The following is a 60,948-nucleotide window of genomic DNA, read 5'->3' on the forward strand; positions in this document are numbered from 1 at the left end:
TGGCTAATTTAATTAGCCCTTCATTTCCCCGGTAACCCTTTCTAAATTCCCACTGACTTCTGGTTTGCTCATCGGTAGAAGTAAAGGTAATCAAACACCAGAAATCCCCGCCGCCCCCCCAGCTGCAGAGCTGAGCAGAAAGCCTGTAATGACTGCAGCAGATATTATGGCTTTATAAGCCTGGTTTTTTCCATTCTGCCCTGAAGGGAGTGAACGCCAGAAACTTCAGGGCTGGAATTTTAACTCTTGGTAACCACAGGTTAAACAAATAAATGGTCACCAAGACAATTGTCTTAAATCCTGGTCCTAGCCGGGTAACTTGTAACAGGGCACAGCCCAGTTAAGGCCAGAGGAGGCAATCTGGGAGGCCAGTTACCCTGTTCCAGGTGGCCCGGGGAAGGCAAATGAAGGCCAAAGGAATAACTGAAGCAGACAATGAGCAAGAGGAAGATGGTCGCGGGGAGCATCTGAGGGGGGGAGGAACAGGAAAACCCAGGTCATGGTGCAGTAAGGGACCAGGATCGAGACCGGACCAGGAAGTGGAGGGCAGGCTCCTCTCACTCCCGGTCAGGGTTTGGGGTAATTAGACCCATCTGGGGAGGGTAAAGGTGTGGTCAGGTGGCTGGGAGGGTGAATCAAAGAGGAGGCTCCAAGCCCAATCAAGGAGAGTGAGAGGGAGGACGTAGCCGGGTCAGTTCCCAGAAGGAGGCCAGTAAAAACTTTGAACTTAAGAGGAGAGAGTTTTTGGGCTGGGGAGGCCATGGACAGCCCCGAGAAGGACAACTGTGGAGGCCCCAGTGTAAGCGGGGGACAATGGGGGGCTCTTTTGGGAGCTGGGGATACTCAATAAGCTAGACCCCAGGAGAGAGGCAGTATTGTTCTAAAGTCTCTGGATGTGAGGGGAGTACTCCTGAAACTCAGAGGGGAAACTGAGGCAGGGGACGGCAGGGGGAGGCTCAAAGACTGCCTCGCTCCTAGAGTAGCATATCGTGGTCTTTCCTAGGATAGTAGTTAGTGAACACAAGGCAGCTGAATCCAGATAGCAGCCCAGCGGATGAATAAATGTCTGACCACTTGAACAACTGCTCTCCTGGTGTCAGCGGAGTGTGGGCAGCGAGGCCTAGTGGTTGGAGTAGTCAGGAACCAGGCAGGTTGCCAAGGGTCAGAGCCAGCCTCAGGAGCAAGGCTGGAGCAGGGCTGGGAGGTAAGGCAGGCCCAGGAGCAATCCCAACTGCGGCCATAAGCATGGAGCAGCTAGCCACCTGCTGTGGAGCTTACAGGCTGGCTGAAGGGAGCCAGCCGGCCAGTCAGGCAGCCTGGGCAGTTCTGGTGTAGCTCAGCTGTGTTCATTAGTCTGCCTGGAGACCGAGCCAACTAGTCCCAGGCTCAGCTGCAGGCTCTCATTCCTGACCCCTGGGCCTAACGCTGACCACGAGGGCTCACGTTCCTGCCCCACCAGCACAAAACCCGAGACAATGGGGTTGAAGGGTTGGGAGTTCTGCAGTGGTTGCGGGGGGAGGGTGGACTCCAGGCCCTAAGCTGCAGGCAGGGCACACGGTAACTTTCCAATCCCCCCGCAGCTGCTCCTGACTTCTGTGCACGCCGAACATGAGGGCCCAGCATAACTGAAGACCTAGCGGCCACGTCCTCGCCCACCCTTAACAGCCCTTCCATGCTACGTGACTTCCTCGGACAGCACCCAGCTAACGAGGAGTCATGCCCCACAGTCGCTCCGCAGCGCACAGCTGCTTTCAGATTCCACTATCAACCCCCAGCCTTGGGACAGGTTCAGAGAGAGGTTGGCCAAGGTTCACGAACCCTTATGTCAAGCCTGGGCCGCATTCCAAGCTCACCGAGGCCAATTTTTAGCTTTGGGTGGAAGCCATGGAGAACGCAGCCTTTTCACCGGCTTTCCACTCACGGGATTCCCGGCTCCATGCGAAGCTCAAGGAAGGGCTGCAAAGGTAGCAAACCCATAAGACCTGAACCAAACAGGTCCCAGGCTTCACCCGACACCCTTCCACGGAATCCCGCTTCCCCAGGAGCCAAAACCGAACCAGTTTTATACAAACCTGTTGTGAATTCATCCACCAGGAAAATGTCAGATTCCCACAGGAGTGGATGAGAGGCTGAACGCCATCATTGTGAGGAGCAGGAGGGCGCAAAAATAAGCAGAATTTGCCCCACACATCATGGTGGCTGCCGTTAGCACACCGGTATTCACCAAGCATTGCCGCACTCGGGTGTCTGAGATCCACTAGCCAAGCAGGGCAGTGTGGACCTGATGATAAGCCACAGACCTAGAGAGGTAAGAGAGCTAAGTTCTAGTCATAACCAGTTGTGTGACCTTCTCTGCCTCCCTTCCCCCTTTCGGTACGGTGGGGATATTTCTTCTTTCTAAAGTTGCTTTATAAGGTAATTTGCACCTTTTTCCAGGCCTTCGGCGAACAAGTTAGGTCTATTCACCAATGTGTAACTCACCCCACTTCCATATCACCTGTGAATTTGCCCCAAACAGCCAACTGATGGGAGCAGCGGCTGAGGCCTTAGGATACTACTAAAGAATATAACAGTGGCACAAACCAAACGACACCGTTTCTCCTTTCCAGCAGGAGAACATGCTAAACTCGTGACAGAAAGGCCCCAGAGGTCGAACAACAAGGGAAACCAAACTGATGAATCATTCAGAGGGTCAAGACTCGCACTCGGAGCCTAGAGGGTTGTGGGTCTCTTCAAACCACGTTGCAAGTGAAATTGTAGCGATGGGGACCTGCTCTGAGACTCTCACCACTATTGTGCTGGGATGGAGATATACTCTTGGGGCACGTATGGCCTGTTTACTGTCTTGCAAAGGGTAACAGAAGATACAAATATCATCCACACTTTCTGCTCCATAAACCACTCCTCTGGCAGAAGAGGCATTTTTATGACTAAATGCCTTAAAGATGGTGAGATGCTCAGATACTCTGGGAATGGGGGACACAGAAGTACAGTGCCTCAGATAGAAGATATTTACATACAGCGGAGGTGCTTCCAGGAAGCGTTGCTGCTTCGTCCCAGTGGCGCTAAAGAGCCGGACAATTCCATGCTGCAGTCTGTGAATTCCACGCTGAAGTCAGGCTCAAATCGGAGCCTCGGCGGGAAAATCGTAGGTGTCTAGCCTCAGGGCTAGAGAAAGCCACCACTAGCTCTGTGACAGCGGTAGACTATGGATAGACGCTGGGAGCTGCCACTGGAGCGAGACAATCACAAGCAATCACAGTATATTACACAACACCCCTGGGAGCGAGTGTGACTCACCGTCGGTGCCACCCAGTGGTCAGGCAGGGCATGGCAGGCCCTCGTCTTACCTAGCACCCCAGTTGACAGTCACTCTGTTCCTGCCACGGTCTTCCCCTTCCACGACTCAGCTCTCCAGCCAGGCCACGTGTTTTCTGTCTGGCCCTTTCCAGGTACATAAAGAGTCCAGCAATGGGGCAACTCTGTGGGTTAGGTGGGTATCTCCAGTCTCCCACTGGGTTGAGGTCACAGGGTCTTGCCTTTCAGTCCTCAGGGCCTTTTCTCCCCTAGACTCCCCATATTAAGTGTCTGTTCCTGCTTTCAGCACCCCCGGGAGCTGGCAGGGGAACCCAGGCCCACCCTCTCCACCGGGTTCCGAACCAGGGCCCAGAGTAAGCAGCTAAGACCTGCCCCTCCAAAATGCCATTCTCCTGCCTGCCTGGATCGCTTCCTACATCCCCTCTCCCCCCACAGGTAAAGTAAAGCCCATACCTGGAAATACCTGGAAATCAAAGACAATCCCAAGTCTCTTTCCTTTGGGTGTGGCCCTCGCTATAGCCAGGCAGGCAGGGGGAGTGCCTGCAATGCTCCTTCCCAGGAGCTCAGCACGCAAGACAGTTCACCTCCTCTGTCTGCTGGCCTGTTCTCCTTTTGAACTCCTCCTCCAAGCCAGGCTTGCTTTGCAGGTGTGGGGCTGCATGGGGCCACCTGGTTAACCCTTTCCTTACTGGTGCAGGGTTGGGTATACCCTGTCACAGGGAGGTACATCAAATCCCTGTTGGGGATGGGAAAAATAAAAAGAGAGGTTACGACTGGCCCAGTGCCTTTGAGGGAATCCAGGTGGCAGGAGGGATTAGAACTCCAGAATGATGGGTAGATAGCTATACGCCTGTAATACCAGATCTCCCTCGCCTGTGTGTATTTACAGAATACACAGATCTTCACTGGGAGCCAACAATGCAGCTTCTCCTGTGTTACTCCAGGGTAAACTGTGCTCTCTTGATGTCAGTGCTGATACTCCAGATTTACACCAGCGTCACTGAGAGGAGAATTTGTCTAACGGGTTTCGGTGGCTAAATAAAATAATAACAAAACTATTCTCCATACCTAGAAAAACTGTTCCCCGAGATTTGCGTAGGGCCCGATTTCCAGAAATTCTGAGCGTCTTCGAAATCCGCCGAAGTCAACAGGCGCTGGCTGCAGACGCTCAGCACACCTTTGCAAGTCAGGCTAACGCAGCGTTTGCCCCCGATCCTGCAAAGCTTTACACACGGGCTGAGTGTTACAAATGGGCGGTGTCGCACAGAACTCCATGGCACTATGCACAGGCAGCAAAGCTAAGCCCAATCAGGGCCTAAATTTTGTACGTTGGAAAAAGTAGCACCAATTCTTTCCAGCTTTTCCTTTCTAAAGGACATTTTCCCCAGTGTTCTGATGCATGCATGAGCTCACTGAGACAAGGGGTGCATCCATTGTGGGGCACCTAACACATTCTCACACCACGTAGAGCAATGATCAGTAATACAGCTCACAAGTAATGTAAAAAAATTCACCACCAGGCATAATCCAAGAGCTAACTTCCGATGGCATGTTAGCTTGATGGGCTCAATATCGAAATCTGCCTCTATGTCCAATTCACGTAAGAGAAGTCGAACACAGTAAACTTTAAGCCCTGGGTACACTATGCTGATTTTAGAAACAACTCAGAGGGTTTCATCTTGGTCACGCGACCCAGTTACCACGCGGCTGTCTCCTAACCTAGTTCCAACATTGTTAACGTGCCGTCTGACTGGAACCTAGCCATGCTGTAACCGGGTCACGCCAATGGGCTAAATTAGTGGAATTAAATGATACTTAGCTCCTTTATAGCCCTTTTCATCCACAGATCTCAAAGTACTTTACAAGAGATAGGTAAGTAAAAGTGTGGATAATTCCAAGAGACACAAAATAGGCTCGACTCTGGTCTGCTACCCCGTATAAATGCCATTGTGTTGCTCTGGATTTACACTAAGGTAACAGAAATCCGGATCCAGCCTTGTCTCTTACATTCATTTTAAATAATACACAGGGCCAGAAATGCTTACCCCGTTAAACTCACATCAAGATGAAAACAGGCGAGGCTCTCAATCCACAATCCTTCAAAGTTTATGCACGTGAGTAACTAAGCACATGAGTAGTTCCACTGAGGACAACGGGATTACTCACATGCTTAAAGTTGAGCATGTACCTCAGCATTTGCAGGACTGGAACCTTAGTCTTCCCTTTCTTGGCCGATCCCTCGTGTGATTTGTTCGCACCACGCACTAATTTTCCATCAGTGGAGTTAATACTCCAAGCTGATTATCAGCAGTGGTTTGGGAGTCTTTTTTACCATACGGCCTTTCTGACCCGGAGAGCTGCCGGGCTCACTGCAATCAGTGGGAGTCAGGACCTCTGGATCAGGTCCATTGTCAGAATTATCCCAGTTTCTGATAACCCTACTACTACAAGTTAACCAGTGAAAACTGAAAACCACCAGTTTGTTCGTGTTTCTTTAATCAGTAACAAAATGAGAACATTTGGAATTTTATCAGTTATTTGATGCATAAAATATTGGAGTGGCACTTCCCCCCTTTTTGCTCCTTTTTTTTTTCTCGTTTCTCTGTAAAAAATTCCACATCTGGTATACAAGATTTAAAAAATAAAATAAGTACTTTGAGCACACAAATCTGCTGGTGCATTTGAATACTGGCTTTAACATTTCAGTTTCATGAGCAAAAAAACAGTACAGCACATGATATAAATATTGACGCCATGTAAGGTACAAAACCTCTACAGAGAAAGGCCAGAAGACACAAACTTAACTATACTGTGGCTCAGATCATTTGATATATAACAAACAAAAAACCCAAGAAATCACTTCACCTCTTGCCCGAAGGCCAGTGTAACACACCACTAGTTAGTAGGTATTACAAGCATGATATGGGGAATTTCTAACGTGTGATCTTAACAGCCCATCAGAGTTTAAATGGTAAGATCCTCCAAGGTGCAAGATTTGATTCCGATAAGGAGACAACATCCAGTAGCAGTGTCTGAGGCATTCAAAGCCGAGAAAGCTTGTCCGAAAATATTGATGGTTTCTCCCATTATGATTTCCTGCCTTCACTTTATATTGGGACATGCGGTGCTTGTCATGCAAAGTGCGTCTCCAAAGCGAAGAACATTCCTCTGATGGAACATTCCCAGAGAGTTAGAAAGAACACAGAACCCATATTTCTCTGGTGAAATATTCCCCCGGCCCCGCAACATGGGGAAGCCTATGTGCTGCTTGCTGTTAGCCTACCAGAAGCAGTAATGGGTAGATGAATCATCGTTCGGTGCCACACCGCTTGGTTCCTTTCTGTAAATCCTTTGTCCTTCATTTTTGCCCTAAGTCCTCCATAGAGCATTTCAAAGGAAGGAAGGAACCATGACAATACCTGCAAAAATGACACTGGCCTGATTGGAATGCATCTGTCACCAAGGCCACCTGTACCTGACGCTCCAAGACCCATGTAGAATAGCCCAGACTGATGAAGTTATCTTCATTGAGGGACAAGAGGGGAAAAATGGTCCCTGTAGGGAGGCAGCAGCTGGTGGGGAAGAAGGGATATGCATGACTGGAATGACTATGTTTAAAAGTGCTGCATGGGGTTTTAGCCACAGGAAGTCCATGGGAATTGCATGGCACTGGAACTGTAGGGATGGGGATGGTGGTATAATATTTTATTGTAACGGTAACCACATTAACGATCCTTTACCCACAAAGGGCCGAGTTCAGTGGTTGCCCCTGCAGTGAATTTGGCCCTGAAACCAGAAGCTACTAGATTGTAAACTCCTAGATAAGAGTGGTGTGAAACTTCACGCACATCTTGCCATCACCTGCAGCTGCCTGGTTGTTGGAGTTTTGATAAAGACTTGGAGCCTGAACATGAGGTGGGTCAGCCCTCAGCGCTCACAGATGTCACAGATTGGCCTGGGGATGCTCATCTCACGGCGTCAGGCCCTTGAAATGCCTTCCTTGAAAAGCTTTCCAGGGAAACCAGGCCTGGTTTTGAGGGAGCTGGGGCTCACTTTAGGTGCTGTTACAGGAGGACTCGCAGCTTCACATGGTGTCAAAATCAGACGAAAAAATCTGCAGTTTTGAGTGAGTTTTGACTTCAGTTTTGGGGCTCTGCTCAACCCCCAGACTCACTGATTCTGAACCCCCAACACAGAGCCAGAACTAGTGGGGACAGTTTTTGTTCCCATGAAAAATCCTGTTTTCATCTCCATTTTCCTTTAAAAAATTTTTTTGGGGGGGTTGTAAAAAAACCCCCAACAAACAACCCCCCAAATAGAGTGGCAGATTCCAAGGCCAGAAGGGACCACTGTCATCAGCTAGTCTGACCTCCTGTAGAACACAGGCCAGAGAACGTCCCTGAAATAATTCCTGTTTGAACCAGGGCAGATCTTTTAGGAAGACGTCCGATCTTGATTTAGAATTGCAGAACCAACCGCAACCCTTAGTAAGCTGGTCCAATGGCTAATGACGCTCACCGTTAAACATATATGCTTTCTTTGTGGTCTGAATGTGTCCAGCGTCAACTTCCAGCCGTTGGATCTTGTTACACCTCTGCTAGATTACAGAGCCAACAAACTGAAAAATCCTCAGTTGAAAACTGAAGATATGGGGGGATTTGGCCAAAGTGTTTCAGTTTTTGGATACTGGCGTGGGGAGGGGGGGAACCATTCCCATGGAAACTTCCATTTTGAGGAAGAAGCCATTGTTCGGTGAAAAATTGTGTCAACTGTCAGTTTTGACCAGCTCTAGTCAGATTGACTCTGGCTCCCACAATCCCCCTCGTCCTCCCTACTGCAAACCACGTCAGCTGAACTTCACCCAGCCCTGTTACATGGTTGTCTTTGTAGCCAACCTTCCAAGTTTGGAAGGAAGAGCTCTCAGTGACCCATACCAGGATGTGCGTGGGTGAAATTCATCCCTGGTGTAACACGACTGACTTCACTGGAATGTCAAACAGGGTCCCAGGAGTTTTAATTACGCACAAGGTCCACAGCCGAACTAAAGGAATCCACAAGAACTGGGATTAGCCCCCCTGGCTCTGTATTCAGATAATGAGCACCTCCATTTGACCTTTGGAGATCACAGAGGAAATCAGTTCTCTTGGTGCTAGTCATCATGCGCGCCCCCACGCCGCAGCTTCCCTTTGCCTGGCTGACACGGAGCGGGCCACAATCAGTGAGGAGATGTGATCACTGGAGCATTTAGCTAGGGATTTCACCCTCCAGCCATCAGTGCCATAATTAAAGGAGAGCCAAACCAGGTGTGTAGGGGATGGGCTGGAGGGGGAATAAAGAAGCAGGTGATCAGGGCTCGAGGAGATGAGCATGAAATCTGCGGGTATGTATTTAACCCCACACACGCGCACGCACATACACACACTTGTCCCATCCCAGTTCTGGCCAATGGTTTCTAAAAATAAAGTATCCATGTAACAAAGACTGGGATAATATAAACACTGTTCCCTGGCACAATAAGGCTCTTAAGCAGTACTCGTATTTCGGTGCATTTCAAATCTCCACAGCAAGGCCTCGGAGTCAGATTGTCCAGCATTCCGCGTTTCCATCCCATTGCAAGTGGGCTCCAGGGGAGACAGACGGACTTCTCGGCAGAAATCGGCTCAGTGGCAAATTCGCTCTGTCATTTCTTTCTGCGTGGAAAAAAAAGAACAGACAAAACAATGTGTTTTATCAAGGTGGAATTTCAGCCAGCTTGGCAGTTCCGCAAGGAGGTGAAAAACTGAACCGGGTCCTTCTGGCTTGCAGATGGGACTATGTTTCAAGGAGACAACAGCTAACACACAGCTTGCAAAACAAACCCCACTCAGACAAGTTCATTCGGGCCTCTCCTGCTCCTATTTCTGATTTATTTATTCACCAAATCACCTTACTTGGTTTTGAGATAAAACAGTTCTGAGGAGGAAAAAAATCTGTCTGCACAGTTCTGGTTGTTGTTTCTACATTCTCATACTCTTCCTCCCTTTAAATAACGCCTTACGCCTCACCTTGATTGCCTGTGGAGTACAGCGCTTCTCGGCATGAGAAAGGCTGTCAGAATCTGGCCCTAAAAAGAGAACAGTGACCTCTAATTTCTTGTACTCCCTCAGACTTGCACCCACGGCAGTGTACTAAGAATTTCTGATTACCACCTTAACATAGTTAGCAAAGCACTTAAGTCCCCTAACTAAGCACGGGCTTAGCTACGGGAAGCTTAATTGCGTCACTGAATCCCGGCTTTCACGTTTAGGATCTTTCTAGCCTTGCAGTTGTTCATGATGCGCACAATATGCTGAACCAATAACCAAGCCCCTGCTCCAAACAGCGTAATCCCTGACCCAATGAGAGTCTTTTCATGGACGTCAATGGGCTTTGGATCAGGCCCTTCCAGCTCAGTTGTACCCAGTGTTGAGTCCCTCTTGCAAGAGGGCGGACGCCTTCCAGACCAGCTGGAGTGGAAATGTTTAGACAGGAACATGCAGTTCACATGGAGAGTCTCTTGGATGATACCTCAAACACTGTCTAGATCAGCGGGCACTGACGATCCCATAACACTTTTCTATAAGAGAAGGGGTTTGCCCTGCTGTCCGTATCCAAAACTTTCCTTTCCCTCCACTTCGGAGTAGCTCATGAAGGGCGTGATCCAACTCCAGCTGAAGTCAACAAGAGTGTTTCCATCAGAACTGGATGGGCCCTGTGCACTGATTGGCCACTGCACTCCACCTCAGAAGCAACTGGACGGCAGTGGTGTGGAGGTACCTTTGGGATGGAAGGCACTGTTATAAATGGCAATTACTGTTAACCTGGGCTGCTGCTTCCAAAGCACTGCTGCACTGTGATGCATTGGTTTTGTCTAAGTCCTACATGCACATTCATTTAATCTCAGTGATGGATTGGTGAACTTTTATAATCAACTGGGCATTGATCTTCTAACCCTGGGAGTGCTCCGTAGTTTCCACCAGGATGACACCTGTGAATGGAGGATTGAGGAGCAAATAGGACAGGGCTGCTTGTTCGGATTTGGTGGGAGAATTTCCTGTAGATGGGGGTAGTTCTGGTCCCAACTCTCTGGGGGGAGGAAAAGGGTTTGACAGCTGGGCACAGGACTGGACACAACTAGACACCTAGGGAGGGAATGAACAGCTTTGTCTCATGACCAAATCAAGTCGTTAGAATGATCATAAAACACATATTTATCAAGCTAATGATTTGCCTTCTTTAAGAAGAAGCCCAAGAGTGTACCACTGCTAAAACAAAACTCCTAGCTGGGCTGCTAATTAGCTCTGCAAAATAAATCACTTGGGGGGAAAAGAAAAATCAGTATGCAAATATGCCTCTTTTAGGAAATAAATGCTGAGCATGGAGAGCTAATTACTTGCTAGAGGTCTATTGTCATTAAAATAGGGTCATTACTAAGCTAGAAGAAGAAATGTTATTTATACGGTGGGCACACACAAAGACATTACATTATCATTTAAGAATGTTATTTAATAATCACAGCAGTGAACACCTTCTCAGATTTAAGGCTCTCAATTCATCCTTAAAGGGGCCGTGTCAACGTAAAAAAAAATCTGCTAAATTATAGAGAAAACCTAAAATTAGTATAACTGAAAGATTAGAGAAAAAGATACTTTATTTCATCCATTTTCCCAATAAATCAGTGTCAGTTTCCCCTGTACAGTCAGATAGCCAGTTTCTTTGTTGTAGGCCTATCATACAACAAGATGGGAGGGGAAATACGTTTAAAAGGAAAAAGAAAAGAAAGCGTGATTGTAAAAATCACAAGGACTGAGAGCGGGACTGGGGGGCAGGTGTGGAACCTGAGACTAATTTTTGAAACTAAATTCCACAGGGACAGTGTCACTCCCTGCTGCTGCTAAATATTACAGCAGGAAGATCAGTGCATGATTTACATACCATCTGTGCTGCAGTGCCTCAGTGTGGCCAGCCCCTGTGGTTCAAAAGTCATGAGCCAGCCTCCTCCACCCCCAAATGACGAGATTGTCTTACAAGTCATGAGATTTTTCAAAAGCAATCCTGGACTTTTTATTTGCCTTTTCAGCCTTTAGGAGTCATGTTTTCAAGTTTTTCTTCACAACTGTGAGGGCTAGAAACCTACTTTAAAAAAAGAGGAGAGATTCTCACATAATCACATGATTCCAGGAGCTGGGGCTTTAAGAAAAAATACAAAGTACCGTGACTAGCTAATGCATGGTGGAGGGGGGAGGCAGCGGGCTAATCTAGATATTTATAATTAAATGGCTATTTCCATGGGACGCTGAACAGGCATCCTGCGGAGAGCTTGGAAACAACCTCCTGCCCCCGGGAGTTGTTTAAAGAAATAAAAAATGTTTAAAAAAGATAACATCTGTGGGAGAAGGTGCCATCTCCTTGCAGAAAGGGACGACACACCAGATGCTTACCAGCCGCAAGGCAAAGAGGCAGCCAGTTGCACAAGGGTTAGCGTTAGGGTTTGTGCCAAATTTAAATGGCCAGCTTCGGAAAAGCACAATGAGTGGGAACTTTTCCCTAAGAGGGTAAACGCTGCAGTGTTTGTAGGGACCAGGAAGACGCTGCCTCTGCGTTGTGAATGCCCCCTTATATCACATCTCTAAATGCACATAACAGAAATTAAGGATTCTTTGCAGGGCCAACACAGAACCTCTCAAGCTAAACATAAGAGCCTTTACAGCTTAAGCTAAACAGCCAAGGCAATTAGCTCAGACGCCGTTGCAAACTCAACCTCTTTATGTGGTCTAACCACTAGGCGGGGAGAAGAGAGCCGCACATCCACACTCCTAGCACCAGCTTAGTCCCCCAGACCAGTGGCCTGACTGCCCTGTGTGCCAGCTTCTCTCACCCAGCGAGCAGTGTATGCTTTGTTCATAGCCTTCGTATATAAATACTGGCCCTTAGCCACAGCAGTTGTACTCGGGAAAAGACAAGACAGAGGCCCCTATAGAAAGCCATCTCTGTTCAGGCAAATGGAATGTTTTCCTTGCAATGCATCTGTCTTTCAACGTCAGCTATATTAGCTGGGCGAGATTCTCGGCTGGTGGAAATCAGCATCACCTGTTGACTTCACAGGAGCTAAGCCGATCGCAGGTTTATACCAGCTGAGGATCTGGTCCAATAGTTCGGCTCAATCATTTTGCTGCAGGAAAGCAAGTTTCTGGTTTTTTCCCTGGTTCACAATCAGCTGGGCGTGTATTTGAGAGGAATTTGTAGAACTGCCAGAGAAAGGTTAGTAGGAGTGTTTTATTTCATTTCTAAACTGGATCTAATTGAAGACACCCTGAAATTTTCAGAATTGAAAGGAGGATAGCGCTGAAGCAGGACATGGGCAGCAAAACAGGACAGCTTCCTTAGTGCCCCTTTAAGAGTTGCCTTGGTGATATTGCCAAGGAGGTCACAAGACGCTAGAATCCATAAAGGCTTGTGCTGTAAAATCTAATTTCAGCCTCAAAGTGCTTTAAAAAAAAATGTAGCAGAAAAAGTATCAGCGGAGAGGACGGAGTTGATGTGTAAAAACGTATCAGAAATCAGCTAGGTGATTAACATTGTCGAATGAAAGTTAAATGCAGCTGCTGCTGCTGCTAAATAGTTTTCCACACAAACGGTGCAGGGGGTGGGGGGAAATCCCAACTTCCCATTTCAACAACAAAACGCAGTCCGCCCATAAATACAGCCTTGGGTTTGATGCCTCGGTATCGGTACAGAATCACAATGCATTGTGCTCATGCTTGTCCCCAAGAGATACAGCCCCAAAGATCTCCCTTGGGAGACTGGAGACCCTGCACGCTCTGGGAAAGTTTGTCAGCTGGAGAACTGGGGCTCTGGCGGGAGAAAGGGCAACAGGGGAATTGCCGAACCTGGATTCTTGGAGTTAAGGTCAGTGGCTCCCTGACTATGCTCCATGGGCTACCAGAGATCTAAGGAGTACTCCACGGTTGTCTGCAGTGAGTTGGATGGGTATGGGTGGCAGGAAGGTGACACTACAGAAGTAGCTGGTACAGAGCGACTACGATGCTACGTGGCAAAAGTTGTGGTCATTGAGCCATGGCCTCTAGCCCTCTCGTATGGGCCATGCAGAGTGTCCAGAAGGCCCATGTAGCCGTTCAGGGATGGGGACCCCCTCCCAAGGCTGGTAGGCCAGATGGAAATTACAGCTGCAGGCGGCTGCATGGGCAAAGTTAAGGCCTGGTGTAAGCCGGTGCAACCGCAGTGAAGTCAGAAGTCTCGCTTACAGAAGGGATAGAGACAGTGAACGTGTCTTTTCACTTAGCTTTAAGAAGAAAGTATCTAGATACCGGACCCCTTTCTACTAGGACCCTCCCCCCAACTAAATAGCCCGCACCTCCTGAGCTCAAGTTACATGCATGCATCTCTGCTCTTCGAGGTTGCTTTGGGATGCAACAGGTTTGGCATTTCTTAGATGGGGACGAGACTTTCCAGAGGTCACCCAGCAACAGAGCCAGGAATGGATTCAGAGACCTAGGCTCTCCATCCACTGCTCTGTCTACGAGTCCACACTGCCGGTTACGTCTGTTGTCTCCAGTTTGCCCAGGGGATCCACATCATGGGGGATGCCGGATATTCTCAGCCTTTAAAAACAAATCCAAATTTTTTTATCATCCACGAGGGCTTTGGGGTTTTCGACTTTTGTCTCCCGGATCTCTAAATTGTTCTATCATTCCCCTCCCCCGCCAACACACATCCACACACTCTTTTAAAGCTAAGAAACAAGCTTGAGAGAAGCCACTAATTTGTTACTTCTCAGCAATAAACACCCACTCCGTTCTCTTAGCAAGACTGAGAGGAAAATACTAAAGAACCACAACGGCAACAGACAGAAGCCAAGGAAACACCACAGGTGGGTGATGCTAGTGACCAGTTTGCACTGGGTTTGGTGCTAGTGATTTCACAGCATTGGCTGTAAACAGTAAGCCCGATGGTAAGCTCAGTGTCATATCTTTGCTCTCGACACAAGAATAATGTGAGAAAAAAAGAGACAGAGTGAGGTTCCAAAGAACTGGGTTTCTTATTTACAAAGACTTTATCTATCTATCTATCTATATAGTTGCTACGCTAGGATCTGGGGGCTTCTGCAATAGGAGACAAGGAGGGAACTCCCAAACTGTTTAAAGGGATACCCTCCAATTCCTATACACGACGCTCAGAAACGAAGAAATGGCAAGGGATCATTCAGCATATTGCCAGAACTGACCTGCCCAAGTTTCAATCAATCTGACTTTTCTCATGTCTTCTTGGGCTTTTTTAAAAAAGGAGATGTTACAGATATTTTTTTCAAAAAGTTTGCTTAAACATTGACTTATTTGCAAAAAAACAAAACCTACCTCCCCATAACAACAGGCAAACCAAAAAGTTTTCACAAATTCTTCTGATCATACCCTTGACATACAAACCTTTCTTCCATTGGTCACCAGGATGAATCCAGCCCAGCTCAGCAGTAAGTTGAAGTCATTATCACTTACGAGGCTGTTTGTTGACTTACATGAAATTAGCTTTTAGACGCAGTCCAGTTCCCAAGTGCCCACAATACCACAGTCATGATCTACTACCCTAGAAATGACATGATCCTTCCTACACAATGGTGGCATCTCCTCTGGTGGCATCCATGTCTTTACCAGAAACCTGCAAGTGCAAGTCACCGCTGACAAAATTTTGCCCCACAGTTTAGGTCACTTCGGTGTCAAAACACCCAGTCAGTTGGACCAATTAAGTGCTTTGACATTAAGTAGCGTAAAATACATCTGCAATTATTTGCATGTGCAAAATTCCACTTGCAAAACTGGAGGTTCGATTAAGGCCAGCCTCGCTCTGAATAGTTTACGTGACTTTTCATCCGTACATCAATAGCCTCGCCTTTCATTCTCTTATCCTAAATTGCCCAATCTTCCTTTATTTGGTCCCTCGCTTTCCTCTGCCCTCCGGGCTGCATTTTCGCTTCGGCTTTGTGTCACTACCTGTAATTCCTGTAATCCCCATTATGACCCCCACCACCTCCCCCAAGGAACAGTGTAATGCATCTTGGTGTCAAAAGACACCCATTACACTCAGAATATCCCCACAACAGTGCCTTGCTACGTCATAACCCAGAGCTTGGCCAATGTCGTTTCCCATCCCTACGACCCGATTTCGCTTGCCCCAGGAAAACCAACGTTTCTTAAGACCCACATTTCTTGAGTTGGTCTTGGGCCAAGAGACTTAGCCAATGAATATTGCTTAGCGCTGTGTACGCGTACAGGGATGAATCCTGCTCCCTATGAAAACCACAGACTTCCATGGGGTCAGATTTTGGCGACTATGCCCCAGGAGGTAGAGAAGTTATTAGACTCATTTTCCCCAAGGCCACTCAGTGAGTCAGGATTAGAAATCACAGGCTCGAACGCCGGTGATCATTTTTCTAAAGCAGAGGCTCCCGACCTGTTGCCTGCAGGACATTTTGCTGGTGGCTCGTCCCATGACGTGGCCTCCTCCCTCTCAGTTCCAGCTGCTAACCCCCATAAGCAGGCAGCTAAATGGCACTCGGCACTTTCCAACTATCACTCAGCCATGGACAGTGGGTATCGAAGGCCGGGGGAGGCTAAGCCTCCCCTAACCCAGGTCATGGCCCTGCCCACACTCCGCCCCGAGGCCCCGCCCTCCCTCTCCCTCTCCTCTGTATGATGAGATAACAGCACTTCCTCCCGCACGGCGCTGTGGTGCCGACAGGTACGTTCAAGATTACGAAGCACTCAGACACTGCAGTGATGGGGAGCAGACAAGTACCTTAGACTGACAGGTTTTATTTGCCTTACAATAGCATCTAGAGCTCCAGGCCCCTGTATAATACTAATGCCTAGATCTCATACAGTGCGTTTCATCAGCGGATCTCAAAGCACGTCGCAGTCTGTGTCCCGTTTACCCTCACGACACCCCTGGGAGGCAGGGCAGTGCTGTTATCCCTCCGGACAGAGGCACAGAAAGGTTAGGTGACTTGCCAAAGGCCACACTGGGTGGTGGAAACCCAGATTTCCCAAAACCTAAGCTCGTCCCCTAATCACTGGACCTTCCTTTCTCTCCTGTTGTGCTAGGCACTGATAAACTAACACTGAGCAGCTAAATGTCCCTTCTGGCCTTGGGATCTGTGACTGTAACAGAGACGGGCCCTTGCCCAGGGACGTTATAGGACTGTGAGCAGGAGGGGAGGCAGAGCCCAGAGTGGGGGAGGAGGGACCCAGGAGACAGACTCTATGACGAGTTGGTTCACACTAGGGAAAAGTTGGAGAAGTCCTGTGCTAGGCCGCCCCGCCGCTCAGAATTAGCCAAGTCCTCTCTCTGGTGCTGGGCTTAGTGAGCGTGGTCTACAGATCACTGCAGCAACGCTTAGCCAAGGGACCTGCTGGCCAGTAATAAGATAATACTCGGCACTTCTCGAGTAGGAGGGTATTTGAGGCTTTCAATGCATTCTATGGAGGTAGGGGAGCGTTGAAACCAATCCCTGGTCATCTGTGAATGCCACCGTTTGTCATTATGGGGCACGCTGGGGCCATTCAAAACTTCAACAGCAGGAACAGAACTTGCCCTCTCCCACTCCGCCAAAGTACAGGAGCGGTGTGCCATATAGGGCCAATGACACACAGCTGAGTCATTCCGATTTCATCCACTGGAGAGTATTGATGTGTGTTATATGCCAATTCACTACACTATTGCAGAGAAGGATGCTCTGGTGGTGAGGGTGCTCACCTGCAACTTCAAAGCCCCAGGTTCAATTCCCTGCTCCTCCAGACTGCCTGGGTGACCTTGGGCAACTCTGGACCTCAGTTCCCCTTCTGTGCAATGGGGATAACACTGCCCTGACTCACAGGCATGTGGTGAGAACAAACACATTAAGGATCGCCAGGCACTCAGATACTGTGACAAGTGCGTGTGTGTGTGTGGGGGGGGGTGAGATAAGCAACCAGAACTAGATAGACCCTCTCCGCTTCATAGCTACAGAAAGTGAACTCTGGGGTGGTCGTGTGAGTCACACCAGCGAGTGAACGGCAGAGCCCAGAATAAAGAGCCACGTCTCCTGATTCCCAGGCCCTGTTATAGCCACTTCACCACCGTGCTTCCACCCGGTAAGAGGAGCAAAAAGGGAGTTTGGCTGAGGGAGCAGGAGCAGGGCAAGAAGGTCTCTGAGGCAGCCACTCTCTGCAGATCTTACATTCCCCAATTCGCCACTTAAAAGGACTGACTGAGTCTACGACCCGAAACAGAGTCAGCAGCTGTCAAGGCTGCACACAAATTGGCCATCCCAGCTGCTTCTACATTGATTTTCAGTGTAACATTCTCCGGCGGGTGAGAAAACGGGCATTAGTCTAACTGCCAATGGGCTCGCACTGGCCTCGCACAAACGGAAGCTGGATTTGGGAAGCAGCAGCCGGCCTGGATTGGAGGAAGGTGTTATAGGTGTATATTCCAAATGAACAACAACAACAAATATCTAGAGAGGAGCTTCATGAAAGGGTGCACGAAAGAAATCCCTATCACCACGGCTAGGGGCAAGAATCTGCCCTGTGTTATACGGGTCAGACCAGACGACTAACGGTCTCCTGTGTGGAGCAGGGGCACTGTAGACTAGTGGTTAGAGTGGGACCCTGAAAGTTCTGTTCCAGGCCCTGCTACTGACTTGCAGTTTGACCTCAAGCAAGTCACTTAGTCTACCTGTGCCTCAGTTTCCCCCTTCTGACAAACAAGATAAGTTCATTCATCTTGCTAAAGTGCACTGAGGTCCTTTGCTAAAAGGGGCGATTTAGGTACAAAATATTATTTTCTCATTCTTACAATTCACATCAGGACATGGCCAGCAAACCCCCACCCCCCGCAAACAAATAAACAAAGACCCGTGACTTATTGAAACAGTGTGAGGATGTTAGCACTGAAACTTCCACTTATTGTGTCTTAAAGGAAAGAGCATTAGGGAGGGGAAGTGGTTTATTATAGCAACAGTTTTTTTCTCTCTCATCCTCTTCAGCTTCCTGGTCTTTAATAGTGTTTGGGGCCAGAGGCAGAAAAGAGCAGCTCCCAGATGAGACCCGCTTAGCACGGCTCCCGCTGTCTCTGCCAGCGGGAGGCTGTTTGGATGCACACGGGGGCTCAGCTGCTACCTCCAGCCCATGGGATTCCGGTTGGAGTCTTGGCTGCACTAACAAGCCATATTTTTTACGTGTATAGCAGAGAAAAGCACTTTACAAAAACGACTAGCTAGATCTTACTGAGTGATTTGGCCTTCTACACACCACCCTGGCAAAATGCAGCCATCTCTGGGGCAGACTAGAGCAGCGGCCGGCCAGCACACGGTCCGGGGGAGGGCAGTTTTGGAGAAGGAACCCAGGGCAGATCCCCCTGCTCACAGGAGAAGTACCCTGAGCTATTTATGGACCACACACAAGCAGATGAGACCTTGATTTTCCATCACTTCTGAAAGTGAGTGAATTGCACAGAGGTCCGGGGTGCCTTTGGCAGTCAGCGCCCTCTCACAGCTGTGCGTGATGCCACGGCCACTGCCTCAGTTTCTCTCCCCCCACCGTCAGTCATCTGGCCCTGGGCAGGGTGGCTTCCTCTTAGGACTCCAGCTGAGTTGTCTATAGCCTCTCCCCTTGAGGGGCAGTAAAATGTCCGACAGACCAGGAGCCCAGTCCCCCCCAGCAAAGAGGCAATAATCCCAGCCCCCATAGACTCCAGACCCCTTGGCTCCAAGAGGTTTTACTATCCCCTTGGCTGGCGGATGGTAGGAGACCCCAGCCAGGCCTGCTCACTCCTCTGGGTTCCAAGGGACCCTGCATTAGGCAGCAGGGACTGGCTCCTCGCAATCTTTTGCTGCTTCCCGGTCCACCGCTCCTGTAACCCTCTTCCAGACTCTCAGTTTCTGATTCTCTTTCTCTGGAGGTCCGACTTCCGGCCGTTCTTCCGCTGAAGGAGCCTCTCCTTAGCCGAGAGAGCTGGCCTACCTGTTAACCTCTGCGTGGTCACGGCAGCCTGCGGTCTATGCACCCCAGAACTCACTTTCTCTGACTCAGAAGAAGAACTTGCCTTGCTGGGGTTTGAATCACTGAGTCAGAGTATTTGACCTAAGACTGAGCCATTGCCTTGGCCCCCAGGTGGTCACCCACAGAGCAAGCCCATCTGCTGAGCACGCGAGCTATCAAGGATGGTTGGGTCTGTTGGACGCCAATTAAGAGACACACCAAGAGCCAAGGAAGATGAAGTTACACCAAGGATGAATCCAGCCTGTTCGCCTTCAGATGAACACCGGCATCATTGTACCAAGCAGCTCAGTCTCTCGTGGCCTCTGTGGACCCCATCAGTCACCCCTTCTGGCAAATAAGCTATCTGCTTTGAAATCCTTTGTGCATCTTCAGGCCCCCATTCCAGCCACGTGACACTCATGCATTCGACTAGCCGGGAATCAATCCAGCATGAACCACAATGGGATGGAATAGTTACTGAGATGCAGCTCATCAATACTGAACAAGCTCATCATGATTAGTGCCATTAGGAAGAGGAGCTAATCAGGCTGAGGTGCTACTTGCCAGAGCTCCAGGCCATTAGATCAGAATTAGTTCATCTTAAACTATTGATAGGGACGTCACATGAACCTGAGTGCTCTTTGGCCAGCTGAGCTACCATAACCTGAGTCAGAATCACAGTGATGAGGCAGGATAGTTAATTAAGGACATGGAGAGGTTTCTTCCCCACCTCTCCCCAAACTTCCACAGACCTAGATTTTCTGTCACTCCCTTGCATCAGCCATGGGGCACTACAAGGACACTGTGCCGTGCTCAGAGGCAGGAAGAAGCCTGATCGGGTCAGGAGATAATGTCTCTCACAGCCGGGCAGTGGGGGAGGACAGTGGAGTTAAAGGCATGGATAGGCCCTGAACCTGCAATCAGATCTGCGAAGGAGGAACTCTGTGCTCATGTGGAGCCCTCTCCATTCAAATGACCCTTCATGTCATCACAATTCTCCGCATCCACAAAATCATAGACGTGTCGGGCTGGAAGGGACTTCAAGAGGTCATCAAATCTAGTGCCCTGCACTGTGGCAGGACCAAATAAAACTAGACCATTCCTGACAGGTGTTTTTTAAGTACAGGTTGGACAATCTCCAGTGTTGGGGATTCCACCACCTCCCTTGGAAACCTGTTCCAGAGCTTAACTCCCCTTAGAGTTAGCAAATTTTTCCTAATATCTCACCTAAATCTCTCTTGCTGCAGATTAAGCCCATTACTTCTTGTCCTACCTTTAGTGGATATAGAAAACAATTGACCTCCTTATATTGGCCCTTAACATATTTGAAGACTTTCATCAGATCCCCCATCAGTCTTCTTTCCACAGGAAGCAACATGCCCAGATTTTTTTTTGTTTCCTCATAGAGCTCAGGTTTTCTAACCCTTTGATCATTTTGGTTGCTCTCCTGTGGACTCTCTCCAATTTGTCCTCGAGTGTGGCACCCAGAATTGGACACAGTATTCCAGCCGAGGTCTCACCAGTGCTGAGTAGAGCAGGACAATTACCTCCAGCGTCATACATGAAACACGCCTGCTAATATACCCCAGAATGATACATATCAGCCATTTTTGCAACTGCATCACGCTGTTGATTCATATTCAATTTGTCATCCACTGTAACCCCCAGATCCTTTTCGACAGTACTACTACCTAACCAATTATTCCCCGTTTTGTAGCTGCGGATTGGATTTTTATTTCATAAGCGCTTTGCACTCATCTTTCTGTCACCATGGCTGGCGTCCAACCAGGTGGGCTGACCTAAGTTATTGTTGTGATTGTGGTAGCATGCAAGGCCCCCAGCCAGGGGTCAGGGCCCTGTTAAACGAGGCGTTGTACAATCAGAGACCCTGTCCCAGGAGGGCTCACAAGCTTGGATATGGACAACAGGTGAATAAACAGACATGCAAGCATGGGTGAGGGCAAGGCAACAGTATGGAGAGGTGTGTTTGCACAGGTTAGGAGCCAGGGCGGTCTCAGTAGCCACATGGTCACCAACCCAATTGATACCAGGAGGTATTTTTTGGGTGCTGTGGTGGAGGCAGGGTTTAAGGAATGACTTAAAAAGAGGATCAGGTGGTGGTTTGGTGAGTTCTTTCTAAGCATAAGGGAAAAAGCATGGAGGTGCTCATGGGAAAAAATGGAGAAGAGGGTGATCAAGGTAGGTACTGCTGGCAGTACATCAATGTGAAAATAATACATTGGAAACGAAGAGCAGGGTTCAATGGCAAAGGGCCATTAAGGTGAGGACAAGGATTTTGTTGGGGGAATAGGCCTCGTGCTCTCTCTCTGCAGAGAGGTGAATTTCACCCCCATGTGAAGTAAGCAACTTCTTACCAAAGGCTCCAGCTCCCGGTGGTCAATGAGGCTGAACTCTTTGATGAAGTAGTAAAAGTGCTTGTAGCAGGTGTTGACATGGGCCTCGGCGCCCATGCTGATGATACTATCGAAGTGATGGATGTAGACGTGGACGAAGACTCGGAAGAGGCGGGTGAGGATCTTGGTACACACCTGCTGGAAGTTCTTGGGGAAGGGGACCCCTGCAAGGTGGAAGCAAAAGCCATTTTCAGCATTTAAGCATTTGACAGTTTCCAAACAAGTAACATTTAAAAGGCTTGATACATCATCATCACAGTAACAATATGGAGCAGTCCACCTCACTATTTATTGCAATGACGAGCGTCATTTTACCATTTCCTGGCACTTCTCCCATCCGCTTGCAGTGTCCAACTGTTGTCTCTAATCCAACCCTTAAGCATATTTGCGAGTCTTTACAAGAACAAGGTCTAGTTTTATGCCCTGTGAGAAGCTCCACGGAAGTCACTGGGAAGACCCACCGTGGCTTTTGGATCAGGACCACAGTTAAGAGCTGTTCAAGAAACAGAATATTTCTTTTGTGGGAAGTTTTGAAATGACTTTTCATTCTGAATCGGAATTAAATGTCAAAAGGAGCCAAAAATGTTGTTATGTGAAAAAAGACCCAAAGAGGGTTTGTAATTGGAAAGATCAACATGGCAAATTACCACATTTTAGACGCAAACAAAAATTTTACAAAATGTCGACGCGAAATGTTTTGGCTTCGTTTTCAAGTGGCCATTCAAAATGCAGGTCTTTGTTTTGATTCTCCCAACTGGGAAATTTCATCCAATCAACATTTTTCCAGCAGAAAATTCCAATCTTGGCAAAGCCACGTTTTCCAATGGGAACGTTTTTCAGTAAAAAAAAAAAAATGCCGCCAACTCCACCCACAGGGCATAAAGTTAAGCATGTGCGTAAGTGCTTGCCGGCTCGGGGTCTTAGACTGTAATTTCTTTAGCCCAGTGGCTGTCTTTTCATGGAAGGTGTGCACAATGCCTAGCACAATGGAGCCTTGAGCCCTGATTGGACCCCATAGGTGCTACTGTAATACAAATAATTATCAGTAACAATAACAACCATCAAAGCTCTTAACAGACATTAGCTAATGAATCCTCCCAAATTCCTATGAGAGGCGCGCGTTATTAAAGCTGGCTGCATGCTTTAAAATGACAATAGTTTGTTGTCCAGCCACCTTTTCATCAGGCTGTTGGAGTCTTCCACTGACTGGATCAAGCCCTTGATTTGATCAAGTAAAAGCCCTAAATATTTGAGATGAGCAGCTCACCTGGAGGCAGAGCTGCTGTTCCCGCGTACAGAGGGAAGACAGAACATCATGGCCCCGGCGGACTAAGATCAGGCTGGAAAACAACGAAGCAGCAGCCAGCAACGCTCCCCTTAATAAAGAGGCTCCATCACGGTCAGTGATGTTTAACGAGTGTGTGTTTTCGGCATTACCACTGGGAAATACCCTCTGCTCTCCAGGGGGTCTTCAGAGATGCATGGTGTTCATAACACTACCAAGGACTCAGCAAGGGGCTGTTGTGAAGGAAGCAGCGAATGCTGCAGCTCTGTGTTTGTGACCTAGTGTTGGTTACGCATCCTGCTTCCCTGATCCCTTTTCCGACCAAAACAAGAAGCAAGGAAGAAACTTGATCCAACTGGCCAGTTTTAGTTTATGCTGCAAACCACCAGTGGGGCGCTGCTTATAAAATCGGAGCACATTGTAAAAGCAGGTTGCGGGGCTGGGGTGGGAAATAAACTCTGTTTCCCAGAGCTAGTATTGTCAGAGGACTAGAGTCTTTGCTCTGGCTGAGTTTACACTTGGGGCAGGACCAAGGGGAGTGGGAAAGGTAGCTTTACACCACTCTGGGTTCCAGGGCTGGCCAGGAACCAGTTCAGACTTATGAGTGCCTTAGAGCAGCCTCGGGGCTGCTCTAACTTACATCTGGCTGCCAACAGCTCTGAGGGCACATTCCAGCAGCTGGGTACCACTGGGGTGTAGAGACAATCTGGCCGCACCCCTTTCTCCATGAGAATACCTAATGCACCGGGGCAAGGGAGATGCCACCCAGCTATGTCACCAAAGAATTCTCTCTGGGCAAGGGGCAATTTAGAGAGGGCAGATTCTCAAGTGCTTTGTGACACCAAGCCAGCGATCGGTAGGGAATGGAAGTTCCCTGTTCAGACCAGGAGATGGAGGAGTTCACTACTGAGAACGCAGAGACGCTGTCTTCCCAGCCAGAGTCACCTCCTGTGGGCTCACTCCCAACCTTCTCTTTAAAAGATCACATGGCCAAGAATTGATATTGCTCTGCCATCGCTTTCTACAAGACTGTTCTTCCACTGATCACTATGCCTGTGCTAGTTCCGTGGAGCTCAATGCCCAGCCCTCTGGAGGGATGAATGCCCAACGAGACAAAAACGGGGGGAAAAAATGTTTGCATGAACTCCCATGCGCCAAATTCATCAGCTCCAGTTACCACAGCCCAAGACTGATAGGCTATTCCACATTTCTGCCACATGGTGTCACAGTGTTATGATTCCCCAGGAACACACACACAAGCCCACACATGCCCATGTGGCACTGGAGTGGGTATTGCCTTTGATTTGGAGTGTGCGGGGGACGTTGACAGGCAGCTGGGGTGAATAAGGCAGAAAGGTTTCCAAGTGATCAGACACGGTGACATCAGGCAGTTCGGACAAACCGGATTTGGCAGAGACCCCTGAGCACGGGCTTGACGTTCAGCTAACTGAACGTGAATCTCCACGTCACGCTCTCCTCTGACATGTCAGTATGTTGTCCGTTCTCATCCACCGCTACATCCCATCACACGGCTGCATAAGCTGCCACATCAGCCTTTATAAGATCTGAAGAACGATACCCCATCCTAGGGAGAGGGCTCATCATCATAATACAAAATTTGCTATCCCAGCCCATCGAGTCCAGATTCCTGCTGCCACCCTGCTTTGGATGAAAGGGAAAGTAAGCACAACACACCAGTGAATGGGAGGTAGTAATTCCTTCCTGACCCCCAAGATGGCCAGGAAATGACCTGAAGCATGGATATGTCATTCTAGAATCTTAGCTTCGCCCGGCAATTGCACCAGATATAGGAGAAAGTATATCCCCATCATGCTCAGAAGCAAGTCTTAACACAGACCGTGCCAAAGTATTTAAAAAGAAAGAGGCACTCTGTCTGTTTGTGGTACGCAGGGCCTACTCAGCATGGTGGCCTGCAAGATGATTAAAAAGCCTTCCTCTGGGCAGGAAGTGGGGTGGAAATCTGATAAGCTTCCACCCCTCTCTCTTTATGTGCTGCTGTGAATTTTCAAAGCCCTGAAGGCTTCTTAGCACCCTGCTGCTCCTACCCGCAGCTCAGCATCGGAAAGCGGCAAGTTCCAAAGCAACAGGGGCCAACCTCGCCTCTTTTCTCCCACCAGCAAGGAGCTGGGGGAAACTGAATTTCCCCTTGCCCTGAATCTAAATTGGATGGATGTTCTTTCGGATACCGAGCCAGTGCCCTGGCAGCCACTGCACCCCGGTGAGACCAAAACACCAACACCAGGCATGTTCCACGTTGAGCCACATCTCCTCTAACCCTTATGGAGCTGCATAAATAACTCGCCTGTCTGCTCCTCGAGCCATCCTCTTAACCGAGCTGCTCCCTAGAATGATGGAGCGTCGTTTGCCACGGGGGCAGGGACATCTGGAGCTAAATGAGCCTCCCTCTCTCTCCATCCTCATTAGAAGAAAGAGGAGCCTTCCCGGTAGAAGACAAGGGGACGATTTCTCGAGCCAGAGGCACACAGGGCCATTCAGCTATAACAAATCCGGTGTCAGGCAGGCTTGCGTGATGCTTAACAGGCTTTCCCTTCAGCTGATCTTCGCTGCACGGATAAAATTGCCTCACTGACGGCTCATTAGCCATCGCTGAGACATTAAACTCCTTCCCCAGCTCCAATCAGACCCTTCTGAAAAAGAGCTAAACTGGCTTCCAGAGATTCCCAGAGCACCGACCCTGCCCTTCCAGACACTCAGCTTTAAATCACGACTGAGGACACTGGAGCGGGGGAATGAGGTTGGCTGTCAATGAGGAACGGGGTTGCTTATTGGAGAGGCATCACGTTATGGAGCAGAGCAGTAATGGGCCCCCTCTTATCTCGCCCAGTGAGGCCCCGATCTTGGTTGTGACCTCTAGGTGCAAATGTAAATAACAGCAATCCATTATTATAATTCCAGCCACAAAGACGGTGACTAATTCTAAAATCCAGGCCTGCTGCTTTTGTCACTGTGTTAACCAGAGTCCTGATACAGAACAAAACCTTCTGAATGGTTGCCCTATCACAGTTAAAATGACACACGATGGTGCTGCCATAATCCTACGTGATAGGATTTGTTTTGACTAGAGTGAGCAACTCAGGGCTACTCTACCCAAGAAAATGAATCCAAATGAACTTTTAAAAGGGATTTATTAAACCACAATAAATCCCTGTGTGGACACTGATACAGAATTAAGGTTGCCTTAATTTAATTCGCTTTGGAGGACAAGCCCTCAGATATAGTGACTTTGATTCCAAAACACTTTCCAAACTTCACAACGTAACTGGACAATCTACACTAGAAGAATCATGTTCCCCTCTACAGAAACGCAGCCATATCTGAGGTGGAGCTTAGCAACGGCTTAGCAGCACTCAGGAACACTACAACAATAAGTGAGGCCACGGAGTGAAGAGAACTGTATCCATCGGAAACCCTGGGAAGGATACAAGTACTCAGAATTTAATTACCTTAATTGATATTTGGCCAGGACCCTGGTGTTAGGAGCGACTTGCAGCCATACAATGGTTTAGCACCTTAATTTTAACTTTACTGGGACGTTTTACTTGAAACCTCCCTAGGGTTGTGCTTTAAACGCTCAAGGAGATGTGTTTGCCACACACTGCACTGATTGCTTCAAAACACAGAAACCATGTGGGACAATGTGGGGAAAGACATTAAAATGAGAGAAATCCAAACGCATACACAATTATGGAAACAGAATTCTAAGCACTCTTTGTATCTTCCTTGCCAGGAGTCTGCCTATGTACCACTAGTGCCAGCTAACTGCATTCTTTCATTACTAATCAGTCCCATGAAATTGTAGAAAGGACTAATTCACGTCAACAGTATTAATACAATGAATTATTATTAATTAATTATTATGATTATTAAATCCCGTTTTGGCAGCTTATTGTTAACAGAACGGCCCCTTCCTCTTTAAGTCTTTTATTTTTAAAAACCACTTCAAATTAATGGCAGGACAGCAGCTGCAAACTATACATGGTGTTAATTTTGGAAGGAGATGGGAAAAGACAAAAAAAAAAACCCTCCTTGTTTTCTCAGCTGGCTGGTTTTACAATCGCATCACGCTGCGTCCAAATGGGTTTTTTCCCCCTTTATTATTGGGAAAGTATCCAATAGTTTTGTTTTGCTACTTGTGTTCTTTGGGAAAGGGCACGGAAGGCCCAGATTGTGTTTAGAAAGAAAGACCTTCACATAGATGCTTAACTATGAACAAAGCTTGTTAGTTTCACCGACAGAATTTAAAAGGGTGCTCAGCGCTCTTTTACAAGCTTTAGGCCTGATCGACGCAGGTTTTGTGCTGGCGTCACTATGTCGGTGAAGGGTCTGATTTTCTATGGATACAGTTGGATCAGTACAACCCCTAGTCTGGCCGCAGTTAGACCAATGTAAAGGTCCTGCTACCAGTATAGCTTATTCCTCTTCCCATAAAGGAACGAGTCATTCCAGCATGAGGCTCTTTATACTGGTATAACCGCCTCCACATTAGGGTAGTTGTACAGCTTTAACAATATTGGCATAGTACATCAGTACAAGGTGTGTGTGTGTGTGTGTGTGTAGCCAAGTCTTGAGCCTTTAAACTGATCCCACCACCACTGGCCTTAGTAATCCAAGCTTCTACATAACATAATTCTGTGAGGCCTACAAACACCTCCACAAGGGTTAGGCAGCTGAGAGTGACCAGATGTCCTGATTTTATAGGGACAGTCCCGATTTTTGGGTCTTTTTCTTTATAGGCTCCTATTACCCCCCACCCCTGTCCCGATTTGTCACATTTGCTGCCTGGTCACCCTAAGGCAGCTGGCATGCGGATACCCCGGCCCCTACTGTCTCATTGTTCCTGTCTGTCTGCATCCATCTGTTGCCTCTTGTCTTACTCTTGGATTATAAACTCTTTGGGGGGGAGGGGAGTGTGTCTTTTTGTTCAGTTTGTACAGGCCCTAGCACAATTGGATCCTGTTCCATGAACTGTGCTCATAGGTGCTACCACAATGCAAACGATACTAATTCCTGTGTGTGAATGTCTCACAGCACTGTGTGACAGCAACCATCTCTGGGACAGGAAGCCACCCGTGAGCGGGCACAGCAGATCAGCCAGGCCTCAGTCTAGCAACGCCTCAGCCTTGCTCAGCATTCCCCTCAGACCCACAGAAAAGCTCCTCCGCTGGGATAAGATACGAGCTGAGCAGTGGGCGGTAAAGTCCTTCCCGGCTACCAGAGGCGCAAGGTCTCCTCGCGGAAGATAACAGAAGGGTCACATGCACTGATCACCACCCCTCCGCAGCCTCGCTCCTTTGACACTGCTGCTGAGGGGCAAACCCTGCCTGTGCTTCCGCAGCCCCTGAGGGCACCCCGGCAGCAGGAGGGGTGTGGGGCCCCTGGCCGAGTGGATCTGAGCTCCGGCGGGTGCTCCCCACCCACCAACAACCAGGGGACCCACTGCTATGTGGATTTTCCTCTCTGCCCCTCACCAAGCGGCCGGTGGAGGTAGCGTCTGGGGAGCTGCTCCCCTGACTTAGTGGGGGGGAGGCTATTTCCCGGATTCATCCTACACATTAGCCTCTGGGGCTATACTGATCGGATGGGGCAATGTCCCCGTTTCCCCTCAGGGACTCCAATCAGTGTGGTTCCTGCATCCCCCATTGCAGAGCCACCCCCCCACCCCTCCCAGCATGGTGGCACCAACCATTCTGCATTCTCTTTAGGTGGAAGTGCTGGCCCAGGGCATACCTGCAGGTCAACCCATGGCAAGGTGCCCCCTCGTCAAGATCTTGCTCGTGGTTGGGAAGCTTGGCCTGACGGGAGTTGGCCCTTGGTGCTCAGAGGGCTGGGCTGTAACGGTACCATCCCGTCCCGCGCACGGGGCGGTGCTGCAGAGAAGTGAAGGAGCTGGGAGCCCAAGTCACAATTCCTCACCTGCTCCCCCTTGCACTGGAGAGGGAGTAAGTTAATTCCTCCCTTTTAATGGAGTAGCGCATCCCCCTGCCATGCACCCCATCAGTTAAACTGGTCAGGGACTAAGGACGAGTGGTGGAGCTCAGGCCTTTCACAATCCATGTCCCCCCACACCCACACCCAGCAGCCACTCAGATACATAACTCCTGCTCTCCCCTCTCCAGGCTGGAGTCTCACTCTCAGCAAGGCCGAGGAAGGGGAAGAGACCTTAGTTCCCTACCTGGGCACGGCAGGGCTGCGACAGTCTAACCCACCATAACTGCACCCGCAAATCCAGGGCCAGATTCGGCTACGCTCACTGACGCTGAACAGACCCTTTCCTCCATGGGAGCCAGTGGGACTGCTCAGAGAGCGAGGGCCTAAGGGTAGCAAAATCTGGCCCTTTGAAAGTCTAGGGCTGCCATACAGACTCAGAGTCTGAGCTCCCCAGCGACCTGTCCTAGCTGCTACAGCGCTAACATGAACAGCCAGATCCTGCACTAGTGTATATCCGCGCAGCTCCACTCAAGCCAAAGCAGCTCTGCAGATGGACATCAGCTGAGTACCCGGCCCTAAAAACCAAATGAGTCAATGAAACCTTGAGCCAACCCTCCGGGCTAATTTCCATCTGCTTTCCCCCAGCCAGGAGGAACAATTTTCCACCCCCAGCTGCACAGAGTGCGTTGCTTTGTGGAGCAGCAAATCTCTTTCCTGCCTGTCAATACAGCCGCCTGACTAGCCTGCTGAACTGCGCCCTGCCTCGGCGTTTGTGATTTTTGGAGGACTCGGACGGCAGAGGAGAACCGCAAACAACGTTTCTGAGAAAAGCTCCGTTTGTCAGCGGTCGGTCAGCCCTTGCCAGAGAGCAGGAGAGATTACGCGCCCGTGGGGAGTTCCACTGCACATGGCAATATCACGCGGGGAAGGGAAGCATGCGGGACCAACATGAGAGAGAATGAGACACCAGCACCCACCTCCTCTAGTCAGTATCCGCCTCAGCTCAGAGCGTTGCCTGAGCGAGTAGAATCCATAAGGATGGAGCCCCATGACAATAACGCTGCCACGGGAATCATACGACATGTCAAATCTTCGTGGGACTCCACCGTTCAGCTGCCCAGGCGCTGAGTCCAAAGAGGAATTTCTGGAGTGGGGCTTAATTCTCTGTAGCCAGTGATTCATGGGATGAGTTTTGCCCTTCTGTCTGCATGTGATTTACCCTCAAACAGAGGCGGCTCTACTCCTTCGTTGTCCTGAATCGCAGGAACGTTTTACAGTCCGGGGGCCGTTTGCAAACTAGTCACTCTGTGTGTTAAGAAGCAAGAAGAAGAATTGGGGAGGGCGGGGGGAAGTGCACCCAGCTCTGGGAAGGTGAGTGGAGAATGGGGGACCCTGCTGTTGGGGAACGGTGGGAACCCCTGGTGTGCAGGGAGGGAGGAAGGTAGGCCCACACAGCCCCTCTCAATGGAGGGAAGAGGGTAATAAGGGTTCACGCAGCGCCCCTGCTGGGAAAGGGAATGGACAGCATGGGGTGTGCACACAGCCGCTGGTATGGGGGTGGGGGAGAATGGGGGACATTGCAAGGAGGGGGGTACACAGAACCCCTGGCAGAGGGGAGATGGGGGGCACTGCAAGGAGAGGGGGTGGCCACAGGGAGCCTGTGGAGGGGGCAGAAATGGAGGGATGCAAAGAGCCCCGGGCTGTGCGACGAGCTCAGCCTACACAAACGACAAGGGATACAACCCCTAGTTACTTTAACCAGGAGACGGCGAAGAGGTGACGATCACAGTCTCCAGGCACCTCCCCAGGGAACAGGCCGCCGATAACAGACAGCTCATTAACGCAGCAGGGGAAAACCCGGTAACCAGACCCACTGGTGGAGAGCGGCCGCCAGACGAATTCAGACTAGGAATCGGGTGCAAATATTTAAGCGTGAGGGGAATTAACCATTGTAACAGCTCACGTCGGGCTGTGATGGGTTCTCCCTCACTTGACGTCTTTAAGCCAAAACTGGTTTCTTTCTGGATGCTCCGCTATAGCTGTCAGGCCCCAGGGGTCTCAACTCCCAACAGGGACCCGGATTTCATCACACTCCAATCCTCCACTGGCGGCTCAGTCAGCAGCTGGGACGGGGCCCGTGAAGCCCAACCAGGGCACAAGCCCCACCCCTCTGCTCTGATTGGACAAGCTCCTGATTGGGCTGCAGCCCCTATTTAAGCCAGAGAAGGAACGAGGAGGTTGTCTGTCTAGTTCAGTCTGCCATGAACCACTGGTCTGCTGTTTGCCTGGTCCTGCCTTCTGATCCTGACCTCCCGGTGTCTGGAGTCTTGGTAACTGACTCATGATCCCGGCCCTCTGGTTCGTCTATGGTGTTCCAAGCAGGCCTGATTTCTGGTAGTTGGCTCCTGGACCCTCGGGCCGCTCCTAATGCTAACCCTAAAGCCAATCCACTGGCCCCGATATGCTCCAACAGAAGCGATGGGCTTGATGCAGGCATTTTTGCAGATTTTATGGCCTGTGTGATAGAGGAGGTCAGGCTAGATGATCGTGATTGTCCCTCCTGGCTTTAACATCTCTGAAGTCTGCAGATTCCCCCCGCCCCAATTTTTGACAAGCTGTAGTCTCAGCCTTCCCTCCACACCCCCTTGATCCATTCCCAGTGTATCCCTCAGCCCTACAAGGTCTGGTTCTTTGCAGAACACATTGAGCATCTTCTTTTGTTTATGTGCTTTCATTCCCTCGACTGGCTCCACGGCCCCGGCCTTGTCACTCTCACCCAAACTCGTTCTACTGTTGAGTTCATAAAAAGGAAGAGCCCTCATAAGAAACAAATAAATGTGGCATTTCCCTTTCGCACAGGCAGCTCCATCTTCTGAAATGCCAAAGCTACAAAGTGATTAACCTCAGCTCGTCAGAGTAATTAACTGGGGAAGTATTGACAATGGCGTGTGACTGTGAAAGGCTCCATCCTTTCAGCGTATGTCTCCTCTGCAATTAGACACCTGCGGCTGGCCCGTGCCAGCTGACTCAGGCTTGAGCTAAGGGGCTGTTTAAGTCCAGTGGTTTTTTTTTTACTCCATCGTCTGTTGCTGGTCTTCCTGGGGCTGCTGAATACAGCCGTTTGGCCTTTTGGGCAGCACTTCCCAACTGCACATTGGGGACTAGCTCTCTCTCCGAACATGCTCCCCTGCACTCAGGACAGGAGATGTCTTCACACTTGTCCCAGCACTGATTGATACAGTCTCGGCAGAAGTTATGGCCACAGTTTGTAATCACCGGGTCTGTAAAGTAATCCCGACAGACCGAGCAAATAAATTCATCCAGGAGCCGTTTCACAGTTTCGGGCTCAACAGCAGCCATGGCTGCTCCAGCAGAGACAAATGTTTTGCAGGCATCACAGTAAGTCCAGTGTTGTCCCACCTCACAGGGCTCAATGGATACGGACCCATATTTTCTTACTCTCAGCCAGAAAGAACGTCCACAAACCACCACAGCCAGTTCCTCGGCTCTGTTTGTGAGGCTCCGGAGAGGGGTTCTGAATGTGAGAACATTGTGTCTCTTCCTGGAGGTCTGTCAATAACTCTCCCTGAACCCCAGCGGATTTCTGCAGAATGGCATATGCTTCTGCGGCACTGACTAGGACACGGTGGTGCAGGTGGAAAATAGCTGGCAACTGGACCACTGAAAAAAACCCAGGAACGGTCCAGTACAGAGTGGTTCTGGGATGACTGTCACAGGAAAAGCTTTTGGGAAGCAAAAAAAATAAGTGGTCAGAGAAGCTGGTTGAGAAAACCCTAATGAAATGTATCATCGGAATTGGCCAATTCACGTAGATAGAACTGTTTTGCAGAGATAATTTGATGAAGCTATGGTGGAACATAGACAGGGCTGCTACAGAGCCCCGTCTGCCAGGCAGGATCCTGTCGGATGACCCACCTGGCTCCTCGGTAGCCCGCCTGGCAGACTGACGGAGCTAAGACCCCAGGAGCCTGGCTGCTCGGGTTCATTGCTCCCCCTATGTTTCCAGCATCTGTGGCTGCAGCGGGGGCAGCCAGGTGGGCTGCCCCAGGGTTGGGGACCCCAGGACTTTGTCTTTCCACTGAGAATTTTGATGTTTTTGACTTTCATTTTGAATCAGAACAAAAACCGAATTTTTAAAACTACCAAGATCAGCCACAAAACTCGATGACCAGCTTTAACCTGCCTTGCAACAGACCCGCTCTGGCCCAACACCCTCCTGCACTCCCAAAATAAAATACAAGAACCTGAAACTGTAAGTCACCCAGCAACCCTACCACCAAGCAGAGTTTTAGCCCCAAGAAGAGAGATGTGCCAGAGACGCCCTGTAGTCCATTAGAGACTTCGCTGCTGCTACCGAGCTCACGCAGAAGCCACACAGATGACGAACAAAAGCTAGCTAGATATTTTGCGATAAAGGAAGAGCTGGAGAGCCCAGCTGAAGGTTTGCGATAATGGGAGCTGAAAGTTAGGCTCCTAAATCCACATTTAGGCATCTAAATAAACAGCCTGATTGTTCGAAAGGCCAAGCACCCAGGGCTGGAAGGCACTGCTGGCTGATCAGCACTTCTGAACGTCAGGTTACCAGAGCCTGTGATGGCAGCAGTCAGGTCTAGCGGCTGGAGTAGAAGTCAGTCGGCAGGGTAAGGAGACCAGACACAGAGCTGGGTTAGCTGGAGTAAGGCAAGGCTGGATCCAGAGCGGGATGAGGCTGAGAACAAGCAGGCCCGGTACTAACCACAGGGGGTGAATGCTTCCAGCAGCCGTTAGCCTAATGCTGCCGCTGGGCTTAAGAAGACGCCCGTTGGCAAGGGCGGCAGGTATCAAAGGTCGGGGCAGGCTAAGCCTCCTCTAACCCAGGCTGTGGCCCTACCCATGCGCCGCCCTGAGGCCCTGTCCCCCGCTCTGCCCCAGAGCAGCGAGGACTCAGCTCTGGCCAGGGGCCTGGAGCTTGGCGGGGGCCAGGGGTGGCTTTGGCGGACCAGTGGCCCGGGGCTCAGGCAGCTGCTCCAGCCCGCCAGCAGCTTGGGGGTTGTGCTGCTGCTCGGGCCAGCTGATGGCCTCGCTGACGGTAGGGCTGCCAACCCTCCTGGTTTCACTGGGAGTCTAGCGGAATCGGGCTCTATCTCCCAGAGGCCACTGAAGCCAAACCAGGAGATTTTACGCCGCTAACAGTCCGGCGGTGCAGCGGGGCTAAGGCAGGCTCCCTGCCTGCTCTGGCCCTGCGCCATGGTTGGGACATCCCTGCAGCCTCTGCAGGGGAGGGCAGTGGTCTATGCGTGCTGCTCACGCCCCGAGCACCGACTCCGCAGTTCCCATTGGCCGGGAACTGTGGCCAATGGGAGCTGCGGGGGCAGTGCCTACAGGCAGGAGCAGCATGCGGAGCCCTGTGGCCCCCCTCCCAGGGGCCTCAGGGACATGCTGGCTGCTTCCGGGAGCAGCGCGCGGAGCACCCTGGCCCCCCTTACCTTGAGTAGCTCCTCAGACAGTAGCACAGTGGGGCTAAGGCCAGCTCCGTCCCCACGGCTCCATTGGCCACAGTTCCCGGCCCATGGGAGCTGCGGAGTCAGCATTTGGGGAGCGCACATGGCAGGGATGTGCCAGCCACTTCTGGGAGCAGTGCAGGGTCAGGGCAGGCAGGGGGCCTGCCTTAGCCCCACTGCGCCGCTGACCAGGAGCTGCCCGGGGTAAGCCTGCCTGGCTGGCCCCTGCACCCCTCAGCTCCTCCTGCACCCCAACCCCCTCTCCCAGCCCTGAGCCTCCTCCAGCACCCCAACTCCCTCCCAGAGCTTGCACCCTGCACTCTCTCCTGCACCCCAGCACCCTGCCCCAGGCTCAGCCCAGAACCCACACTCCGAACCCCTCGGCCCCAGCCCAGTATAGGCCAATGGAGATTCTCCTTTCACTCAGGGGGCTGTACTGGGCGAGCAGGAGACCCTCAGTTCTCTCTGCTACCCTCACTTTACCCCCTTGGCAACAGTAGCATTGTCCAAGCGCCAGAGAGCTCAGCAATCCCAAACAGCAGTCGAGAGGTTCAAGCTGCGAGGGCTTTTATCCCCTCATTCAGGGAAGCAGCAGGAGCAGCTGCCTCCAGAACATCCAAACAACAGCCAGGGGCATCTAGACGAGCATTTTTAGCTGGAGGGAGAGATCAGCTGTTCCCTCTGACACAGAACTCTCTCTATTTAAAGTGTTGATCAATCCCAGGTTAGGCCGAATCACATGTAGCTCGGTTGTGTGTGAATATGAGGCGGTGCTATGATTCAACAATGAATGCAAGCTAGTCCTCCAGTGCTATCCCACAATCCTCCAGAATCTTCTCAAAAGGTAGCCCATCTTATCCTCTGCCTAGCCTCTTCAGCCAAACAGTGATCCTGGCTGGGAGCCACCTGCCAGTTAATATTGTCCTGCACCATCACTTCACAGAATCATAGAATATCACGGTTAGAAGGGACCTCAGGAGGTCATCTAGTCCAACCCCCTGCTCAAAGCAGGACCAATCCCCAACTAAATCATCCCAGCCAGGGCTTTGTAATGCCGGGCCTTAAAAACCTCTAAGGAAGGGGATTCAACCACCTCCCTAGGTAACCCATTCCAGTGCTTCACCACCGTCCTAGTGAAATAGTGTTTCCTAATATCCAACCTAGCCCTCCTGCCCTGCAACTTGAGACCATTGCTTCTTGTTCTGTCATCTGCCACCACTGAGATCAGTCTAGATCCATCCTCTTTGGAACCCCCTTTCAGGTAGTTGAAAGCAGCTATCAAATCCCCCTTCATTCTTCTCTTCTGCAGACTAAACAATCCCAGTCAGTTCCCTCAGCCTCTCCTCATAAGTCATGTGCTCCAGCCCCCTAATCATTTTTGTTGCCCTCCACTGGACCCTTTCCATTTTTTCCACATCCTTCTTGTAGTGTCAGTTTGGGCCTTTCCTTCCATAATCCTCCAGGTGGCAAACAAGTTCCCCCAGCATGCTCTGTGACATTGCACCCAGCACGCCAGAGTTTGCAGCAGTGCTGAGACTCATTGGATGCATGCTCAGAAACCAAAGTGCCCAACACATGGGAGTGCAAGGCCAGCTGAGAGGCACAGCCACTGTCCACGCATATGCATTGAGCCTGGATGCACCGCCTTGCATTAGCGTGCATTGCGTTAAGTTACCAAGACAGGCTCCATCAATTTAAGCATCTGCCAGTCGTGCCCCTAAAGTGTGGAACAGTCTCCCAAATGAAGAAATGGAAGCCCCATCAGTTAAGTCATTGGGAATCGGACTGGAGAATATGAGGATGTCACTGGAGCTGTGCCACTCAACACCAGCTGAGGATTTCGTTCAATAATCCCGCACTGGTCTTTTCCATCCCAGATTCCTATGGCTTTCCCACCAAGGTAACTAAAATAGGAACCCTCAACTGCAGTGACTGGATTCAGATTCACAAGCCCATGACCCTCTAGAAAGCAGTAATGGTGAGGAAGACGCGCCAAGGGCTGCGTTTCACTGGAAGGCTGATCACTATGTCTTAAGATTCTTAAAGCTTCCCTTTGGAGGAGGAGGAAACAAAAAATTAAAAATAAAAATCAAGCGTTGCTCACTTCATCAGAAAAGGAACCGCTTCCAAGAGCGCCATGTGGGCTTGGCAGCTGGGTTCAATACAACTGAACCACGGAGAGGACCGACTGCTATCTAGGGGGAAGTTTATTTATGGAATCCGGGTGCTCCATGAAGACGCTGAAAAGAGCAAGAGCCATCTGTATGGAAACAGGATTGCTGGTATGTGTCCATCAGACCAAATAATGAATCGCTGATACCGATCAGCGAACCCAGTAAACTCCAATCCCCGATCTCCCCAAAGAAGGCAGATGAACCTAATTAGCATGTGTGATATTAACACCATAGTTACCCACAGGGGTAACGAGGATTAAATCTGCAGGATGGGCAATAAAGAGGGTTAGTTCACAAACTTTTTCCCTCTGGAAACTGGGTTAGGTTATAAGAACAACTGTTTGTGGTGGGCCAGTTCCTAGTGGAGATCTGTCCTCATTGAAAAAGCCACATGTCCTTGTAGGCCACAGGTAACCTAGGAGAGGAACAGCAGGGAATGTCATAGGTCAGGGGTGGAAGTGCATCGTCACAGCTACGTACAGGAAGCTCGAGTAGCACCACTCCCCACACCCTGCTTGGCTTTAACGAGTGCTAAGGAGTCCCTCACGTCCACAAAAGCACCAAATGTAGGGAGAAAGGATTCAACACACTGAGTTCATAGTGTCACTTCATTAAGCTGGTTGCAGGACAGAGCTGGCATATTTTCCTTTGCCTTTCCAATGACTGTTAAAAAGAAGATGCAAAACTTCTTTAACAGAGAAAGTAATTATCCATGGAAACATGTTACTGGTGATGTGCTAGATTCTCCATCCCCTGGAGTCTTTACATCATGACAGGGTGATTAGCTAAAAGATATCCTGTGTTTCAAGACTGAGCCTAATAAGTTTATGGAGGGGATGGTATGAGGAGGTTGCCTACAAGGGCATATAGCTGATCTGTGACTGCTAGCAGCCGATATCTCCAATGGCCGATGATGGGACACAAGAGGGGGAGAATTCTTTCCCAGGTATCTCACTAGTGGGTCTTGCCCACATGCTCAGGGTCTAACCGATTGCCAAATTTCGGACCAGGAAGGAATTTCCTCCCAGCTCTGATTGGCAGAGACTCTAGGGGGGTTTCGCCTCTCTCTGCAGCATGGGGCATGGGTCACTTTCAGGTTTAAACTAGTGTAAATGGTGGATTCTCTGTAGCTTGAAGTCTTTAAATCATGATTTGAGGAGTTCAGTAACTCAACCAGAGGCTAGGGGTCTATTACAGGAGTGGGTGGTTGAGGTTTTGTGGCCTGCGATGTGCAGGTCAGACTAGATGATCATGATGGTCCCTTCTGGCCTTAGAGTCTATGACTAACCACAAGCCATTGGGGCTGGATGTGGGAATCCCTGGGTGAAGTTCTATGGCCTGTGTTATGCAGGAGGCCAAATGAGATGATCACAATAGTTGTTATCTGAATGTAAGAACTACAGCCCACTTACCGATCCTGGTAGGAAAGATGTCTTCATTGTTAATGAGCATCTCGATCCATTCCATCAGCATACACATGTACTGGGGTGCCGATAGCTTGGTCGGCCTCTTGTACTTGTGATCATCCTGCCACCTGTATTCGTATTTGAGCCCACCGGACATGATGGGGCAGCTCTTCTCGGTGCAGAACTCCGACATCGTCCCATAGATAAGGTTTATCCTGTTGAAGAAGTCAACCACGTGCACCGCTATCCAGTCATTGATATTCTCCCCAGGTGGCAACTGGACCACAGTCTTTAGATCCAGCCCAGATTTGAGAGAGGCCTGGGCTTTCTTGTACAGCTCAAACCGCTGGGTGCCGGGCTCGAATTTCTTACGGGGGCGAAAGGTTTTGTCTTTGTTGAAAACTTGGCTGAGGCACAAAGCCATTCTGGGCTGGGGCAGCCAGGTTTAAAGGGGGCAGCGGCACGTCCCAAGGCAGATTCCTAGCCTGAGAGCTTCAGGGTGGACATCGTGGGTTTCTGAAAGGAAAACAGAAAAATAATGAACCCGTTATTTATGAAGCCAACTGTAACAGGCTCTCCCTTACTGTAGCTGCTCACGATGAATTGGTGGCACATTCAAGAGACTAGATGGTCTTGTAGCTAAGGTATTGGATATCAACTGAGGGAATCTGGGTTCGATTCCAGGCTCTACCCAGACTCCTTGCGTGACCATGACCTTAGTTTCTCTATCTGCAAAACGGAGATAAAGGAAGGATTGTTGTCTTGTCTATTTAGATGGTGAGGTCTTGGAGGCAGGGATGTATTTATAGCACCTAGGGCAACGGGGGACCCTGAGGCATCTCGGTGCTGCCATAATGCAAATGGCAATAAACGTTTTGCTGGTGCTACCATGGCTGGCCCGGTGGGAAGCCTTGCGTGTGAAAGATGGGGGCACCTTATGTTGACAGCCTCTTCATAAATCAATATCCCTTGAGTAACAGCATGATCTTTGCAGGGAAAGGCTCTGCTCACACCGGTATCTCAAGGGCGGCTGCTCTAAAGCAAAATAAAAAGCAGTAGCAGAAGCGTTCAAGGCAGCTTTCCCTCCTCCCCCTCCCCTGTCCAAGCATCGCTCGGATGGCTTGGTGTTGATTTCCTTTGTGGTTACACGGGAAGTCCCCCACCCGCACAAAGAGCTTCCCAGCTCATAAAAGTGCTCCCTGTGACCTGCCCCTGCGGCCAGCCTGGCAATTCCCCCAGGCTCTGAAGCGAGTACGGTTAGCTGGCCGGTCACGCCACTCTATTATTTACCAGAAAATGGAGTTTGTCTTCTGTTTCTTTAAAGCCCCTTAGGCCCAAATCCCACGTACAATTGTGTCCCGAGGGACGTACCGTTGGAGTGTAACGATGTGATATAAAAGGAGAGACTCCTCTACCCATACAGCCGAAATACAATGCAAACTAGTCACACACAATCTACCACCTCCCGCCATGTTGCTGGATTGCATCAGCTGCCATCTGCACCTTGCTTTAAAATAACAAAGCTGTGTCAGGTCTGACACCAGCTTTGGCAGCTAGTTCTGCATCTTTGCATCAGTAGAAGCAGGGTGCTCCCGGACGGGATGGCCAGGGGGTTATCTGGAGGTCGCCCTGAACACTACCGTGAATTGTGGGATTACTTGCCATTTAATAAACGGCTAATTATGCCCCTAGATGCCTTCCTGAATTTACTACCACGGAAGTGGAAGGTCTGTGTTTCTCCTGGACTCAGACTATGAACTGAAATCTGTGCATCGCTTTCAAAGAGCCAAAGGGCTCGCCAAACATCACCGATCAGCTAAAATACATTTTGCGTCGTCCTACAGTTCCCAGTGTTAATACTATTAAGCACATGAGATTGGAGCTCCACTGTGCGAGGCGCTGCATGTCCACCAAGTGAGAGACCGTCCTTACCCTGAAAATCTTGCCAACTACTTTGACAAGTCAGAGCAAGTGTGGGAGAGGAACAAGGGGCGCAGAGAGGGGAAGTAACTTGCCCAAGGTCTCAAGCAGAAGAGACGAGAGCCCAGGCCACCTGAGCTCCAATCCAGTCCCCGGTTCACCTGTCACAATAACAACGGTCACAGATACACACTCAGGTCCTTCCATCCCAAAGGATCCTAGAAGGTGCTTTGCAGACTCCATTACAACGTACACTGGAATCACGTCACCCACTAGGGAAGAGCAAATGCCTCTTGGGTGGAACGCCGCAGGTACTGAGGAGCCCGCTGCAGCAATAGACAGAGAGCATGGCTAGAAATCAGTAGATTTGCAGGGGGAGATTTCCCCTGAGGGCAAATTATCCAGACATTGGAGTATTAAGTGTTGTCTCCAGTTGTTCCTGAGGGACAATAGCTGGTTGTTGTTGACGCTCATCTCTTCATTTTGGATGCCCTGTGCCTCCCTGCCTGGACAGCCGCCTGCTGTTGTGTGAAAGCAAGGGTGACATTCACCCCGTGCAGAGGGCAGCACAAGCCCCTCAGTCCCATTGGGGCACAGGGATTTTCTTGCCCGTCCGGCCAGGGGTGGCTGTTGCTCCACATGAGAGACCAAACGCTGCTCTCAGCCTAGCAGGGTGTCTGCCACTGACACCAGTGAGACCTGCGCCTGTGGGCCAAGCGCGCTGGAACAAGGGGGACCAGGAGCCATGGCTCCATCACTTTTTACCAGCTGTAAAGGCAAACAATGGGGGGAGGGGCGGAGCTAAGCACGCAGGGGGTGGGGTCTTGGGGGAAGAGGCGGTGCGAGGGTGGGGCTTCAGGGGGGAAGGGGACATGGGGGGCGGGGCCACGGTTTGGGTGCTGATACCGCCCCCACCTTTTAAGGAGCTTCGGTCACTCCTGCTGTGGACTGAAGAGCAGAAGTTGCCCTTTAGCATGAGAAACAGGCCTCAAGCCCTCTGAGGCAGAATTCAGTGCCCCTCTGTGGCAGTGCTTGGGGGGAGGCAGGGGCAGCGGGGCGTGGTAGCAGCCCTCAAACACTCCAGCAGCGTCCCGGCTTCCTGCCTAGCAGCACAGAATAGCCTGAGAGGGAGGCTGGTGGTTTGTAACCCAAAGCATCCACCCAGTTACTGAGTCTGGAACTAGTGCCAGATAAAGAATGAGCGTTATCTTGTACTTTCCTGCATGGCTGTCACATTTTCAAGGCGCACCCTGCTGATACCGATAAGCTTTCCATGACTGCAAGTTTTCTGGACATTTGGGTTACATCTCCTTCTAAAATAGACTTCCTGGGGCCCCCCCATCCAGCAAAGTGCTGAAGCAAGCACTTAACTTGAAGCATGCAACTTACTGGACTCCTACTGACTTCAACAAAGCTAGTCACATGTTTAAAGTTAAGTAGGTCCATCAATACTTTCGCTAGATCAGTGCCATAAATATAATTGATACACGCACACACACACACACCCCTACCTATTAGGGCATTGGTGGTGACTCCATAGTTAAGGTCGCATTGAGATTTGCACTTAAAGTAGGATTCAAAGTCCCTCACGCTACATAACATGCACCCGTATCTGGAGCTCAATCACCATTGCATATGTTTGCCATGGTTTCGCTTAGTGAGCCGCTGTCGGCGCTGCTGCCAAGCTGCACAGGCCTGGTAAATCCTTACAGGAATTTGGAAGAAAACAGATCTTCAGAAAAAGTAGAAGCAGAACGTTCCCCTTCAAAGCAAGGTCAGTCTGTAGAGCCACAAACCTACAAAGAAGCCAGGTCTCTTCTCGATCTCCCTCAAGAGGGGTCGGTTTAGTATCAGCGCGAATCTTGGATGGGGAGGGTAAAGCAAAAGCTCAGAGCCCAGGGACCTGGGGGTGAAATCTTGGCCCCACTGAATTCAGGGGAGTTTTGCTCCCCCGCCCCCGGCAACGAGGCCAGGGATTGCAGCCTTGCAGTCTAATAGCCGCTCTGGTTCTTGTGGTTAAGGCACTGAAATGGGACTTTAATTCCTGGCTCTGACACAGACTCCTTGCATGACCTTGGGCAAGTCACTTTGCCCCTTTGTGCCTCAGTTTCCCCAATTGCAGAATGGAGATGATGATCCTTTTCTACCTCACAGGGGCAGTAGGAATGCTTGCAGTGGAAGCTGCTATACAAAGTATTATTATTCATAGCTCTGAGCTATGGTTTCACCCAAAGGCCTGGAAATCGATTGCATTGACTTCAACAGACTCTGAGGGGAGGAAACCTGCAGTTAAAACTGTAGGACCAAATTCCCCCCTCTCCCATAGTAGCCTCTGATTTTGGGCACCCGACCTTATTTACAGAGAGCGAACACACAGAGTGGGGCTGATGATGTTCCAGCCGTGCCCATAGGCTCAGGACTGCTCCATATAAACAGTAGGAAGATGGCCAAGTCTCAGGCCATTCTAGGAGGGCTCAGGGAAGCTCGGTATATGCTGCAGCGGCTTCTCCTCAGACAGCCGCCTCACACCATTAGACACCCTGCCCCGATCTTTCCCACCTCTTCACTGAATGCATGATCCTGGAGCAACACAGTGCACATTTTTGCTTTTAATTTTCACATTACAAAACCAACTCCTTCCCAAAGCATCAAATCCACAGGGGGAAGAACAAGCAGCAGCTGCAGTCTATTCCATTACAGCAGGTGCCTACAAACCCTACCAAGGATACAGCTGAAATAAATCAAAGCCTCTGGACGTCTAAACCCCAGGCCTACAGGGAAGGGGACCTGGGGTCAGTCTCTTGCTTTCTAGTCCCGATTTGCTGCTGCATTTGGGGAAGTCACTCTGCCTGCTTTGGTTTCATTCTTCTCTATCTTACCAGGGTGCTTTGTGAGGCACCACTGATCTGTGATCCTGGATTGGGGCACTCACCTCTTGAGCGCCTCCAAGTGGCAGGGTGCAGTACTGCCTTCCTTTTCTCAACCCTGGTGCCACCTGCACGCTGCTGGCCGCCCTCAGGGCCTTCCGTGGCTTGGCCCTCCGGCTGAATCACGAAGTCTCAATGACCTTCCAGGGTATTAAAGAGTCTAATAAATAAACAGTCGATTTGCCCTCGCTGGGGTCTTCCACTGCAGCGCTGGGCCCTTTAAATTTGACCCTTTGTTCAGAGTCCCAAATAAGCCCCATCCCCTTTGTGGGGTTTACGCCAGTGGCTGATGGCAGAACCTGGCTCGCTCACTGCTCTGGGTTCCAGCCCAGGGACCCTATGCACAGTAGCACATACTGCCCTCTCCAATCCGTCACTGCTGCTTCCTTGGGCTTCGTCCAACCAGGCCCTTTATCTCCAGCCCTTGCTCAGGGCCAGTGTCCCCAGGTTGCTCTCTCTGCAATCCCAGCTGTGCAGGTTCAGCCAGCCATGAACTCTGTGTAGCGTCAGGCCCCTGTGCCCAGAGACACCCTCCTTCTCTCCTCCAGTCCTAGCCAGGGACTGCTCCACTAAACACCAGGCAGCTCCTTTTATCTGAGTCGGCAGGGCCCTGATTGGCTGCTGCTAGCCCCTCTAGCCCTGGAAGGACCTGGTCTCTGTGGTTTTCCACAGTGACTACTCCAGAGAGTCCTCTCTAGGCAAGCCTGGAGGACCCACCTTCACTGCTCTTTTCTTCTCAGCTCGCGACTTCTTAGGGAATCGTGTAGTAGGATCCCAGCAGGGAACTGCAAAGGGCTAACACACTCCATCACAGATCTGTAGACCGGCAGGTGAAAAGCACTATACAAGTATTATTATCTTCTTTATAAGAATTTGCTTAGATATTTCTCTGGGAGGCCCAGAACTCATCCCTGCTGAGCAACGTCAGCCCTGCTAATTGCACAGGGGATTGCTGTGATGACACCCAGGGGTTGAATAATGGAGCAAACAGGGAACTGATTGGAAACCCCAGCCTTTCGCTAATTTGTCCTAGTGACCAGGAGACTCATTGCAAAACAAAGTTGCCGAATCACGAATCAGTTCTTTCTCAGCTGTTGTTTAATCACTGGTGATATTTCCGGGCATACCAGGACATGTGCTGGAGTAGATCAATAACCCTTCAACCTTTGGCCTAGTTACAGCCATCGGCAGTGCGGAACCAATGCAACCCATAGTGCAGATGGACAGAGCTGCTGTTTGTCCCATACGAGCTTTCCCTTGCTTGAAATCGCAGTTGGTTCCTACCGGTGCTAATTACAATGTAGCCAGTCTGCATAGGGATTTGCCCAATCTAAGGTACTTATATGGCCCCTGTTACTATAGTATTGGAGCATCTCATGACCTGTAATGCATTTACCCTCACCACACGCCGGTGCAGTAAGGAAGTGCATTATCCCCATTTTATGGATGGAAAACTGAGGCACAGCGTGTCTAAGTGAGTTGCCCAAGAAGTCTGTGGCCAGCCAGGAGACTGACCCCTGCACAGTCCTGCCCCTCCATACAGAAGAAGTGTCATACTGCATCAGACCATGGTCCATCTAGCCCAGTAGCCTGTTGCTGACAGTGGCCTGTACCAGCGCTTCACGGGGAGCGTACAGAAAGGTACTCAGAGGGTTCGATCACCCTCAGCTGGTGATACCTTACTACAGCATTTGCTATTAGTTCCTTGCTGAGGGGTTGGGAGAAGCCACCCATTTTTTGTTGCATGGCTTGGCCAGGTTCCATGCTCCAATGGTTGTTTCATTTCATGGAAATCAGTCCACTAGAGGCACCAAAAAGCCACAGAGCCTGTCAAATCAACCCTGAGGACCTAAACTTCAGGAGGGCATCATCCTCCCTCCTGCAGAGACCGGGGACACTCACACCCCGGGTTTTGGGCCCATTGCTAAGTGGATTGCAGGGAATTTCGTGAATTAGAACTAGCATTGCAATAGCATCTAGAGGCCCCATTTTACCAGGCACTCTACAGACATATAGTAAGAGAGAGTGTCCCTGCCCCTAGAGAGCTTACAATCTATATAGCCAACAGACAGGAGGGGAAACTGAGGCACAGGGCAGGGACATGACTTGTCTGAGGTCACTGAGCAAGCCCATGGTAAAGCCAGGAATAGAACCCAGGTCTCCTGACTCCTATCCCAGTGCCTGAGCCAATCAGCCTGTCCTGCAGTCTCCCAGGTATTCATAGCACCAGCTCCGTCCAGTTTCCCAGCCCTCAGCGAGCAGCGTCCTCACCCCAGCGTCAGGATGGACGGAAGCAGATGTGGGATGCCGACAGGTGGCCGTCCTGGCCGGAGACCCCGCTGCCTTTCCTGCTGCGCTGCCCCCATTGTGAGCGGGGCCCTTCCCGTCCCAGGTGGGCCTGTCCCGGCAGCCGTAGCTCACAATCGCCCGGGGAGGCAGGAAGTTGGAGAGCGCCGGCTCCCTCCCCCTCCCCACAGTGCTCCAGTCACCAGGCAGCGTCCCAGATTCTTTTGCCAGTGAGCTGCAGCAGAAAGGCCTCAGTACTGTAGACGAAGGAAGGAAGGGGGAGCCCTGTTCCTGTATCTGCTGGGTCAGGCACGAATATAAGCTCCAGCACTGACTCGGCTGCCAGTTTCACCACCAGCTGCGCTGTGTTCATTCCTCTAGGCACATGGCCTTGTCTACACTGAGAGGAAGCACCAGTTTAGCTTAAACTGGTTTAATTAAATCAGGGAAAATCCAGATCGGTTTAAAACCGGTTTAATTGGTCTAGTTTGTGCCTGTAAATTTACCACCTAAGCCAATGCTCAAGCCACGGCTAAGCCAGAATAGGTGTCCACATGCAGAGCTGTAACTTACAGTCTGTCTCCACCAGCAAGTTAAAGAGACAGTTATACTGGAAGAAAAGTGTTTTACACTGGTATAGCCCTGCCTGTTCAGAAAGGGAAATACGCCGTGCCAGCAGAAGCACCTTTATAGCAGTATAACAGTGTCCACACTAGGGGTTGTACTGGTGTAACTATCTCAGTTAAAATAATCATGCCCCTGTCCGATATAGTTATATGCGTGCAATGCTGAAGAAACATAGGGCTTCTCCTAATAGTTTTCCAAGAACAGGTTCCTCTGTGCCTCAAAAGGACATCTGTTACCGGTGCAAGGGTTAGCGATTTTCAGATGCAGACTGACAAAGCTCTGGGCCAGTCCCGTCAGCTCCATTGCACAGATGGGGAAACTGAGGCACAGGTGGAGTTGCGTGAGTTGTCCAAAGTCACATAGCAGCTCAGCGGTAGCACTGGGAGTCGGGAGACCTGGATGGGTGTTCCTGGCTGTGTTTCTGTGTGACCCAGGGAAGTCGCTGAACCTCTTGATGCCTGTTTCCTCTCCCATTCTTTGTCTGTCTTGTTTATTTAGACTGTAAACTCTGAGGCACAGGCTCTCTCTTACTATGTGTATGTACAGCACCCAACACAATGGAGTCCTGACTGATTTACCTTGGAATAGAACCTAGCTCTCTCCTGACTCCCACTACTCACTAGACCACATTGCCACAGCCAAATACAAAATGAATATTCATCCAGGGTCACAGGTTTCAGAGGGGTAGCCGTGTTAGTCTGTAGGAGCAAAAACAACGAGGAGTCCTTGTGGCACCTTAGAGACTAAGAGGGTCAGATGCGGAAGGAAGCCACAAACGAAAACGGCACTCACAGCCCATCTGGGTAAGTTTCAGTTCCCCTAGTCATCAGTCCAGCTTCAGAGACCTCCCAATAGGCACAGCAACCTTTAAACATGAGAAGTCCAGCCAGCGTATGGTGTAAGATGCAGGGCACAGCGGTAATCAAACAGGCTCTCACACGTCATCTCCACTTTGTTACACAGGTACACACAGAAGAGGAAAGGAACGTCGCAAGATTGGGGAAAGTGATAAACAAGAGCTAGACTGGGCAGCGGGGAGCTCCTGAGTGCTAATCTAAGTGCCCAGATACCCAGGTGATGGGCACAGTATGAGAACAGAACAGAATCCCAGCTCTGATTCTGATTTTCTCAGGCAGCTGGGCAAGTCACAACCTCCTTGCCTCAGTTTCCCCCATTTTTAGAACGAGGGTATATATGGTGCACCCCTCTCCTTGCTCAGCTCTGCTGTGTTTAGCTTGAAAGCTCCTCAAGGCAAGGACCAGGCTTCCTTGTCCGTTGAAAAGCGTTTAGGCCCAGATCCTCAAATATACTGTAGTTCTAGAAATGGGGACCCTGAGGCAGGGAGGTTGTGACTTGCCCAGGTGCCTGGAAGCTAGCCACGTAAATCTCGTTTAGGATCTGGGCCTTCCTACATTGTGGCTGCTACCAAAAAGAATGAATAAGTAAGTATTATTAATAAACCATGAGAAAGCAAACTCAGCAGCCCCGGGTGACCAAAACGAACAGATCAACCAGGAAAATGTATCCATCTGCTCATCGGCTGAGAACACAGCTTGGTACTTGATCTACAATTAAATGCAGTGCTGGGAGGCTGTTTGAAACCTTTAATGAATTAAATCCCCTCTCGCATGCCGGTGGTCAAAGACTCATACAAGCATCTGGCTCCGATAACCTCAAACAGCCACTGAGCAACACGATCCAAATTTTAAAGAAGCGGAACAGCTGCTCTCACGCTGGGACGGAGCGAAGCATTTAACATCCTAACACCAGCCTAACGATGGCTCTGACATGCCGCCAGCTCCTAAGGAGGTGCTCAGCCAGGGGCGGGTCACAGATCACAGGCTCTCAAATCCATGCGTGAATTTCCAGTGGGGGTAAAAATCCATCTTTAGGAAACGCAGGGCCCCAGTCCGAAGCAAGGGGCCCCAGGCCTGCTTGCATTGTTGAACCCAGGGGTGGGAAGGCAAGCAACCAACTTTTGGGGGGCCTCTCTGTAAAATGTGAGTGTCCCTCCAAACATCCAGGCCTGGCTCAACCCGTCTGTTGGAGGCTGCCTGAATCTGCGCAGAGCTTGAGTTTACAACAAACTGGTCTGCATGCCCCTGCAACGCTGCTCTCTAGTGGACAGACTTGGTCCTACCCCTTTGCCAACTCTACACCCCTGCCCTGCTCGTGAGTGTACCAAATCTCTCTACCGGCCTAGTTAAGAGTCACCCTTTTAGTTCACCGACTCTTGAGTTTGGGGAGTTGACAGTCACAAATTGCCTCTCTCGTGCCACATGCATGTGGCTTGTGGGTGACCTTGGGGCCTGAGTATCTGCAGAAAAACCCAAACATGGCAATGCCTCTCAGAGCCTGAGTCTACTGACTTGGGTTTGCAGGGCTCGTCCAACGGGGCTACAAATAGCAGTGCAGACGTTCCCGCTCGAGTTTCAGAGCCCAGGCTCCAGCCATAGGTGCCGATTCCATGGGTGCTCCACAGCTCAAGCACCCATGGAAAAAAAAATAGGGGGTCCTCAGCACCCACCATCCACAGCTGTTTGGTGGGGCCCCGGGACTAGCCACCCAGCAGCGAGCGGCTGACGGGAGGCGCTTGGATGATGCAGGGTGGAGAGGAGCGAGCAGTGGGTGGCGGGGAGGGCTTTTGGGGAGGGTGGAGCGCCCAGAGGGAAAAAGAAACGTCGGTGCCTGTGACTCCAGCCCAAGCAAGAACATCTACACTGCCATTCTGAGCCCCGCGAGCCTGAGTCAGTCGACCTGGGCTCTGAGACGCACTGCGGTGGGGTTTGTTCTTGCTGCCATGCGGGCACACCCGAAGAGACTCCAGCCAGGCAGGCTCTGCGGGAGAAAAGAAGGAGGCCTGTAGGACTCCTCCTAGCCGTCTCAGTGGCTGACTTCAGCTCCTCTCAAGTTTGACTGCACGAGTCTTCCTTTCAATGTCATGCTTTAGGGAATTCCTCTCTGCTCTCAACAGTAAAAGAGGAAAGTCCCCTGCTGACACATGACTTCGACAGCAGATGAGCATTGGAGAAGTCAGCGAGGAACCTGCTAGCTGAAGCTTTAAAGGGATAATGGCGAGATATTTCGAGCGGATATTAACCTCTCCAGCCAGCTGTCCCATCAGGCACCTGCAACTGCATTAACTATTCTTAGTTGGGCTCTGATCCTGCATTCACCTACACACGTGCCTCTGCAGTCAATGGGACGAGGGGGCTCACAGTTAAGCGTGCGCAGAAGCATTTGCAGATTTGGAGCCTTGTTGCTGTTGTAGAGAAACCCTGATACAAAGAGCCGTATGTCTGGAAATGGATCGGACGTCCCCTAGGGCTCAGCAGCGTTATGGCCAAGTCAGCCATCTGCACCCTGTCCCTGTACAACCTTTGAGTTTAACTCATCTAGGGGGACATCACATGATTATATTTTAAAAATGGTCACTTGGCCACGATGTTCCCCAGACAGGGCTGGTTTCTCTCGGCTTCCTGCTGAAGCCAGACCCCCGGCTGCGCTGCCTTGGAGGAACGGGGTTATTGGCCGCAGATCCCAAGTGCCGTCACAAAGGATGGAAAATTCCAGGAGACGTTCCAAGGAAATTGCTGGGAGGGGGAGTTTGCTGGCTGGGGCGTGAAGGGCTGGGGGAGAGGCCAAAGCGAGCGAGCCTGGGAGAGGAAGATCTGAAGAGGAGTCCCAGCTGAGAGATGTTGCTCTGAGCTCCTTGGAGATCATCATTTACCTGCTAGACGTCATGGGAATCTGTCTGTGGGTCCCAGGAGGGGAACTTCCCGCAGTCTCAGCTGTTCGGATGCAGCACCAACCACCATAGCAACTAGGCACCAAAACCCAAGTAGGGAATCACCCTTCTGGCTGCTGCAGTCAGGACACAGCCTGGGAAGCTGCAGCCAGGAGAGCGGAGCCCAGGTTACTCCTGTGGCTATTTCCCACCAAATCGCTCAGGACTTGGAAACCCCCTTCTGTCCCCTAGTGCGAAACACTACAACCGTGCCAAGCAGATTTCTGCTTCCAGACCGCTGCCCCCTGCCTGGTTTTGTTCACTCCCTCTTCACCCTGCCCACTGCCAGACAGTCCCCATCTGCTGCCTCCACGCCCACCGCCTGGTATCACCCAGCCTGCCTGCTGCTCCCGCCACTGTCACATCTGTCTGCCCCAAGCCGGCCCATCACTCTGCCCAGTGCTAGCCCACTGAGTGCCTGGCATCACGCACCTTGGCTACTGCTCCTCCAACACCCTCTTAGAATTCGCCTCTGATCACGCCTCCTTGTAGTGTTTGTTCCCCAAGGGACCAGGAGCCAGCTTCAGTCTATCGCGCCCCCGTCACCTCCTCACACCACGTCTTTCTCCTCCCCCCACCTCTGTGAGGTAGGGTGGTGCTGTTATCCGGGAACGGAGGCACATAGAGGCTAAGTGACTGGCCCAAGGTCACACGGGGAGTCTGTGGCAGAGGGGGGAATTGAACCCAGGTCAGAGGCTAACGCCTTCACCACCGGGCCAACCTTCCTCTCACTAGACCGATCCTCTTACTTGGAAAGCAGAAGAGAGGTGTAGCTCTCTGGCCAGTGCATGTTACACGTCCCACTCTGTGCCTGATCCACAGAGGACATGGATCTACCACAGCTGCCAGCTAGGGGATTTGGGGTCTGTGTAATTCAGTAAAGGCTCATGCTCCTAGCTCTGGAGGGACCAGGTCCAGTCCTTAGTAACAGTTGCTGCAGAGGCACAACCCCCAAAAGCCTGGGCTCAGTGGCTCCTGCTGCCTGTTCGGAGCATGTGAGCCGCGCAGCCCCCATGTGGGGGTCAGACATGATACCAAAAACAGGACACACCAACCCTCTACAACTCATCTTCTGAGCAAACCCAAGCTCCTGCCGGACTCCATGCTCTCACGCCAACACGTATGGACCAGCTTCCAGGACATGCAATTGCCTCACTCAAGCCACTAGCTATGGGACATGTAACTATAAAACACTACAACCACACAAAGGAAATTTCTGCTCCCAGACCCTTGTCAGTTTCCTCAGCGTAGCCTTACAGTGGCAGCTGGCCCCTGTCCAAACTCTGCTAAGCACAGAATACTGCTTCCAAACGGGCTGTTGTGGCTCCTCATCTGCTCCAGGAAGTGACATTTACTCCGCTCATCGGCTCCGAAAGCCACATTCATTCCCCCTCTGCTATGGCTGGCCCCTCACGCTCGCCCCGGATGTCACAAAATACGGGGTCACTAAATATTGACACGCGCACCAGCTGAGCGGACCCTAGTTTGCAGCATCCAGCTCCTGAAAGGCCCCCTCCCCCTAAAATGTACCATCTGCATCTTCACTGCGGGGATCCGAAGTTGGGGGAATCAATCCCCTTGGCTGTGTTGCTCTTGCTCCCAGTGGGAGTGTGACACACAACAGGCTAGCAGGGAAAGCGTGAGGTTGGAGCTGGAAGGGGCTTTGCTGGGAGACAGTTATTCTCAGAGCAAACCAGAAACTTCTTAAAGAAAGTTTTAAAAAAGCCCAAAACCAAACACTCACCTAACTCCAGAACTGATGTGAATTAGAGACCAAATCCCTCCCGAGTGTATGGAAAGGTCAACTAGCTAGATCCTCCGGATTCCTCCTGGGCTCCCTCGGTTTAGCTGTGAGATCCCGGGGTCAGGGAAAAACCTCACACACGCACCAACCCTCGCTGGGGTTTTCATTAAAGAAACTCTGCCTGATCTTTCCCGCCCCCCCTCCCAGTGATGTCATATCCTGAGTGTGTCCAGAGTACAGCTGCCTTAGCAATAACTGACTCAAAAAAAAAAAGAAAGAAAGAAGCCGTAGCTCGCCCTGCCCCCTACGCCTCAATCGCTCTGGCTCCTGCTTCCACTCTGTGGTATGCAGCGTAGTGGTAGTTGTGTTGGTCCCAGGATATTAGATAGACAAGGTGGGTGAGGTAGTAACCTTTATTGGAACAACTTCTGCTGGGGAGAGAGAAGCTTTGGAGTTTACACAGAGCTCTCCTTCAGGTCTGGGAAATCGCTCACTGAGTCACAGCTAAATACAAGGTGGAACAGGTTGTTTCACATAAGTAGTTATATATTTCAAGGGCTCATTCCAGCCCCAGGTGAAGTGGCCTGTTATCACCCCTCCAGTCCTGGAGGGCAGGAAAGCTGTGGAAGGGGGAATTTAGTGGGTTACAGATTGTTGTAATAAGCCATAAATCCAGTGTCTGTATTCAGTCCAGGGTTTCTAGCATCTAGCAGAGTTATGAATTTAAGCACCCAGGCTTTGTCGTGCGCCGGTTTCCTTTCATATCTGCTATGATGATCAACACCCCCCACATCCATGGGTCCCACACATGATTATCACAACATGTGGCGTATCTTATCCAGTGCACTAAATGCCCCTACAACAGCCATGTGGGTAAAACAGACAGACATTCACCACGCTCTTGAATGAACTCACAGAGAAAAATGATAAACAAAAAACCTTGTATCACCTATGGGAGACCACTTGTCACCAAGCGATCGCTCTCTAGCTGACCTCAAGGAAACCTGCACAATTCCTTCAAAAAATAAGACTGGGAGCTTAGATTCATTTGTTAGATGCTAAAAATCATGGACCAAATAGACACACTGGATTTATTGCTTTTTACAACAATCTATAACCCTTTAAACCCCCACCCGCAATGACTGCAGAGGTGTTAACATCCCTTAGAATATGTGCGGCTAACTACCTGTGCTGAACAATCTGTTCTACCTTGTATTTAGCTTAGATGCTGGGAGAACCTTTCCCAGCCCCGAAGGGGAGTTCTGTGCAGCCCGAAAGCTTGTCTCTCTCACCAACAGAAGTTGGTTCAATAAAAGAGATTGCCTCACCCCCCTTGTCTCTCCACTCTGTGGAGCTTTTTGCTGTGGATCATGTTCCCTGGGAAACTGTAAAGCACACATCATGCTTTGATGCTGCAATATCTCCTTCGGCTGTGGGTCTTTCATTGGGCTTCCCCTAGTTGGCTCCAGCCCACAGATTTACAAAGGAATGTGACATGTGGCAGTATAGCTCTCCCCATGAAGAAGTTAATTGAGGGGTGGGACCGGAGGAGAGACAAGGGGAGAGAAACATTTACTATTCGCTTTCCCTCTGCCACTGAAAATCAGCTGGTGGATTTAGCCTTGTCACCAGTGTTCAGAAAAAGAGAGGTTCTCTTGAGCGAACTGGCTTCAAAGTTGCTTCCTTTAAAGGTCACATTCAAAACAGAGCTCTGATCCTGCAGGTCGGTGTAACTGAGCCTGACTCCGGCTATTTCTATGCGCAAGATTGGGTCTTTAAATCTGTATATGATAAAGTTCCTTAAGGGGACCTATAAACCTGCAACCCTGGTGGCCCCCAAAGCCGCCTCTAAATCCTATGGACATTTTAGGGATGTGAGGAATCTAGAATCAAGCCCCCGGCAGTTCTACACAGCAAGTTTCTGTACTTGTGGAATTAACAACACCTTCAATTTCTATGCCAAAGGCTTTTACACATCCAATTTCCTTCACTGTTTGCTCCCTAGCTTTGCTTTTTGTCTCTCTCTCTCAGCTCAGCAGCTTAGCCTTTGCTTATCATCAGTCTCACCATCAGATTGCCTTGTATTGGCACAAAGCTACAGCCTTTGGGTAGCAAACACTGCTGGAGAATGTTTGCAAAAGGGGTTTTTACTGGGGGGGGAAAGGTGCCATGGCAACATTTCTGTTGTTCTTAGCTTCTGTAAGCTCTTATTCTATACAAGGGAGATTTAGGGCCAAGTTTGTCCACATTTTCCATTAACTATTGGCTACATAAGCTATATAACGATCCTTCCCCGGCACCCCCAAGATTGGCTTGTAGCTACTAACAATACCTTGATTTTCTTAAAGGGGACCATCAACATATATGTAATCAAATCCCTCTGCTACTCATGGCAGCCTCAGTTACTAAAATTAAAGAATGTGAAAGGTCTCTTTTATTTCCCACTATTTATGGGCCTAGTTGAGCAGTCAGGGGCCACATGCCTTCCTAGATAGAGTCCATGGGAATTCAGCCAGAGTGCATCCGAAGTTACTTTACTTTTCTCTCCCTCTGCTTGGGCAATGAAGCTAGACTGGCCAGCTTAATGTTTAGGACCATGCAGGCTTAGACCAAAGGTCCACAGTGCCAATAACTTTCCTCCGACAGGGATCAGCACCAAAGATGCTTCAGAGTTAGATGCAAAACTCTAACAGTTTTGCAACAAAAGGCTTATATTTGCACGGCCCAGTGGCAGTCCTTTATCATGCATCATGATGGTAGGTATAGCTCATGTGCTTTTAACCTGGTTAGTATAAATTCAGACACTTACCCATATAATTGTCCACACTTTACCTTAGAGCCATCTTTTTCTCTAAAATGATATCATGTAGCAGTGAGTTCCACGGGTTAATTGTTCCCAATGTACTTCCTTTCACCAATTTTAGGTTAACAACTTTTAATTTAATCAGATGCCCCTTGTGAGGAAGATGTTGCCAACTGGCCTTCTCAAGACCGTTCATTATTTTATATACCTCTGTCAGGTCACCTCCTTGCTATCGTGGTTTATAGAACCATAGTCATTCTTAAACAGGAGGCATTTATTTAAGAAGCCACAGCTAAAGACAAAAACAAACAGCTTCCATGTAGCTTGACTCCCAACTTTGTTTACCAGCAGAGTCGCACCCTGCCTGGAACTCTATACAGCACACAGGGTGAACTAGTGGCTGAATAATATACTGCAAGAAAATATACAGTTACCCTCACTGAAATCTGGCTCCTCCTCAACATTCAGGGATGCTCAGGTCTGGGTGGGGTCTTGCTTTAAATCCACCTCTAACGACATTAAAATTTCACACAGCTCCGGTAGTAAAGTAAGACAGAGGAAACTCTGATCTTACTTCCACTGGTTCACACCAGGAGTAACTCCACTGAAGTCTCTGGAGTGACACCACTGTGAGAGATCCGGATCGGCCACCAAAGATTTTGCTTAGTCAGGGACGCTGCCTCCCGCTACTCCCCAGCCTGCCTGCATCACAAGTGTTGCCCCTTCTCAGCACTGTGGGCCTGGTCCGATGCCCACTGAAGTTAACAGACCCTCCACTGACATCAGTGGGCTGTGGATCAGAGCTTATGGCTAGTAACTGCAACAGGAGGTGCAGCAGTGTCACTGCCCCTGTCCATGTCACATTCCATTCCTGGGGCAGAGGGCTCCTCACCTGCCAGCTCAGCCACTGGCTGAGCAAGACAGGAGGAACGGGCAGATTTGCCTTTCCCTTTTTATCACACTTCAGAATCGAGTTGAGCGAACATGAGTCATCCAGGAGGCAAGAAGCCACAGACCCATCAGCTTGCAAAAATCACAGACCCACCCTCCCTCCGTCCCCCTGCAGCGCTGAATTCTAAACTGTGCCGCAAGAAAAGGAAACAAATGAGAAACAAGAAGACAAGCTCCCCTCGATCTGTTCCCTTTACGGGCCATCGGCCTCTAGGCCAGATCCTAAACAAGTGCAAGTCAGCTTAGCTCCACTGAAATCAACGCAGCCACGTCAGGTCCCACTTGCTGAGCATCTGGACCTTTGTCCACAGTCATTTTGGAGTTACAGTAAATCGTGAGTCTCCGTCTCCAACCTCCCTGGGATTTCCCGTCTGCTGCTGTCAGCCACAAGGCCGGGGGCGGGGGCGGTTAATTTTTTGCATTAACTGCGAGGTTTGGAGGCACAGATGTTTTTCACGTTTTGCTTTCATCCTTTGCAGATGGCTTGACGTTTACACGTGGCACCAGGACAGCAAATGTCTGACCTAAGAGTGTCTGACGTACATTTCACCTGCCACACAGAGGGCCCAACCCTGCAGAGCCACCTCCATAAGTCTTAGCATGACTGGGCACTAGTCCCCCAAGTACGGACTCCACTTCAGATGATGTTGGATCTTGTTCCTTTTGCTACCAGCTATAGGGACAGTCATTGACAACAGTCATAATGCTATAGCCCGGGGTGGCAAGAAAGACTCTTCTAACCAGCTCAGGTTTGTTTCACTCACAGCCTCTCAAAGCAAACAGCCAGCAGAGGGACAGATAGCCAGAATCCTGGTCCCTTTAACTCTTAAAGGGGCCTGCAACAGATTTTTTTTTTTAATTGGGATTGTGCCCTTGTTTCTGATACAAGAAGGACTATCATCCCCTAAATTCAGGGATGCTCAGATCAGACTGAGATGGGTCTCCACCTCTAACAATACAAAAATTTCACATAGCTCTGGCAAGACAGAGGAAAATATTCTGATCCAAACACCCCTGTAACACCATAGGCTGGCACTCAGCAGAGGGTAGGTTTCGTGTGGGAGCTAGAGAGACCCACAGGGTTTGTCTGGATCCAGCAGCCCCACTAAAAACCTTTCAGAGGAGAAAAAAAATGAGAGGACTATAAAAACAGCCGTACTGGGTCAGACCAAGGGTCCCGTCCATCTAGCCCAGTATCCTGTCTTCCGACAGTGGCCAATGCCAGGTGCCCCAGAGGGAATGAACAGAACAGGAAATCATCCGGTGATCCATCCCCTGTCGCCCATTCCCAGCTTCTGGCAAACAGAGACTGGGGACACCATCCCTGCCCAGCCTGGCTAATAGCCATTGATGGACCTATCCTCCATGAACTTTAGTTCTTTTTTGAACCCTGTTATAGTCTTGGCCTTCACAACATCCTCTGGCAAAGAGTCCCACAGGCTGGCTGTCTGTTATGTGAAGAAATACTTCCTTTTGTTTGTTTTATACCTGCTGCTTATTAATTTCATTTGGTGACTCCTAGTTCGTGTGTTATGAGAAGGAGTAAATAACATTTCCTTATTTACTTTCTCCACACAGGTCATGATTGTATAGACCTCTATCATATCCCCCCTTAGTCGTCCCTTTTCCAAGCTGAAAAGTCCCAGTCTTATTAATCTCTCCTCATACAGCAGCCACTCCATACCTCTAATCATTTTTGTTAGAACCTTTTCCAATTCCAATATATCTTTTTTGAGATGAGGCGACCACATCTGCATGCAGTATTCAAGGTGTGGGCGAACCATGGATTTATATAGAGGCAATATGATATTTTCTATCTTATCATCTATCCCTTTGTTAAGGATTCCCAACATTCTGATCGCTTTTTTGACTGCCGCTGCACATTGAGTGGATGTTTTCAGAAAATTATCCATAATGACTCCAAGATCTCTTTCTTGAGTGGTAACAGCTAATTTAGACCCCATCATTTTATATGTATAGTTGAGATTATGTTTTCCAATGTGCATTACTTTGCATTTATCAACAATGAATTTCCTCTGGCATTTTGTTCTCCTGTCACCCAATTTTGTGAGATCCTTTTGTAGCCCTTTGCAGTCTGCCTGGGACTTTATATCTTGAGTAGTTTTATATCATCTGCAAATTTTGCCACATCACTGTTTACTGATCATTTATGAATATGTAAATAGGACTGGTCCCAGTACAGACCCCTGGGGGACACCACTATTTACTTCTCTCCATTCTGAAAACTGACCGTTCATTCCTATCCTTTGTTTCCTATCTTTTAACCAGTTACTAATCCATAAGAGGACCTTCCCTCTTATCCCATGACAGCTTACTTTGCTTAAGAGTCTTTGGTGAGGGACTTTGTCAAAGGCTTTCTGAAAATCAAAGTACACTATATCTACTGGATTCCCCTTGTCCACATGCTTGCTGACCCCCTCAAAGAATTCTAGTTGATTGGTGAGGCATGATTTCCTTTTACAAAAACCATGTTGACTTTTCCCCAACAAATTATGTTCATCTCTGTGTCTGACAATTTTGTTCTTTACTATAGTTTCAACCAGTTTACCCAGTACTGAAGTTAGGCTTACTGGCCTGTAATTGCCAGGATCACCTCTGGAGCCCTTTTTAAAATATTGGCATCACATTAGCTATCCTCCAGTCATTTGGTACAGAAGCTGATTTAAATGATAGATTACAGACTACAATTAGTAGTTCTGCAATTTCACATTTGAGTTCCTTCAGAATTCTTGGGTGGATACCACCTGGTCCTGGTGACTTATTACTGTTTAGTTTGTCTATTTGTTCCAAAACTTCCTCTAATGACACCTCAATTTGGGGCAGTTCCTCAGATTTGTCAGCTAAAAAAATGGCTCAGGTTTGGGAATCTCCCTCATATCCTCAACTGTGAAGACCAATGCAAAGAATTAATTTAGTCTCCCTGCAATGGCCTTATCGTCCTTGAGTGCTCCTTTAGCATCTCGATCGTTCAGTGGCCTCACGGGTTGCTTAGCAGGCTTCCTGCTTCTAACGTACTTAAAACATTTTTTGCTATTACTTTTTGAGTAGAAGGATCTGGTCTTTGTCCAAAGGAGCCCCAAGCCAAGTGCCTTCACCCAACCCAATCAGACCAGCCTGAGCAAGCTCCTAGTGATATCACAATCGACAATAACATCCCTGGATTTCCTGAGCCAGGGGGCAGTGGGAGCAGATGAAAGGACCCCAAACAGTCTCCTTTTCAGGCACGCTTGTGAAGACCACATCACTCTTGCCACAGCCAGAGAGGATTAAAAACCACCCACCTTAGTCATCAAGGGCTGGTGCATGCCCAGGAGTATGGTGCATGCCCAGACACCCTTTATATCCAGACAGGATTGGAAACACCAGGGGGAAGGGAGGGCATATGGTCACTACTCCCCTCCACTGAGCAGGTGGCTGGGGAATGGGTGGAGCTCCACAGCTGAGCTGGTTCTGAAGGGGAGGAGAGATATAAGGCAGCACTCAGTCACTACCCCCCCCCAAGCAGGGCGGGAATTGTGTGGTGTTCTGAGGCTGTCCCCTTGTGAGAGATGGATTAACCCAAAAGGAGAAGGATCACAGGCAACAAGCTCCCTTCAGTCGCAGGTGCTGGGCTGGCTTGGCTGTTCCAGCTCAATTCATTAGAGGTTTCAGCACAAGACATTCCATGGATTTGCGTAATGGGAAAGCCTCTTTCAGAGGAGCTTGGCCCATTTCCACCACGCAGGGAGTCGATTCTGATCTCTGAGACCCGGGGGGCACGGAGCTCCACCGATATCACAGGAGCTGTTCCCGATCTAAAGCAGTTTTGCCGGACTCAGAATCTGGCCCCCACTGCTTGTCAGATTTCTCCTCCCACCTGCCTACCGCTAACTGGGAAGTTCCTCCTTTCTGTGGATTCAGGGACACGGTTTCCCCACCTGTAAAATGATACTGCCCTCCTTTGTAAAGCACTTTGAGCTCTGCTGCTGAAAGGTGCCATATAAAGGTTAAGAATCCTGTGGCACCTTATAGACTAACAGATGTTTTGCAGCATGAGCTTTCGTGGGTGAATACCCACTTCTTCGGATGCAATCTTCTTTGCATCCGAAGAAGTGGGTATTCACCCACGAAAGCTCATGCGGCAAAACGTCTGTTAGTCTATAAGGTGCCACAGGATTCTTTGCTGCTTCTACAGAACCAGACTAACACGGCTACCCCTCTGATATAAAGGTTAGGGATTACTGTTTAAAAATACTTTTCTCTTGTCATGCTTCGTTCCTGCTGTTAAGATTAAACAATACTTTAAGAAGGCTGGTTTGGATCACTGTGCTCACTTCCTGGTAACAGCTTCCAAAGGGACGAACCTCAGGGGCTGAATTCAGGCGGGACTGTTAGGCAAAGAGAGTTGGTACACAAAGTGCTGTAGCCAGCACCCTATCTGAGAGTGAAGAATTGTGAAATTCCTCCCTCAGAAGGTGAAAGCTAAGGGCCTAGCACCTGGAGGGAGTGCACTCAGAGAGCCAGGGAGGGGTCAGAGGCACAGCTGGCCCTCTCAAGGTCTGGGGGGAGGGGGAAGGGGGGAAATCAATTTTTCCAGACCAGGCCTTGGAAAAAAACAGGAGGGAAATTGAAAAGAAACTGTTCTATTAATGACAGGGTTCAGAGTAGCAGCCTTGTTAGTCTATTAAGTATTTTTCTCTCGGAATGAACAGTGATTGAGGAAAGAAAGAAGCAAAATTAAGGTAGGCAGTTTAAGTTATATTATACGGTTCATAGAATGGTTAGTTTTGTCTACAGTTATGACACTTACAGTGTGTAGATGTATATCTAAGGATAATGCACTATTGAAGAGTTTGGTGGTGGTTTTACTATAAAGTTTGGCTATATACCTGAATTTACAGTTGGTCCTTAATATTGTGCTCTGTTAACTACATTACAGGGACATTCGTTTTCCAAGCTTTTTCTTTGGAAACATGAGTTTCTTCTGTGCTTCCATGATCATATCAGGCCAGGTCTATTTACATATTATTTCTGACCTGAAATGATATAACCTTCTCTTCTGTTTACAACAATATTGATGTTTTCTATTTGCGACATGTTATATTTTTATCCTATTTGCCAACAGGCAAAAATATACTCCTAAGTACCTCAGTGAGCAGCTGCAGCGCCGGCCCTAATGCTAGGTATATTTGTCATTACTCAAATCAAAACTAAAGAATTTCTACGTATATATTTCATAAATAGACCAAACGGTATTTTTTTATGTGCTAACGAAATTATCCATCAGACAATTCTGATTCCTAAAGAAAAAAATAATGTTTAGCTTTGATAAATACACAACTACTGCAGACATTTAAGTTTTTCCCCAGATTTCTGGTTTTTGCTGGAAAAAAGGGGGGGAAACGTGCTTTTTTTTTTTCACGCCTTCAAAATTTCTGCACATCTGACAAGCCTAGTCCTGACCTGCAATAACTCCCTAGATGACAAGAAGCAGCCACCCCTAGGGAGCAGGGGTGTTTGACTTCCACTTTTTCCTTTAGCAGCTCCCATCAGCCTCTGGGACCTCCAAGGCCCTGTCCACACCACAGCTTCAGGAGTTGGTTGGCTCTAAACTTCTTTAAAAAAAAAAAAAAATCAGTGCAACATAGTTAGCATTCAGTTGCCATGGCAACTAACCATGTTTCACTAGTACTCATAGACTTTAAGGTCAGAAGGGACCATTATGATCATCTAGTCTGACCCCCTGCACATTGCAGACCACAGAATCTCACCCACCCGCTCCT

General features: G+C 49.7%; 1 protein-coding gene across 6 annotated transcripts; it reads right to left on the bottom strand.

Annotated features, from left to right (window-relative positions):
• Positions 1–5,806: 5,806 nt before the first annotated feature.
• On the bottom strand, positions 5,807–60,713 carry MOB3C (MOB kinase activator 3C). 6 transcript variants are annotated; one of them, XM_045028946.1, is made up of 4 exons: positions 60,629–60,713; positions 38,127–38,636; positions 21,746–21,948; positions 5,807–9,008 (listed from the first exon to the last, which is right to left on the bottom strand). In XM_045028946.1, the coding sequence occupies exons 2-4, from the start codon at positions 38,542–38,544 to the stop codon at positions 8,979–8,981; spliced, it is 651 nt and encodes a 216-aa protein (XP_044884881.1). In that variant the 5' UTR covers positions 38,545–38,636; positions 60,629–60,713; the 3' UTR covers positions 5,807–8,978. The 6 variants fall into 6 exon arrangements, with proteins under 6 accessions (XP_044884881.1, XP_044884878.1, XP_044884882.1 ...); XM_045028943.1 differs by lacking the exon at positions 60,629–60,713 and adding an exon at positions 51,412–51,564; XM_045028947.1 differs by lacking the exon at positions 60,629–60,713 and adding an exon at positions 45,239–45,359.
• Between the last annotated feature and the right edge of the window lie 235 nt (positions 60,714–60,948).

This window comes from Mauremys mutica, chromosome 8, assembly GCF_020497125.1.
Source record: "Mauremys mutica isolate MM-2020 ecotype Southern chromosome 8, ASM2049712v1, whole genome shotgun sequence".
In the NCBI taxonomy this organism is placed as follows: Eukaryota; Metazoa; Chordata; order Testudines; family Geoemydidae; genus Mauremys; species Mauremys mutica.

Coding starts and splice junctions, on each gene's coding strand:
- MOB3C (XM_045028946.1), bottom strand. CDS start 38,544: ATGGCTTTGTGCCTCAGCCAAGTTTTCAACAAAGACAAAACCTTTCGC. Junction 21,949..38,126: donor CATCTTTCCTACCAGGATCG/GTAAGTGGGCTG, acceptor TCCACCTTGCAG/GGGTCCCCTTCCCCAAGAAC. Junction 9,009..21,745: donor ACCGGGAGCTGGAGCCTTTG/GTAAGAAGTTGC, acceptor TTTTCCACGCAG/AAAGAAATGACAGAGCGAAT.